The 60,807-nt window shown below is 34.2% G+C and overlaps 3 protein-coding genes across 7 annotated transcripts; 2 read left to right on the top strand and 1 right to left on the bottom strand.

The window, feature by feature from the left end:
- Nucleotides 1–5,210: 5,210 nt before the first annotated feature.
- LOC11416384 (lysine-specific histone demethylase 1 homolog 3) lies at nt 5,211–17,401 on the top strand. 5 transcript variants are annotated; one of them, XM_039833254.1, is made up of 12 exons: nt 5,211–5,348; nt 5,595–6,133; nt 6,170–7,717; nt 8,793–8,934; nt 9,124–11,349; nt 11,509–11,602; nt 11,973–12,466; nt 13,525–14,241; nt 14,382–14,456; nt 14,748–16,016; nt 16,125–16,210; nt 16,823–17,401. In XM_039833254.1, the coding sequence occupies exons 2-10, from the start codon at nt 5,724–5,726 to the stop codon at nt 14,811–14,813; spliced, it is 5,772 nt and encodes a 1,923-aa protein (XP_039689188.1). In that variant the 5' UTR covers nt 5,211–5,348; nt 5,595–5,723; the 3' UTR covers nt 14,814–16,016; nt 16,125–16,210; nt 16,823–17,401. The 5 variants fall into 5 exon arrangements, with proteins under 5 accessions (XP_039689188.1, XP_003589373.2, XP_024631185.2 ...); XM_003589325.3 differs by having other exon boundaries at nt 5,595–7,717; nt 14,748–15,437; nt 15,907–16,016; XM_024775417.2 differs by having other exon boundaries at nt 5,595–7,717; nt 14,748–15,823; nt 15,907–16,016.
- A 1,781-nt stretch (nt 17,402–19,182) lies between these two features.
- On the bottom strand, nt 19,183–29,231 carry LOC11428063 (DNA-directed RNA polymerase II subunit RPB2). The gene is made up of 25 exons (XM_003589324.4): nt 28,805–29,231; nt 27,765–27,986; nt 26,750–27,040; nt 26,429–26,626; nt 25,665–25,729; nt 25,492–25,578; nt 25,299–25,419; nt 25,155–25,199; nt 24,937–25,074; nt 24,761–24,833; nt 24,130–24,206; nt 23,924–24,031; nt 23,720–23,836; nt 22,900–23,055; nt 22,711–22,815; nt 22,474–22,599; nt 22,307–22,384; nt 22,118–22,213; nt 21,891–22,006; nt 21,730–21,799; nt 21,604–21,657; nt 21,372–21,515; nt 20,871–21,170; nt 20,026–20,448; nt 19,183–19,915 (listed from the first exon to the last, which is right to left on the bottom strand). Exons 1-25 carry the CDS (start codon nt 29,060–29,062, stop codon nt 19,796–19,798), a joined length of 3,588 nt encoding a protein of 1,195 aa, XP_003589372.2. The 5' UTR covers nt 29,063–29,231; the 3' UTR covers nt 19,183–19,795.
- A 20,608-nt stretch (nt 29,232–49,839) lies between these two features.
- Nucleotides 49,840–50,516, top strand: LOC120579408 (uncharacterized). Its single transcript, XM_039831491.1, has 2 exons — nt 49,840–50,361; nt 50,440–50,516. Exons 1-2 carry the CDS (start codon nt 49,846–49,848, stop codon nt 50,494–50,496), a joined length of 573 nt encoding a protein of 190 aa, XP_039687425.1. The 5' UTR covers nt 49,840–49,845; the 3' UTR covers nt 50,497–50,516.
- The last annotated feature ends 10,291 nt before the right edge of the window (nt 50,517–60,807 follow it).

Below are 60,807 nucleotides of genomic sequence, written 5' to 3'. Positions count from 1 at the left end.
CACATGATTATTTTTGTGTTAGTGGTTACGGTCAAATTGAATCAGCTCATCATTTCATTGTAATTATTTATTCAGTTCTCTTTGTATGCAAGTGCGGACATGGATTGGTTTTTACTTGGTGGATCCTCATAATATTATGGATCATTTTATTCAGTTCTCTCACTCTGCAGAAGGTTCTCGTGCTCGCCGGAATTTTTTACAGTTACTTTGGTTTGCATCGGTGTGGGTCTTGTGGACAGAAAGAAGTAATAGGTTGTTTGAATTAAAAGAAAGGTCAATTATGCAATTGTTAGATAAAGTTCAATTGATTTCTTTTTGGTGGCCGAAGGTGAAATATGTTAACTTTCCTTGTGGTTGTCATTTGTTGTGGCAAGACCTGATAGCTTGTTTGGCTTACAATTTTGTAAATTTTATGTAGTCTTTATGATACAACGTTGTGTCGGAGGAACTATTATCTGGTTGTTAATATATATATCCCATTTTTTACTTAAAAAAAAAAGTATCTAACTCTAAAAGTGGAATTTTAAAAATAATATGATTCGATGAGTTAGAAATTCTTGTATTACATGTTATTGAGACTCAGGTTTAATGAGAACAGGAAGGGGTTGATGCATGGTTTTTTGTGGGAAGCTTGTCCAAGTGGATTGAATTAATGCATGGGTTAAAGGTGAATTTCTTAAAAAGTAGGATGATAGGTGTAACCGTAAAGGATAGTTTTTTTTTTTTTTTTTGAGATAGCGACAGGTACTTTTTAGGGTTAAATAAATTTTTTTTTTTTGACGAAAAGGGTTAAATAATTTGTTAGTCCTTGTAAATATGCCAATTTTGGTTTTAGTTTTATAACAAAAAGTTGATAGATTTTGGTCTCAAATAAAAAATTTCAGCTTATAGTTTTAATCTCTATTAAATTAAAACTTGTTTAATTATGATCAAACTTTTAAATTTTTGAATGACTTTTTACATACATGTTAAGAAAATCATAATGAACTCTTTCATAAAATGTTTTAGTTTTTTAACATGTAATAAATTGAATATGAATTTTTTCTAAAAGCCAAAATTTCAAGATTAAATTAATGAAAATTTGAATCTAATGTTAAATTAAAATTTGTTTAATTATACTTAAACTTTTATATTTTTAAATAATTTTTTACATATATGTTAAAAACATTATAATATCTCTTTTATAAAAAAATAGAAATTTTGAACATGAAATGAATTAAAAAACGCCAAAATTTCAAGATAAAGTTTATGAAAATTTGAACCTAAAAATGAAATTTTGAGCTAACTTTTTGCGGAGGAAAATTTTATAATATTTTAAACAAGTATGTAAAAAATCATTAAAAAATTTAAACATAATTAAACAAATTTTAATTTAACAATGACTAAAACTACACTTGTTCAAAAAAAAGGACAAAAACTATGCGCTTAAAATTTTTATAGGAACTAAAATATATCATTTTTTTATACAGATTTAAAATAAAATTGAATATATTTATAAGGACAAAAACTTATTTAACTCTTTATTTTAAATGCTAAGCAGGAAAAATATTTTGTTAATTTATCTTGGACTCATAGTGTGGGCAAATGCTTGCAATGTATAGGTAGATAACCGTATACTATTTAGACCCAAAAACTTACTTGTGCTTTATCTTTATCTTTTTTTTTTTTTTGTGGTCGGGGTTCGAATCCCGGACCTTGTATATTTTATGCATTGTTCATATCAACTGAGTTAAGCTCACGATGACATTTGTGTTTTATTTACATTGACGGATCAAGTACCAATTGTACTTGTTTTTTATTCTAATAAATAAAACTCTTTATTTTTTTAAAATATAGAACTCATAGAAAAGTTTTTTTTTTTTTTGAGATAAGAATTCATAGAAAAGTTAATCGCACTAATATTTTTTGTAAGCAGCACTAATAAATATATTTTTTAAGGAAGCGAAACCATGAAATATGCCAATAAACACATTTAAACAGTACAAAATAAATCTTGTTAACTTTTTCTTAAGTAATTTTTATCCTATTAAATAAAGAGATTAATGGTTGTGAGTTGACAAACTAAAATAACTCTTTAGCTGTAGGTGAAACGTCTTTACCAAAGTCAGTTGTGCTAGCTTATAAATTAATTTCCTTTAAAAAAAAAAAGGCTTATAAATTAATCTATAAGCTGTCTACTGTAAAATCATTAACTATAAATTAACTTATCAAATACTCCATTCGACCAGAGTTATGAAAAAATATTTATTTTTAGATTCTTTTAATAATTCAGATACATTAATTAATTTAATGAATCTGAAAAATAAATATTTGCTAAGAATCAAAAGTGATTGCTATTTTAAAAAAAAAAAAAACATAAATAATTTTTTTTAAGAAAAAACAATTTATTTTTTATTATAAACAATGTCTACATTCATGTATTTAAACAAAAATCACGTTCCTCAGGGAAAAACAAAAATCAATTTATTTTTATTACTTTTTTTTGCTAAAAGTCACTTTTTTTTTTTAAATAACCTAGAGGCTAGATCACACACTAAAGTGTGGAGAAGTGGGGAATCCGGGGTTCGAACCCCGGCCCCTGCAAATAATGTCTCTGGTAGCTATCAACTGAGCTACACTTACGGGACCTCTAAAAATCACTTTAATTTAAGGGAAATATTAATCATTGCCTCCGAGGCACTAGCTAAGGCCTTTAAATTGTAACTTATCATGAAAAGTTGTGTGATCAATGCATCAGAAATCGAAATATTTGACTTTTTTATAAAATTATTTCTTCTTTTGAAATTCTTAAAGAGTGTCCCGAGGACACTCGTTAACAAGACCCTTAATTTAACTCATTAGAGATTAATTTGTGTCCCAACATATCACGTGACGATGGGTGTTAGCAAACACTCTCTTTTCAACACTCACTTTTTAATTGGCTTAAATTATGGTGAGTCTCACACTTTGGAAAATGTGTTCCACTTAAAGTGGTTGGTCATACATTAGTTTTATCCAATAAAAGAGGTGTCACTTAGCATACACAAGTCAATCTTTTTGTGTATCATACACAAATGTATTTTTTACCATTGATATATTATTAAACAATTCAATGGCCAAGATTAAAGAATGGTTACTTGTATAGTGGGTTTAGTTTTATATTGTAGGTAATTGCAAAGAGGGTATCCAATAGTATGGAATTGTATTTATGCATTTACATAAAAAAAATATATATATATATTGAATGAAAAGGTTTTATTAATTAAGTATGAAACACAATGGATGGTTTCAAAACTCTGTCGTCCATCCATCTAATATAACACAAGAACTCGAGAAGAAATGAATAACAAAGTGGTTCTGATTGCAACTGTTGTCATTTCGTTATTTCGTTCTCGTTGCATCCCTGACGCCGTATCGACCGTAACTCAAAAAATTTCTGACTTTGGCTTAGATCTGATGTGTTTTCAACCTATTTGTTCCAGATCCGAGATGATGGTTTTAGATCTAAGAGGGAAAGGATAGTAATTTGTACACGTGACAAAGGAATATGATAGGTAGAGGGTTTCAGGTTTACATGTTGTTTGTTAAGATTGATTCTGGATTTTGAGAAGGAAGCACTGTTTTGGGGTTTTTCTTTTTTCTTTTTTTGAGTTTGAGACTTGAGGCGTGAAAGAAAGCCAGTTAAGGGGTTAAACAATTTGGCCACATTCATAATATTTGAAATTATTGGGGTAGCTTTGTTGTAAATAAATGTCTGTTATGAGGTTAAATGGCTATTATATATATTACCGATAAACCTGCTGTATCAGGTAAAATAAGCTTTTTGTACCATACACAAAAAGAGTCACTTGTGTATTTTAAATGCCAATAAGAGAATGAGTGTTGAAGAGGGTGTTGAAAAGAGAGTGTTTCTTGTATTCCTCATCACGGGATATACATTATTTAGACTAGCGAAAACTCTTTTTATTGCGCTAACATTTGAAAATTATAAATGGTGTTTTTTTTTTATGAAATTTTGATTTTGATTAAAACTTAAAATATAAATGTTTATTGCTTTCAATTTATAAAAAACCAAACTAACCATGATTATTTATTTCAACGACACCAATAATATAACAGTTTGACTCGTTAAAAAAAATATAACAGAAAAATATAATGTAAATTCTTTTTTAAAATAACACCAACAACAATCTTTATTATAGAAAAAATTGTTTAAGGGTATAATTGGGATAGTGAAAAAGTAACTATATATGTGATCATCTAGTTTGTCACACCTTTTAAATGATAAAGGATTATATATTTATGGGTATTGAAAATTAAGGACATTTTTTAAAAGAAAAAGTCAGTCCAAAAATATTGTATAGGGAAACTTCTCGGTAGGTCACCCATCCAAAGACTACTCCAAGTCAAGTACGCTTAATTGTGGAGTTCTTATCAAATGGGCTACCAAAAAGAATATGCATCTTGTTGATATAGTTAATACCAAACAATTTTTATAAGTCTTCCTTTAATCATGTAGTCTCATACCTACACGGCCTCATGATCCCTCTCATTGCAATGTGATTCAGTTTGTCGAAGTTGTCAGGAGCCGTTCATTGTCGTGCCTTGTGCACCGGTGATCACCCCCCGCCCTCGTCAGTCCTGGGTGTTACATGCCCACCAGCTTTTGCTTGGTTTGTCTCTAAACCTCACCTATCTGGGAGAGGTGTGCTCTAATACCATTTATAACATCCTATATGAGTTTAAGCATTGTCGACTGACCCTACAAATCAACACGAGACTTTTCAGTGTGTTTTGTCCTTACTCGCACGCTTATCGAAAAACTTTCCGGTAGGTCACCCATCCAAACACTACTCCAAGTCAAGTGTTTTTTTTTTTTTATTTTTTTATACATAGTATAGATAAACAATTATTTTAGTTTTTTAATTATCAACCTCTCATCAATAAAAAAACTCTCATCAATATAATCACTTCTTGTCAAAAAAAAATCAATATAATCACTTTTTCAATATAATGGATGTATTTGATCTATATTATAGGCAATGTTCATAACTTATTCAATAAATCTTAAAAATAACTTTTTGTTATAATAGTGATTGAATGGAATATAATTTAAGAGTTAAATCGAAGAAGAGTAATAATATAAAGATTCAACGATAATTAGTTAATTACCATCCTTAAAAAAATTAGTTAATTACCATACTCTCTCGTGAGTCGTGACACTACTCTCTCACGCTTGAAGTTACCGTGCGTGCGAGCATTTCCCCCTTCACGTCACAAGCCGTTACTCTCGTTACCTCTCTCTCTCTCTCTCTCTCTAACAATTCGCGAATCTGCAGAAAGCTCCATCGCATAGCATAGCACACACAGTTAACTCTCTCTCTCTCTCTCTCTCTCTCTCTCTCTCTCTCTCTCTCTCTCTCTCTATAAATCTATCTATCTATGTATCTATATATTTATATTTATTAATTTATCAATATATATTTATATATTTTGTTTACTATACTGTATGTATTTTTTCTTCTTAAACTCTCTTTGTTCTTCACTAACCTGCAATTCAACACTACTTAATTATCGTTATTATTTATTAATTAATCCTTTTTTCCTTCAATTAGGATTCATCAATTTTCAATTCATTCACGAATTTCAGCTTTCTGATGATCAACAAGTTCAAATTCATGATATAAATTGAAGAATTATTCAACAATTTCGCAAATTCAGTTGAAAAATTAGGGTTCTTAGAAATGGATGATAATCAAGATTTGAGGTTGAAGAAGAAGAAGAGATCCAAACCAATTGAAATTGATTTTGATTCGGATAACGATGAGCCGATTGGTTCTTTGTTTAAGATTAAGAGGAATAAGAAGAAGGTTAATTTTGTTGCATCAGAGAGTGGAATTAGGGAAAATGATAGTTCTAGGGTTATGGATGATAATGAACCATTGGCTAGCTTTAGGAAGAGATTGAAGGGTCCAAAGAGAGATCAGGGATCTGGTTTGAATGATGATTTGGTTGGTGGTGGATCTGGGAGTGTTTCGATGGACGAGAAAAAGGTGGATTTGTTGGTTGGTGATAATGATATGCAGGTGAATGATTCTGCTGATCAGAATATGGAAGAAGAATCGTTGTCGGTGATTTTCCATAAGGTGCAATCTAAGTCTGTTAAGAAATCGCGGGGCGTGTTAGGTTTGAAGAAGAAAAGAGGGAATCGGAATGTTGATAGCGGGTTGAAACATGGATGCGAAAGTTTAACCGAAAATGTAGATTCAATGGTTGAAAGTAGATCTGGATCTGCTTCTGCGTCGAAATCGGTTGAGGGGAGGCAGGAATCTGATACATTTTGTTCGGTGTCTGCAATGGATGAACAAAAGGGTGGTGATGAATGTTTTCAAGAGGAAAAGGTGAAGGGTATCTGTGATGATTCAAACATTCCTGATGGCTCGTCGGTTGATCACTCTAAATCACTTATCGCCTGTGATGGAGACAGGCAGCAATCTGACACGTTTTGTTTGGTGTCTGCAATGGATGAACAAAAGGGTGGTGATGAATGTTTACAAGAGGAAAGGGTTAAGGGTATTTATGATTCAAACATTCCAGATGGATCGTCGGTTGATCCCTCTAATTCAATTATCGTTTGTGATGGAGATAGGCAGCAATCGTCAAGTGTACAGGTTGAAGATGTTTGCCGTGCTTCTGACAAAAAGGTTGCATTGCAAGAAAAATTTAATGATAAAAGCTTGAATCAGTGTTCGGACATGTTACCAGATGTTGAAGTAATTGATACCGGCTCTCCCTCTGACTTGGAGGATGGGGTATGTGGACTTTCTGACTCAAAAGAGCTTGAGAATAAATCAGTTGATGCAATAGCAGAAGAGAAAGTGTGTAATGGTGCTTCAGAAGGAGGTGTTTCCACTTCCACTGGAAAAGAAATTTTGTTAACTTGTCACACTGGGCTCTTGATAGAATCAAATGTAAACATATTGAAGGAAAATGATGCCATGGTTTCTGGAAAGACTCTCCTGGAATCATCAATCAATGGAGATATAAAAATGGATACTGAATTTGTTTCTGGTGGAAATTGCTATGATTGTAGTACTTCGGATGCAAATGCTGAAGTGCAAGATGTTGTAGGCTGTTCACCTGAAAAATTTGATGCAATTGCCAGTGGTAGTTTATCCGCTATTGTGCCTAATGATGCCAATGAATCTGAATTGGTTGTCCAGTCAAATCACCCGGACAAACCTCTGGAAATGTGCGATGTTCCAAAATATTCTACTGCTTCAATTCTGAAATGCAGCTCTGTGTCAGATCCAATTCAATCTGATGGATGCTCTATACAATCTTCAATTCCAGATGAAAATGGGAACGTTGCAGAATATCATGCCTCTGTGTCTGATTTTGCTGATAATGGTGGTAAGATATCAGGCAATCCTCGTACAATACGAAAGACCAAAATGCATAAGCATGGTGACATGACTTATGAAGGGGATGCTGATTGGGAGATTTTAATAAATGATAAAGCTCTAAATGAAAGCCATGGTGCTGCAGATGGTGAGCGTAGTCTTAAAACAAGAGTGAAGCAGGATTCCTCTTTGAATGATGCCGAGGACTCTGAAAATGTTGCAGTAGCGGCAGTATCTGCTGGGCTGAAAGCTTGTGCAGTTTGTCCAATTGAGAAAATAAAATTTAAGGAGATCTTGAAGCGTAAAGGTGGTCTCAAGGAATATTTAGATTGCAGGTAGTTAAGCTTTCAAACAAGTATTTTTATTTGCTTGCCATTGTTTTTTCCCAAATGTCAGAAAGGTTGCTGTATGTTGGGTTTTTGGTGTCCTGTGCTTCAAATACAGAGAACAATTTTAGATCCTGCGACTGATGATTGAATGTGTTACTTGCTTTAGCTGGTTAATCGTGAAAATTAGGATTGTGAAGACTTGCTGTATGTTTTGGGTTACAAATGTACTTGTATAATTGAGCAGATGAACAACTTGTCAGTGGTCATTTAAAAATAAAAATAAAGGGAAAAGTAAGCACGTGCATATAGATGCCTGTTTGTTGCTTCATTTTTATTCATCTTCTTTTGCCAATCTCTGTTCCTGAATTTTATATGTGTCAGTGCATATTGTTCTGTGAAATGGCCTCACTCTTGTATTTAGGTGGAACTTGAAAAGTTGAAGGTGCTTAATTGCAGACTTCCTATAACTTTGGGCTGAATTTATCTTTCTTTATTTTCTTTTTGTTTATTTGGAATTTTCTGTTGGGTTGTATATTGTATGATTGAGTTCCTTTGTACAGTATCCTCAAAAATTTATTTGCTATAGTTTTCCATGAACAAATTTGAGTAGACTTCTTCATTTTATAAATGTTTTGTGGGCAAGCCATCTCAATCGTCTATTCTTCTATTGTAATACACAATAACTACTATAACTTATTTTATTCATAAGTTGGTTATAGTTTTGTTTAACATATTACTAGTTAACTGTATTGTATTATACTATTATCACCACTCTTTTCTTGCTTGACTAGCCGCTATCTTTGGATTTCTTCTTTTGGTGCTGCAATTTAGTTTTCTATTGCTTTTATGCTTCTTCGTCTCTTTTAATAGTCTGTAATAAAATCTTAGGAACCTGAATGAGCATATTGCAGTATCTTCTTTGATGCTATGCACACTACTTATTGCGTGAACTGGATAACCTTGATATTGGGTTCTGTTTGTTTCTTAAGCAGACTTTAGCTAGATTTGATGACTTTGTTACACCTCTTTCAAACTGGGAAGATTATCGTAATAAGTTCTAACTCATCAAATTCAATTGCAGGAATCAGATCTTAAGCTTATGGAGCAGTGATGTCACACGTATTTTACCTCTTTCTGAATGTGGAGTTGGTGATGCCCGTTCAGAGAATGAAAGTTCTCGCTCTTCTCTTATTAGGGAGGTCTATGCATTTCTTGATCAATATGTAAGTTTGTTCGCCTGACCATGTTGTTTAGCCACTGATATTCATTTCCTTTGCCATTTTACTACAAGAGTATAGGGATGCATCTTTATTGGGTTTATTAATTTGGAATGAATTCCTTTCAGAAAATACATAATAGTGTTTATTTGCTAGTGCAATTGGAAATTCAAAATGATAAGATCGTTTTGGCAGGGCTATATAAATGTTGGAGTTGCCTCTCAAAAGAAGAATGTTGAGAGCAGTGCAAGACATTGTTATAAACTTGTAAAAGAAAAAGGATTCGAGGAAAGTTCCACAGCTTCATTGGCCGGCTCTGAAGATGGAGTTTCTTTTATTGTTGGTCAGACTAAAATGTCATATGCTTCTATGGATATTAACGATGGCCCAGTAAAGGATTTTGAAGACCTGGCAACTGAAGCTACAGAAGGCATGATGCATGTTAATGAAGCAATGCCGGATTCATCAAACATGGCACAATATGAAAGAAAAAAATATGATGACCAGGAAAACGTTGGGATTCTGGATGGGTTTCCCGATTGCAGATTGATTTCGCTTGCTGTTGCAAAGCAAAACAATGAATCTAAATGTGTTACACATGCCTTAGGTGATCAGATAGGTGATACTCTGCAGTCCAATTTAGAGGCTAAAAAGAGAGTGATTATCATTGGAGCTGGTCCTGCTGGGCTAACCGCTGCTCGCCACTTGAATCGTCAGGGCTTTACCGTAACTGTGCTTGAGGCTAGGAATAGAATAGGAGGTCGGGTATTTACAGATCACTCATCTCTTTCTGTCCCTGTGGATCTTGGTGCCAGCATTATCACAGGTGTAGAGGCTGATGTGGCCACTGAGAGAAGACCAGATCCTTCCTCGTTGGTTTGTGCTCAGCTTGGCCTTGAATTGTCAGTGTTAAACAGTGACTGCCCTCTATATGACATAGTAACTGGACAAAAAGTTCCCGCAGATATGGATGAAGCATTGGAAGCTGAATACAACAGTCTTCTTGATGACATGGTACTGGTTGTTGCTCGGAAAGGCGAACAAGCAATGAAAATGTCTCTTGAAGACGGTTTAGAATACGCCCTTAAGATTCGTCGCACGGGACACTCTGAAGGTAGTAAAGAAATTAAGCAAAGTAACTCTGCAGATCATCCATTTGATTCCAAAAGAGATGGTGCTATGGAACAAAATTTTGATGAGGAGATTTTGGATCCTCAAGAGAGGAGGGTTATGGATTGGCATTTTGCTCATTTGGAATATGGCTGTGCTTCTTTGCTTAAAGAAGTTTCTCTTCCCCATTGGAACCAAGACGATGTGTATGGAGGATTTGGGGGACCTCATTGTATGATCAAAGGAGGTTATAGCACTGTTGTTGAGTCTCTCGGAGAAGGGCTTGTTATTCACCTGAACCACGCCGTAACAAATGTGTCATATGGTATCAAGGAACCTGGCGAGAATAATAAAGTCAAAGTTTCTACATTGAATGGCAGTGAGTTTTTTGGAGATGCTGTTCTCATTACTGTCCCACTTGGCTGTTTGAAGGCTGAAACTATACAGTTCACCCCCTCTTTGCCGGAGTGGAAATGTTCTTCCATTCAGCGTCTTGGCTTTGGAGTTCTCAATAAAGTGATTTTGGAATTTCCTACTGTGTTTTGGGATGATGCAGTGGACTACTTTGGAGCAACAGCTGAGGAGAGAAGCAAACGAGGTCACTGCTTTATGTTCTGGAATGTCAAGAAAACGGTTGGGGCTCCTGTCCTTATAGCATTAGTGGTTGGTAAGGCAGCCATAGATGGTCAAAGTTTAAGCTCTCAAGATCATATCAACCATGCATTGAAGGTTCTTCGAAAACTTTTTGGGGAGGATTCTGTTCCTGATCCTGTTGCATATGTTGTGACCGATTGGGGCAGGGATCCCTATAGCTTTGGTGCTTACTCTTATGTTGCTGTTGGAGCATCAGGAGAAGACTATGACATCATAGGAAGACCAGTTGATAACTGCTTGTTTTTCGCTGGTGAAGCAACCTGCAAAGAGCACCCTGATACTGTTGGTGGTGCAATGATGAGTGGACTACGAGAGGCTGTTCGCATAATTGACATTTTGAACACCGGAAATGATAATACTGCAGAGGTAGAGGCATTGGAAGCTGCACAGGGACAGTTGGACACCGAAAGGAATGAAGTTAGGGATATAATAAAGAGACTTGATGCACTTGAACTTTCTAACATAATGTATAAGAACTCTTTTGAGGGTGCTCAAATCTTAACCCGGGAAGCTTTATTAAGGGAAATGTTCCTCAATGTGAAAACCAATGCTGGGCGCTTGCATGTGGCCAAACAATTGCTAAGTCTTCCTATTGGAAACTTGAAGTCCTTTGCTGGAAGTAAAGAGGGGCTAACTGTTCTCAACTCCTGGATACTGGTACTATTATACAGTGTGGTGCATTATTCCCTATTTTGTATATTTTTTTTCGTAGATAGCTCATGTAAATGCAAGCTATTGAAAAACTAAACATCTTAATCTTATGATTATAGATTTTTTTTTTACATTATGTGCTTCATAGTTCATATCTAAACACAGGACTCAATGGGCAAGGATGGTACCCAACTCTTGAGGCATTGTTTGCGTCTTCTTGTGCGTGTGTCGACTGATCTAGGTGCTGTACGCTTATCAGGTAGTTATTTTATTAATTTTTTGTGTACGAATTTACTTTAATCTATTCCTGCAAATGTGTGAATTTATGTCAAGTGTTTTTTTTATTATTTTGCTTGATCGCATCCTATATTTTGAGGAATAAGTAGCTGGGTAACTTATGAGACCTGGTTTGGGCGAGACCAGAATAATTTATCCGGTACCATTTGATAAGATGCACTTTTATATTAATATCAATGCTAGTATCTTTTCGTATGATTATCCATTCCTATCACTTGATCAGCATAATGAAATATGACTTATCAAGTGGAGGATATGTTTATGCTTGTGATTATTTTTTCGGATGGAGTCATGTAGAATTATTATGTAAACCTTTCTTTTACTGTGTGTAGGAATGGGGAAAACAGTGAAGGAAAAGGTTTGTGTGCACACTAGCCGTGATATTCGAGCTATAGCTAGTCAATTGGTCAATGTATGGCTTGAAATTTTCCGTAAAGAAAAAGCTTCTAATGGGGGATTGAAGTTGTCAAGACAAGCAGCTACTGTAGAATTATCAAAGAGAAAATCTTTAAAAGAATCAGCTTCGGGAAAGCCTCCTTTGAGCACACATCAGGGTGCCATTGAGAATAAAGGAGGCTTGCTGAATCCTGTGTCTGCTGGAAGCAATTCACCTTCCACCACACATGCGAAGAAATTACACAGCAAACAAGGACGACAACCATCAGGATGTGACTCAAGGCATGAAGTCAGTTCTTCCAGGTCCCAAGGTTCAATAGACAAAATAGCTACTAAGGAGGAAAGAAACCACTATGCAATGTCTGAAGAAGAAAAGGCTGCTTTAGCTGCTGCAGAAGCTGCCCGTACTCAAGCAATTGCTGCTGCTCAGGTTTGTTTCTCCTGGAATTTTAAGATCATGAATCAGTTTTTCTTCTGAAGATTAGTTGCTAGTGACAGCTAAATTGCTTGACCCACTTTCCTTCTATGCATTTGTACTAGATTTCATAATATGATGAGTTATTAGGTGCAAACTACTATAATGTTAATGTGTTATTGTGCTGGGAAAAAAGTATTGTTGTGATTCAAATTTGTTTGGTGTGAGTGAAATTAACCAATTTTTTTGGGCTCTCAAATAATAGCTGCAAGTTTTTTAGCTGCTAGCTCCCCTCCTTTTTACAGCTTATATTCAATATTAAGTTTTAAAGTATTATATGTTAAGTACGAGTTTATGGTCAAATTTACCGTAAAAAATGTAAAACATTTGTGCATTAAATTACATATAAAAAAAAAATTGTTCAGCTCATTTTCTACTCATTTGTTTCATGAGGCTGGCCCGTTGAGGGTCAATCCTTGATCAATTTGTTAACCTGAAATTGTGTGCCGTTGTAGTTTCATAGTTTTGTAGAGCAGTAGGCGTTGGCATTTTAAATATTATTCTAATTGCTAATTGAGTTACACATTTGCCACCGAAATTTAGCGTGCTGTAGACATTTTTCGATTCCCTTGTGAAATTTGTCAGGATGACCTTCTCGTGCTTTGTTGTTGACGTTTGTGTTTATTGCGTAAAGTGTGAGATACTTAATCTTTTTTCTCCTATGGTTAAGATCTTTGATCTTTTGTTCCTTCCCAGTTTGTTGAATCACACTGTTTTAACTTTAAACCATGGATCTTCTCCATGAAGCACAACCTTTAACAAAAGAGTCATGTCCATTTGCAACTTGTGTCTAATACTTGATGCTGCATACATTTAACTCTTTTGGGACAAATTTCTTAAATTTGTAGCTACTTTACACTTGCTGAATGCTTAATAAAAATATGTGAGGTACGGGTATTAGGCATAATTAATGTTAGGAATTTCCGATAATTTATTTTATATATGGTAAGTAGTGGTTCCTTTCCCTATTTGGCTTCCACATTCCTTAAAGATTCAGCTGTTGTTTTTTGCAGGCATATGCCTCTGCAGAAGCTAGGTGCAGTACACTGTTACAGCTTCCGAAGATACCCTCATTCCATAAGTTTGCTAGACGGGAACAGTATTCACAAAATGATGAGTATGATAGTAGAAAAAAGTTGTCTGGTGGTTTTTTTGGAAGGCAAGATTGTGTTTCCGAGATTGATTCTAGGAATTGCAGAGTCAGGGACTGGTCTGTTGATTTTTCCACTGCCTGTGTAAATCTTGATAATTCTAATATACCAGTTGACAACCTCTCACAGAGGAGTCATTCTAATGAGATCGCCAGTCATTTGAATTTCGGAGAGCGCTCAGGAGAAAGTGCTGCCGTGGACAGCAATCTATATACAAAAGCTTGGATTGACACAACTGGTGATGGGGTAGTAAAAGACCATCTTGCCATAGAGAGATGGCAATCTCAAGCAGCTGAAGCCGATTCTCATTTTTCTAATCCAACCAGTCATTTGAAGGATGAGGAGGACTCAAATGCCTATTCAAGCTTACCCAGCTGGAAACATGAGGGTATAGCAAATGAGAGCTCTGTTTCCCAGGTTACTGTAAATAAGGAGGCCCTTAAAGGTCACTCTAGAGGAGCAGATCATATTAAACAGGCTGTTGTTGACTATGTTGGATCACTACTTATGCCCCTGTATAAGGCTAGGAAGCTAGACAAGGATGGATACAAGGCAATAATGAAGAAAAGTGCAACAAAGGTAAATTTTATCTTCCACTTCTTTGCTATCGTTTGTGTTTGCTAAATTTAGAAAATGGTACTGTGATTTGGTAGGTAGGAGATAATAGGGAATAACTGATGTAGAATACCATCTTATGTGAGATGTGGTTTTTCTTTCAGGTTATGGAGCAAGCAACGGATGCAGAAAAAGCCATGACTGTTCGTGACTTTCTAGATTTTAAGCGAAGGAATAAGGTATGTTTTGTTATTTTCTGTGTCATAGGTCGTTGATTTACTAATCCCATGACTCCAAGAAGTATCATTCCAGAAAATGTTTTTCATGTTACTGATGTTAAAGCAATTTACTGCTTGGACTCCAGCTTCTTGGGGTTTGGTGGACTGGCTGCAAAGTTAATTGATTTACTTTTCCTAATCTTTTTGATGATTGTTGTGTCTACTTTGTTAGCAAGGCTCTGCATATGCTTCTGACAGTCTCTTAATTGTTTTCTTCATCACTGACATTTATAGAGTGCCTGAAACATGCAGATTCGCTCCTTTGTGGATGTATTGATTGAAAGACATATGGCAACAAAACCTGGTACAAAATCTTAATATTCTTTCAGTTGCATGGCCTGTACTTTTTTGTGGTTCTGCACAAGGGTTCTTCTTGCAATTCTTGGTTTGGATGGTCGTTACCAATGATCCAGAAGCTGCAATAGATGTAACTGATAGAAGTTGATCGATCCAAATCAAGTGGGCTCTGGAAAATTGCTGTCTTGGCAACCATGAACAGAATAAAGGTGCCAGATAAAAGTTGATCGATCCAAATCAAGTGGCTCTGGAACTTTGTTTTCCTGGCAAGTGACAATCTTAAACAGAATACTAAATTCTAATGGTGGATTACCTGTAAACTCAGTGCATGCATCTGTTAGATCTTTTGGCTGACCTGATTTGAACAACAGATTGGAGTTATCTGTTATTATTACTTCATCTTTCATTGTCGTTTATACCTTCGTGCTTGAAATCTTAGACCCCATTTTTATTAAAGGGGTTCCCAATCGGAAAACATCAATTGACCTTATCGATTCTTCTATTTGCACAGCGTAGGATTGTTCCTATGATGAAAAACATACAAATTTCATTTCTCATGTTCTTCGAGAAACATTTCTTCTTATATAAGTTTTACATCAATCAGTGACTGTTATTTTCTTCAGAGTGGGACGAATGCCAACTTTTGTAAGATACTTTGTTGCACTAATCATTATCTTCTCCATTTCTATCTCCCTCCTTGTTTGTTTGTGGTGCACATGAGTACCCTGCCTACTTGGGGTTCCACTTAAGTGACTTTGAGTTTGGTGACTTTGTCTCTATCTCTCTCCTAACCAATCACTCTCTTTTATCAAAATAATTTATTTTAATCATTTATATATCAATCAAATACATTAAACTCACCAAAACTCAAAGTCACCAAAGTATTTTCTGCCTATTTGTATTGAGTCAGCTTCCAAGTTTGCACATCAAAAATAAATAAATAGAAATTTCACATCCTTATCTACCCAGCCCACCAATTTAGCTATAATTATGGTTCATAGGATTGTGCCATGAGATACCCAACAGCACAGGTTTATGTTATATGCAACTCATTGGTCATTGTTCAATCTTGACCGTTCTCTTGTGCTGATTATTGCTTACACTTCTTTCATAGGTTGCTAGGCTGAGAAAGATTATGTTAATCACTGATGGGAGGTGGTAATACATACTTTCGCTGTGATTTGGTGTTCTCTTGCAACTCTTACTTTCACAACCAATTTTCAGGTGCCCTCTCCTCTGTTTCATAATTTTATATCCAATCATTCTGATGGGCCTCTTTGTGATGAGGTTGATGACCCTGTTATGTTTGTATTGCTTTTGTTTCTGCTGCAGACTGTCTACACACCAGCAGTATGTAAATCTTGGATTTAAAAATTATCGCTGCCAGGGAAATTATATTCCATTGGCTGTATCCTGGGGTGAGTGCATTTCAACAATTCCCCTCCATATTGGTTGCATACCTACTGTAACTGTTGGTTACTGAGATTTTTGTGATGTTTATTGGGGGAATGACCATGATTTTTAGCAAAATTGTTTCGAACTGCCTGCATACCCCTGTGGGAAATATCCATATTTCTATTTTAGTTGTGGCTTCCTACCATTTCAACACCGTCATTTGACAGGGACAAGGTTGTATGATTCCTGTTGAGTTGTTTTCTCCTATCATCTTGTTACAACCATTTTGGCTTAATGTTGCTACGTATTAATGATGCATTCCATATGCTCTCATTCAATAGAGGTTTATATATATGGTAATATCATCCCCTAAAGCGTGTGTGTGCGCGTGCGCAGTAATGATCTTATATTGATAATTGAATATCTTCATTGTTGCCTTGTGTTGAAATATTGTTCCCTCTTAGTGTTGGATCTCTGCATATGATATTTTTCTAACATTTATTGTTTCAAAAGAATCACATGCAAGTCTTTGTTTGCATTCAATTCGCGTGAATGCTTTTGCCTTATATATAGAATGACTGTTATCCGTTTACCATAGATAGGTCTCAGTTATGTTCCTACTCATTTGTTTCTAGGTCAATTACTTCAAACTAAGCCGAGATCGAAACATAAACATACTGTTCTACCGGGCAATGGGATAAAAGTGCATGATTTGGTGCCTTGATTCTATAATTCCAAACTTTATGGTACGATGTGTACAAAAATAGCTACGGATGAAACAAGCAGTCTTGTTTGAATGGATTGACCAATTGTTGCTGCCTATGGAAATGCTGTATGCAGGCTAAACTATCTCACATTCATGTATATAGAGGGGGTTTGGCCCTTGGAGGCTCCTGCCAATTTTTATTTGAAAACTTGATTCAATATAATTTTTATATTGTTGGAGATGTAGGAATACCAGAGACAACGGCATGCATCATATATAATATCGTAAAAATGGTACTATATGTTCCTCCCTTATTATATGACTCATTTAGAAAGTTCACACTTATGAAGAAATGTAATTTAGCAATAAATCTGTAAAAGAATTCACGTTCCTTTTTCATAATTATTCCAACAATTATTGATCTCATAAAAGAAAACAAATTTATGTCTCTCAATTGTAAATTTAAAAAGGCATTGAATTAAGGGCATTGTGACGCTCTTTTCCTTCATATCTTAAAGTTATTAAAATTCCTATATTTGTTCGTTGTCATTTCGTAAATGATTGTTGAAATAATTTAATTATAAAAAATACTTTAGTTGTCTCCAATGCAGGTTTTTTTATAATGGGAAAAATTAAATGTGACTGTGATAGAGGGAGAAATACAAATCATCAATTAAAAGTCGATTTTACATAGACAGAATGATTTTCTTAAGCTCTATGAAATGATTAAATGACAATATTGTGGGAGCATGTGATTTTCTGATGGAATTGATAACACTCAAAACCTCGTTATAATTATCACGTCTCATTCCTGCCTCGATAAAAAGCCTGAAGATGTTTGATGATGTTTAATATAATTATAAGTTTCACTAAAATGCCCAATTTGCTTACATGCCACAAGTTTCAATTAAGGCCAATTTTTTATTTTATTTTTAAAAAGAACGTTGCTACTAAAAAGGTAGATAAAATTGTGCATATATTATAATATTTTTTGATAAAACGAATATATTCAAATTTATTTAAACTATATTGAGTGTTTAAGTTTGAAACAAACACCAAGTATTTTCTGATTAATTATAAGTTGACACCCTTTTTTTTTTTTCTTTTACCATCCTTGTACACTCCCATGTGGCACTAGTTGGTGAGTGTGTGAGGGTCACGTCGTCACATGTCACTTTTATGTGTGGAGGTACAAGGGGTGTATGTTACATGGGGTGGTCAACCTATCATTACTCGTATTTTCTTTTGTACAAATATTTACCACTTGTGTTACTGCAATTTTATCAAAAAATAAAGGGTTAAATATGTTTTTCGTCCCTCTAAATATATCAACTTTTCGTTTTAATCCCTCTAAAAAATCTCTTCAACTTTTAGTCCTTATAAAATTTTCAATCACTACTTTTGATCCCTATTTTTAAGTAATTTTTTGTATTTTTCAATAAAATTGTGCATAAATGTGTAGAATATTGTAAAAATCACTTCCAATTTAACGAAATAAATATGAACTTTTTACTGGAGAAAATATAAAAATTCATATTTAATTTATATTTTGGTGAAAAAATGTTAATTTTTTTTGAAGAGATCCTTATAATATTATACATTTTTTTGCAAAATTTTATTTAAAAATATGGATTCTACATGCGAGTTTAGTTTAAAAGAGGGACCAAAGATGAAATTGAAGAAATTTTTTAGAGACTAAAACGAAAAATTGACATATTTATAGGTACCAAAAACATATTTAACCCAAAAATAAAATACTATACAAAAAATTCTTATAATTAGACGAAAGCCTTTGACAATATGGGTGATAGAAAAGACGGGAAAAAGTATTTATTTTTAATATATAAGTTGATCATAATTTTAAGGAAATAGAAAAAGAAAAAGAAGTGTGCAATCGAAATTTGCAAGGTAAATATTAATTTATCGTCTAAAAATTTTAAAACTGTCCATATTAGAGTCTGTGTTCAACATATAGTAATCAAATTAATACATTTTTATTGCTTTTCTTTAAAGATACATTTTTATTAATCCATACTTCGGGCATACAGATATGCTGGACCAATACTAATTAAGTATATGCTGGACCGATACTAATTAAGTACGAGTAGGTTAAGTAAAAACATGTTTTTTTTTTTTTTTTTTTATTTTTTTTTATTTTTTTTTTTTATATATATAATATAAACCGAGAGAGCTAAATTGTTCACAGTAAAACACCACATTAGATCTTGGACAAATAAAAAAACACCACATTAAAAGATTAAAAAATAAAAAATTGGGTTTAGTTACAAATAAAAGCTCAAATACACATACAATATGATCATATATTTTTTTTTAATAATACATGAGAAAGTCACAAATTTAACTTGGCAAAATAACGAGGAAAACTGGAGTAACAAGTAGTGTTGGCATTCGAGCAAAAAAAAAACTATTGTTAACTCATTATTTTGTATGGTTACTTCACCCATACAAAACGCAGACACCGTATGTACTGTTCATTGTATTTATACGGTTGTAGTAAAAAAGTATATCTGGTACTTTACCCAAACAAAACGATTCAGGTCTATAGAATGATGAGCTTAAAGTTGACAGCCCAGCAAATTTTTCGATCGATATATTCTCTAGTAATTATATTGTCAAATGCGATATAGGAAGCGAGGTATTGAAGAGGCTACCGGGTTAAGAGGTTTGTTTCAGGTTTATTTCTTGAACTAGAAAGGAAAAATCCTTGACATATAAAAGGAATGTCACTTCCCAACACTTGAAAGGCTACTGATCTCATTTATCAGTCTTCAGAAAACAGAATCAAATTCATACATCTTCGGATGCCATGTGTGTGATCCACGTTCACGAGAGGAAGAAGTCAGCATGGAATAAGACTGATTGATTTTCTCAAACTTGCTCATCAGGCTCCTTTCTTCTTTTGGTCTTTTATAGCTTTCACCTCTTTAGTAAGCATTCTTGGAGCTATGGCCATAGCCATTAGCTCTTGGAAGAGCAGCTTACAAGCATAAGGAATATAAACCTGCATAGACAACGAAAAGCCAAAACAAGAAACTAAGAATCTAGCACCATGAGAGAACACCATGGACTTCAATACAGACTTAAATGCAAAAGAAGATAAATGACATTCACCTGAACAATGTCAGTTTTGTTCTTGCAGCCCCTACACTCAAAAGAATTCTTCTTCAGATTTGCAATAGCTATCAATCCACAGCGTTCGCACACGTGGACTCTATATGCATCACTTTGATCAAACAATCTTTCCTTTAGGAAATGAGCGGCTCCATGAGCAATCATGCAATCACGTTCCATCTCTCCAAATCGAAGACCTCCATCACGTGACCGCCCCTCAGCAGGTTGCCTTGTAAGAATCTGCACAGGCCCTCGTCCACGAGAATGGATCTTGTCATCAACCATATGCTTCAACCTTTGGTAATAGGTAGGGCCAAGGAAGATCATTGCACTGAGACGCCTTCCTGTATGACCATTGTACATTGTCTCAAAACCACGCATTTGGTACCCACATTTGTGTAGAGCTTTGCTGATATTATCCACCTGGATTACAGTAGAAAAATAACTTTAAACACAAGCTAGAAAGGCATAATCCACAAAGCAATAATTCTACCATGATATTCTCTAAATAGGTAAGTAGACGAATCACTGACTGAAGCTATTTAAAAAGATACAACTTATACATCATTATCACACTCTATGATCTCTCAAGTAAAATGACGTTGAACACTGAATAGCACATTGTTAAACTTTGGGCCGACGTTTTTTAAATGCAAAACAATTTCCTTGTGTACTGGTAGAGCGCATATTGTTGGCCAGTTGTCCCTATTTAAGTGGAAGGGTAACAACAACATACAAAATACAATAGGCACGGCTAAAAGTAACTTACTTAATCAAGCAGTTTTCTCAATTTCTAACAATTATTTGATGTTAAAACAGAAATGTGATGAAAGAATGCTACTTACAGTAACATCTGTAAAAGGAGTAGCATCTCCTTCTTTTCCCATGTGGGCAGCCACCTTCCCCATGATACACTCAATAAGCTGACCAATTGTCATTCGAGAAGGTATAGCATGTGGATTGACAATAATATCAGGGGTGATGCCTTCTACAGTCCAGGGCATGTCTTCTTGTGTATAAGTCATACCAACAGTCCCCTTCTGACCGTGTCTACTACTGAATTTGTCACCAATCTGTGGTATTCGAACAGATCTCACCCTTACTTTCACGAATCTCAACCCATCAGCATTTGTGGTCAACAGAACCTACAAAATAGAAAATATGTAAATCCAGCAGCAAAAAAGAGTAAAGCCAGAAATTTAGGATTTTGGTATATTAGTATGCTCTTCATTTCAGATGTAGTCATTTTGTTTCATAACGTAACTAAAAATTACCCCATTAAATAAGATCTAATAATATAGTCTCACTCAATCTGTAACACATGAAAGTAATTTGACAAAACTTACTTGATCTACTATTCCAGTTTCACTATGGCGTAAACTTATGCTGTGATCACGTTTTGAGTAACGAGCAGCTTGTCCTTGTTGCTCTTCCTGAGATAGAGGAGTGGTTTTTCCAATAATAACATCCTCACCAGACACTCTTGTGCCCTGTTTCATAGTGATAAATTGCTGAAATTTAGTACATAATTTAACTGTCAGACATGTTATTCAGGATGCTGTCAAAATATATGCTTACAGGTGGAGCAAGACCATCATCATCCAATTTATCATAAGAACCATGCCTCATGCCCTGCAAAACAACACTTGTTATAAACTACCAAATAGCAAATCAACAACATATAGGAAGAGCCAAAATTTTCACCATTGTGTTGGCTCTATCCGGCCGACCAAAATCTTCTTTGACAAGAGTTCCCATTTTTTTCTCTTCATCTCTGTAAAATAGTATTGCACATAATCATAAAAAATTACAAGCTTGACAATAAAAAGCAGTGAATTTTCAATTAATTCGGGCAGCAAACAGACCTATATGAACGGAAAAACAGAGACCGAAAGAAGCCACGGTCTATTGATGATTGGTTCATGATGACAGAATCTTCTTGATTATAACCAGAATAACATGAAATGGCCACAATGGCATTCTATGGCACAAGAGGAAAATATATTAGAGCTCTTTTTTTTGAAGGAATATTAGAGCACTTAATTATCAATATAATGACAAAAGGATTTTAATAAAAAAGGTCAAAATTTACAATTCCAGCAGGGAGTTGACGAAAATGAAGATGCTCCATGGCTCTCGTAGTGACCAGTGGCTTTTGAGGATAATATAAAACATACGCCAAGGTATCCTAAGCAATGAAGCAAAAGCATCAGGTGGAATCCAGAATCAAGTATGGCACATTAGATACTTTGAATCACATAAACAAGTGAGTGAACAATACCATTCGAAACTGGTAGTTGGTAACGTAAATACCCATCGCTTGTTTTCCCATAGCGGACTGATACGTATTACGAGGGGACTGATTGCACCACCAAAGGTAAGAAGATAGAGATTAATCGCATATATTAATCACAATGAGCTCACATACACCCAAAATACCATATTTACCTGATTGTGGTCAGGAAATGGTATGATGGAAGCACATACACCCAAAATCAGTGATGGATGGATTTCACAGTGAGTGTAAGTATCAGAATATGCTTCTTCTGGATTCAGCCTTGCTTGTACAAGATCCTGTTAAATACATTCATAATCATATTCATAATTGCTTTACATATTCATGATTTGCATTTATGTACTAATAAAGGGTATACGCTTCTCCAAATCTAGAATTATAGTACTGACATTAATTGTCATGGAAATCATAGTAGTCTCTTCCTCTTCTGTGTCAATATATTCTATAAAGCCCTTGGACACAAGATCATGCCATCCACCATCTTCCGGGGATTCCTGAAGAAATGGAAAAACAAGTTAAGCAATTACTGAAATAACAATGACGCCTCAGATGCACTACAGTAACTACTTGCTACTTACCCTTTGTTGCAAAGAATGAATGTCTTTCTTCTTTATGAGAAGCCTTTGTTTATCCACAATGAATAAAGGACGACTGCAGCGACCATAATCTGTATATATGCGCAGTTCTTTAAGACGGATATCTCTAACAACCCCAACTTCAGTATTAACATCAACCTGCACGACATCAAAGCCTTCAGCACTAAACTACGATTAAAACATATGACGTAACAAATAAATAATTTCAAATAATGATGGTCTCCTCTTAAAAATGTAATGTGATAGATGCTTCTATAAAAATGAGTCTAGGAATTTAAACAACCACATCTGACTTTGTTGGGACTTAGAGGAAAAGAAATGAATGATAATTCTTCTACCTTTTTGGTTAAAAGATCTCGTTTTTCCATTTAACTTGTAATAATAGTTCATCCATACAAGAATTCTCTCCAAATATCTCACCCAAAAGATTATCTTAATAAGGCCTTGCTAAGAAATATAGACTACTTGTCAGATAATACATCATGAATCAAGAAATATAGAATACTTGATAGATAATGCATCATTTAATGCAGTTCACTGAAATCATTGTATTTTCCAATAAATACATTCCATTTTAATTCCTTAAGCAATGTTCTTAAGGCACACAATAGTATTTGTGTATTGATCCCATGTCGTTCTTTTATAAGAAGGGATGGAAACAACGATTGCAAAATCAGCTTCCAATGATTGTATCTACTACACTGCGAGATTTTCATTATTTTGATGCCAACAGTTTCAAAGACAGCTTTTTAGGTTGCCAAAAGACTCAAGACAAAATCAGAGAAGTTAAATGAATAGTTACCCGACGTCTCAGCTTTCTCAATGTCCTAACCAACATATCAGGGTCACGATGAATACCCATCCAGCAACCATTTACGAAAATTTTTGTAGCTTGGGGAATCACCGCAGGAGAAATTTCCTACATAGAGGAAAAAAAAAGGCAAATTACACAAACCATACACAGAAAGAAACAAATTATTACTTTTATGAAGGAAATCACAAGCACCTCAAAATTTTCTGTGCCCCATTCTTCTAAAAACTCCAGAATAGGATATGCTGCTGAACCAACTGTAATGTATACCATCAAGGCCAGATTCTTCACCAGTCCACAGGCCTAAATAATAGCCCAATAACGCCCATAAATACCAGAGAAAGATGAGTTCATTATATAACAAGTAGTAATATAGGAAGCTTGCAAGAAAAAATACTCACTTGTCCTTCTGGTGTTTCTGCCGGACACATCATTCCCCATTGTGAATTATGCAGCTGTCTTGGTTTGGCCAACTTTCCTGAAATAGTAAAAGAGAACCAACAAAAATACAACTTAGACAAACATTATTTATTCATAAAAAGCGATAGTGTTAGATCTGTGAATCTAAAATCCTAAAGAAATAACCAAGAACATATTACCATATTCCACTGATTGTATCAACTACGGGAGTGCATGGTTCATGAACCAAACCAAATATAACCAGTTTTGAACCAGATTGAATTGATATTGTAAAAATAACCGTAATAATAAAATAGGTTTTAAGAACTGAACTAAACCATCAGTTTGGTTTGGTTCATGAATCATGCACACCCCTAGTTATAACCAATTTCTAGTAATGTAATACTGGTTATTATTTTTTGAGCAATTTGGTTGTGGATTGGTTTTCCATTAAGTAACTTTGATTTTTTAAATTGGTAAACCGGTTTTTAAAAAATGGTTTTGGTCCTGAACCAGGTTTTTACCACACCCCTAGTGCCAATTTATTAATAATTAATTTATGCAACAATGCACAAAGAGGAGGGAAAGATTGAAGTCTGGGTCAGGCTTGAACAGTATAAGCCAAGCAATTACCTTCACGTCCTATAGGAGAATTCAATCTTCGCAAGTGTGATAAAGTGGAAGCATAGGTTAAACGATTTAGCACCTGAAGCAGAAACACAATGAGTTAAGTTGTTAATGCTCCATTTCATCTTTAGAAGACAGAGCACAACTAACTGTTGAAGCAAAAAAATAATTCATAATCACACCTGTGACACTCCAGCTCTAGTACCCGCAGCATTTGCTTGCCCCCAATTACCAGTAGCAAGTGAGTATTTAAGTCCACTTGTGATGGTTTTTGCTTTGATAGCAAATTGCAGGTTAACATCCTTCCCATTATCAACACACTGCACCATTCAAGAGGTAGAAGGTTATAGGCAATGAATGCAGAATAAATATCACAACAAAACTTAAAAGTGGAACAAACCTTTTGCACATAACCCCTGACATCTCTGGTCAACTTTCTGAATAGCTGCATCAAAAATTATAGGAACCAGGAATTAAGAAATAGAAAGATACCAAATAACAAGATCAAATAAGTAAAATAATAACAATTACTTGAGATACAAACCATTCTAAAGAGACCGCCAAGTAAAGGACCTGCCAGGTCCAGCCTCTTGTTTCCATAATGATCCCTATCATCTTCAGCCCTCCGCCCAAGTGCGCACAAAAGTAGCCGGTGAATGATATATCTGTGGAGCAATAATAAGCATAAATAACTACTTGAAATTCAAGTAACAGGATATGACATTTAACAAACTTACCCAAAATAGTATGCTTTTTTAGTCTCGCAATACTCTCCAACACCAACATGGGGAAGCATCTCCTTTTGAAGGATGTCCTTAGCATACCTGCAGATTTTGATACAAGTGTAACAGTTGCTTCATAATGGGTGCAAATAAATCATTCTTATTTTGAGAAAAACAACTAAACTCACTTAATTCTCTTTTCCTTGGTTACACCTACAGTTGATCCTCTTTTTCCAATATAATCAAGTGCAACCTGGAGTGAAATTGATAAATAATAAAATCGCCATATACAGAAGACATTGAAGTATCAAGAAAATTGTGGGCCAAGGAGTGCAATATTTCCCTAAAGAACGGTTTTGATTATGAATCATCTAAGCTTATACAGAGAAAAATATGCAACTGCAAAATCATGACACAATATGGAAGAGCAACGCAGTAAAATTAAGAAATTATATTGCAATGTAAAAATAAAGTGTGAAGAATTTAAATTAGTACATGTGGACAGAAGACTTAATTAAGAGCTAGTTTAGATCATCTTTTGCACAAGTACTTATAGGGAAAAAAAATTCAAATAATGTTGCAATAACCATGTGTATGGTAACAAAGAGCTTCCTTAATAAGTTTAAAAGCTCTCTCATTTAACTTCTACACTGAACACCTATAAAGCTTCTACACAAACACATATAACCTTATAAGAGCTGTTTCATGGGTTAGAAATTAAATACTCTTATATCGAAATACTCTCGTAAGCTAAAAACTAATCCAAACTGGGCCTTCATTCGATTATAAATAATATGCAGTACAAGAGAAACAGACTATTCCATCTTCGGAACAGTCTGAAATATATTTGGATTGTACGACGATCTCACTCGAAACTAATATATAATTACTCTAGACAAACAATCACCATTTTGACTGTAAGCAAAAAATATATAACAATAGCAAAACCCACCTGTTGATTTTGTATCACAAATGCTTCTTCCAGGGAAGGACGAAGCAACTCCATCATTTGAGTATCCGCAAAGTCATAGCATATATGTTCAAGGATATCCTTGTCGGCGACAAACCCCAATGCCCGAAACACAATAATGATAGGAATTTCAGTTCGAATGTAAGGAAGAGTAGCACGTATATATTGCCCTGAAGAACCCTGGTAGGAATAAAAATGCATAAACTTAGACATTGTATAAGACATCAAAACATCTGCAAAATGTGACTCGCCACACAGCAAAAACTACACAAAAACAACAAATATACAGCGATTTTCATTTACCCCTTTGGCACTAGCCCGAGAGAGCATGCGCACAAACATAGTGCTAGGTGGTCTGTTTTGTGACTCTGCCATGGAGCGAACTTCACCCACATAAGCATACTTGTTAGGTTGTCTCTTCTTGAAGACGTAGACATGATTGGTGCTCATCTTCTCCTGAGCAATAAGAACCTTCTCACTGCCATTAATAATGAAATAACCTCCTTGATCATACGGACACTCTCCAAGCTCAGTCAAATCCTTCTCTGAATTCTGATATAGTGTGCAATAACTAGACCGAAGCATAATAGGAACCTAATAACAACAAAACCATTACTTAGGTTACACAGGCCTCAGAAGTCCGATCCAATTATATTTCACCACCACATCATAAAATAACTTAAAATTCTCATTTACTCTGTCAAGAAGGCAAAATTAGTACAATATAGTTATAATTGACTATAATCAAAGTATAATCATTAAAATAAGCTGATTTAAATGTTATTCTGACTTGAAGAAGGCCCTAACACATTTATTCAGTAACAATTTTGATTATGTAAGTAAGAAGAAACACCACAAACAACAAAAAAGGCCTACTGTGAGCTTATCACTGAAGTAAACTGAAAATGACAAAAGGACATAAATAGAAGCTTAAGCTTATCATTGGAATTTAATAAACTGAAAAAGACTTCTTATAGGACATGTCATTTACTTTAATAAATATATCCAAATACTAATATACTAAACTACAACTATAACAATTGGTTGTAAAAACTCTTCCTAAAACCCTTTTAAGCATGTATCTTAGAATTTGGATTGAGCCTAACTCAACCTTACAAAACCAGCTTGTAAGGTGAGGGCTGCCCAAACTTCATAAACACTACACAGGCGATTTCTTTAAGCAACGTAAGACTAAATCCACCCAATTAAGGTATTGGATGCTGCAATGAAGGCAGCCCAAATGCCACAATTAGGCGGATAGGGGCGGACCGCAATGAAATCAGAATCTGTAGAATACTAGAATTGAGAGGAAGGGTACCTTGCCAATGAAAACTTTGGTGAAATCTTGAGTCTCAGTGACCTCTTCACCATCATGCCCTTTCTTAATGACCCTCTTAGAAACATCAACATACAAAGGAGCTGAGTAAGTAAGATTCCTAAGCCTGGCGGCCTTAGGAAACAATGTAGCAGTTTCTCCATCAGATTCCGTCATCATCGGCTTACTCAAATAAATCTGCCCAAAGCTTATTTTGTAAATCGTCTGCAAACAAAACCAAAATCATATTAACATCAACATCAGATTCAGGTCAGCCCGTTCGTTACAGATTATTAAAAAAGGGATTCACATACGCAACAATTTAGATATTAATTTTTAAAAAATAAAAAAGCATATGCATAAAAAAACACTTTCTAAAAAAGAAAAAACCACAAAATGATTTTCTAAAGAGGCTACAAAAGAGCTTCTCATTTTAAACAATTTTTAGATTTTTTTTTCTTCAATGAAATAATCACTTGTAGAAATTTGCATCCATTAGTTACAGATTTTCAAAACAACAAAAACAAAAAACAACAGCTTCTCCATTGAAGCAGTTTTTAGTGTATGTTTGGTTCTGTGGTGACAATAATTGATTTTGGGTGAACTGATTCTATAAAATTGATTCTAACTAAAAGTGAGCTCAAGGTAAAGTGATTTGTGTTTGGACACATTTATGTAAAAGTGAGTTGAACTATAAATTTGTGTGTAAAAATCAATTCTATAATCAAAAGCTACAAATCCTAACTTCAAGTAAATCACTTTTTATAAGTGATTTTCACTCTGGTAAACAAACACAAAACAACTAACAACTTCTGCTTTTTTTCTTACTTTAAAAATTAATCGCTATATGTTTTGAAGTATCCAAATCACTTATTTTACAATCTCTAACAAACAAACCCTACAAACACTTCTCATTGTGAACAGCTTTTTTCTTTCTTTTTTCACAACCACGTTATATTGAAAATTGAAAATCCGCAACAACAACCAAATTTAATCATCTAATTGAAAAAAGTGATTATCTAAGTAAGTGCTTATCAAACTACCTCAGCGAAATCAGACTGATGTCCAGGATTGTGCTGAGATTCGGGTCGAATTTCGATATCAGCGGATTCATCAACTATCTCCTGCATCGTGTTCTGAATGAATTCATCAAAGGAATCAAGCTGTTGACGTACAAGTCCTTTTTCTTCAAAATAAGCAGAAATCACAGCCCAGGCATCTTCCTGGGTAATCTCTTCTTCATCGTCTTCTTCTTCCATTTGCTGATCGAATTCATTTTCTTCTTCCAAATCCATCATCATTTTGTTCAAATTCGAAGTTCAAATTATGCGGTGTTTTAGTGTAATTTTGAGTGTGTTTTTAGTGTGAGAGAAAGAAGACGAAGATATGAAACCCTAGCAGAGAGAAAAAAGTGAAGAGATTTTCGAAAGAGGTTTGATGTATGAATGAATGAATAATGACTTGTGGCTTAATGCGGTGCTCTTTTATAGCTATGACTCACTCACTCGGTTTTTTTATACGTCCGTGGGTAATGCATCTCAACCCATAAACCATCAAATTAATCTCTGATTTTGTAAGTTGAACCGAAATGAATCTCGGATTTTTATGAATATTTTAAAAAGGTTTTTAACTCTTCTATATTAGTCCGTTCTTTCAAAAAATAAAAGCTATATTAGTCCATCAAAGAATATAATAGAGACTAAATTGGTAGTAAGTGGATAAATTTAGGAATAAATCGACAATAAATTGTTAAAATAAGGTGATTGAACTCATGGTAAATTATTAAATGTAAGCATCAATTTGAGAGTTTAATAAAGTCTTAAAAGTTTTTTACATTTTCACAGAGTCAATGATCTATTCGAAAGTGTTATATAAAATCAAAAATTAATTTGGTGGTTTATTCATATTTTTATGACACTTGTTAGTATGAGTTAACAAAAACAAATGGATAGACATGAGCTTAAGTGGTGGTTAATAGTTTAAGTGGTAAATAGCTTAAATGGCTAATAAGCTCCATTAAATAATGAATTGTTCACGGGAATCTAAGTTTGATTCTTTGATGAAGTAATTATAGTTGGACTTTACTTACTTTTCAGTCGAGCTTTTGATTATTAGGATCCATTTCTTGTGTAAAACATAGGGTTATATTAATCCGTCAAAGAATATGATAGGGACTAAATTGGTAGATGTTGATAAATTTAGGAACAAGTTGACAATAAGGTGTTAAAATAAGGCGATTGAACCGATGGTAAATTATTAAATATAAGCATCAATTTGAGAGTTTAATGGAGTCCTAAACTTGTTTTAAATTTTCATAAAGTCAATGATCTATTTGAAAGTGTTTTATAAAATCAAAAACTAATTTGGTGGTTTATTCATATTTTTATGACACTTTTTAGTATGGGCTAATAAAAACAAATGGATAACCAAGTAAATGGGGTTAAGTGGTTAATAGTTTAAGTGGTAAATAATTTAAGTGGTTAATAAGCTCCATCAGATAACGAGTTGTTCACGAAAACCCGTGTTCAATTCTTTTATGGAATAATTATAGTTAGACTTTATTTACCTTTCAATCGAGATCTTGATTATTAGGATCCATTTCCTGTGTAAAACATAGGGTTAACACACAAAAAATGGATAAAATTTAGTGGTTTGAGTGTTGGGGGAAGCAATGACGAAACTGCAAAAAATTATTAAGTGGTTTTTGTTTGGAATCTCCTAAGTAAATTATACTTTAGTGGTTGATGAGCTCAACCAAATGACAAATTGTTCATGATAATCCAACCTAAATTCGATTTTTGGTAGAATTCTTGGACAAACATTACTTACATCGCGATCGAACTCGGTATTAAGAGCTTCTTTCTCTTGGAAACCAAAGGGTTAATACATAATAAAAGAATAAATTACAATATGCTCTCTTATGTTAAAATATATATATATTCTCCTCTTTTAGAAAGTAAAAACTTATCCTCTCCTCCCCTAAAACTAACATAGCGGAATGGAACGTAATGGAATGGAATGGAAAGGAACAGAATGGAAGGGAACAATGATACCATTCCATTGTTTGAATATTTTATGATGGAATGGAGCTAATTTTCCATTCTATTGTTTGAAAAGTCGAGAGAATTGAATGAGTTATAACTTATTTATTTCAATTTTACCCTTTTATTTAAAAAAACATCAATAGGTGGAACAAACAGTAATAACAATTAAAAAAAATCTTTAGGTGGGCTAATTTATACAGATCCAAGCATAAAATCAATGCATGAACTCATAAATGAAACATGGATACCACTTTATGCATTTAGGATATAAAATATATGCATTCGGGATATACTATATGCATTTGAAACAAGTATATATTACTAGGTGCATTTCAGGATATAATAACATAAGATTTACAAGGAACAAGCCTATATTGTTTTATCAAAATTGAAACTTTACCATTGTATGGATAAACAACGTATCCAACAACAATTTTGTCGATAGCTGTATTACTATTGCCACCATTCCATAATAGAAAAAGATAATAGAAAAAAAATAACGAAGCTGTATGAATTTAAAAAAAAAAATAGAAAAAATAGGGACAAAATTGTAATTGTGTTATTAATGTGTTCCATTCCATTGAATACACGTCAAGAGAAATGCTACCCACAGTTGCTCTAACAACCGCGGATAAACACACGCTCGCTGATTGGACATTATTTCTATTATTTTAAAAGTGATGACCGATTTACAGGTTGCCTAGGTTGAAGTATTTTTTTTAACATTTTTTTATTTTTTTTTGCATCGATAAAAAGTTCCTCGTTACCACAAAACATCAAACCACTTCTACCACTTTCTTGTCCAATTCTTTCTCTTTTGTTGTCCACCTGAAAGTATCCATTAAAAAAACCACCATAACTTCAATCTCTAGCACTCGATCAACATGAAACTCAAGAGCCAAAGTTCAAACCTTTATCCAACAATAACACCACTTCAATCCCTCCATCAACTTTTTCCACATATTTCCCATCCTTATGCAGCACCATCCAAGATCGCACATATCAAAGTGTCTCTAATTCTAATTGTAAGAAAGTAATAAGATCTAGATCTAGAAACACATGTAACTATTTGATTGGTTGTTTCCCTCTTTTCATTTATAAACACCCTTTTCGTTGATGTGACTGTTCTCGGCGGCAGGTACGATGGGGTTTTTGTTCAGAACTGTGGGAGTGAGCATTAGGGAAAAAGATGAGTATGTGATTCATGAAAATTGTTTCAATTTCTTCCTTCCTCAATGCCACATTAATTGAAAGTGTTAATGGTGAATTCAAATATGGGCACAATCATAGATACGTTGTGAATGTACATGGCATCTTCAATTAGAAATTTTTTGGGTGAAGATGATGTGAAAATGGTGGTAATGTTGTAGAAGCCTTTTCAGTTCAGTGTGTAATCTGCTTTATGTGATATACTTTATCCTCTAAGTAATTAAAAAAAAGTAAAAAGTCTTAATGAAAAACAACCGGTAACCAAGAAAAGAGTGACCACGTGGCCCTATATTTGCTCGAGTATGAGAGAGCGAGTGCTAAGCGATGATTGGATCACAATTATCTCCCTTAAGAATTAAACATGTACTACATTTTAACGTGAATAAATATTTTTATAAAAAAAAAAAACTTAAGGATTTAGAATATAAGATATATTTTTAAAGAGTTTGACTAAAATGTGCAATATTGCACATGTTAAAGCAACTAAAAGTAGTAAATTTTTATTAAAAAATAATACTTATTTATTAAAATGTTATATATTAAATACAAAATGTACAAATTTCAATGCAAAGTTGTTATTTTAAACTTCTTAACATGTGAAAATTTTGCACATGATAGAAAAACTCGTTTTTAAATAGCAAAATTTTGTCAACTTTCGTAATTTATCAAAATATTAAAAAATTTCTTTGTATTATTTTATATTTTATAATATGGTTTAAAACAATATGTTAATAACATTGTGAATAAAAATAGAGAAAATTCTGCATTCAAATTTTGGTTATATTAAAATAATCTCGCATTACTCCTTTTCTACACCATTCGTGTGTTTGGTTTTCGCTTTTAGACTCATAAAAAATATTATTAAAAAAAAGGATAGAAGAGCATATTTAAAAAAAAAAGAAAAATTTGATGTGCAAGAAATGTAAAATGATTTTAACAAGTAAACTCTTGGTGCCGGGTCTCGAACGATTACCTTTAGGTTGTAGGGCAAACCTCGCAGTCAAGTGACTTCTCAGGAGACATGCTTTAACAAGTAAACTGCTGCAATGTAAAGTGCATACAATGTAAATAAATTTGAAAAGTAAAGACGCATTTACCTTGCACGTTTCTTGTTTTCATTTTCACTTCAAATTTTTTTTTTCTTGAAAGGATTTTCGCTTCAATTATAAACATAAAACAATATAGAACTAATATTTCGTCGTTCTTCTTAAAAAAAAAATATTTCCCTCGTCGTTTACTTTCCACAATTTTTGAAAACTGATCCAACGAAAATTATGAAAATTCCAGAACGATGTTCATATATTTCCCTCGTCGTTTCTGAAAATGTATTATTCCTACTTGCATCTTCTTCTACCTATCATAAATTTTCACTACATTCAGTTTGTTATCATTTTAAAATGAACACAATTTTTTAAAAAAAATGAAAACTATTTTTTTTTCGTAAACAGACACTAAATTGCATAAAATTTAAATGTCAGGAAAGTGAATTGCAAGATATTTAAAGATACAATAAAAGTAAATGACATAAAGATAAATTGCATTGAAATAAACTTAACAAGAAATTAAAATGACATACTTAATTGAATGTGTTGAATGAACCATCATTTTGAACTAGATGTGATTTTTGAAATGTGTTAAACTTTTATTATTACGATGCATTTGATTTTTTTAAATTTTTTTGACAAGACGATGCATTTGATTCTCATTTACTATATAAAAATCACATTTGTGTTTCTAATGCAATGTCTTGGTGTAGTATTGGATAAATATTATTTAGTCTTGTTTTTTTCTAAGTCAACAAACATATTTATGCAACATCGATTCAATCTCTAATGACTACCCATTCTCCCTCTTCTAAGTTATAACCTCAAATATTTTTAGAGAATGATGCAATCCAAAGCATCAAGAAAAACTTATTTTGATTGTGTTAATTCTTCAGCATTTGTTGACTCTTCAAGTGTCACACTTTCTAATCCTAATGTTAGAATGTGTTGAATCTCCTACAAAATTTGAAAGATCTCATTGTTTATGACTTTGTCATTGCGATGGTTTATCATGCTCTCAATCATATTAAGAGCATTCTGTTGGAACAAAATGTGTTTCACAATGAACCTTATTAAGTTTTGATGATAACAAGGTATTAAAAATTGTCAATTGGTTATTACTAATAATTGTTCAAGTGTACAGGACCAAAGGCTACTCAAGTTATTTCAATAGGTCTTGGAAGAACAATGGAAAGAAAAAAGAAATTCTGAGCATCTGAAGAAAACTGCTCCTGAAGCTAAACTGCTCCTGAAGAGATGACGTCATCAGAAGCAGAAAGTCATCAGAAGCAGAAAGTCATCAGAAGCAGAAAGTCATCAGAAGCAAAAGTTTTCATCAGAAGCAATATCTTCACCAGAAGCTACTTTTGATCCATTAATCAAACTGAAGATTCAAAGTTGCTGATTCTCAATTCAGTCTTATCAAAGAAGAACAAAGAATTGAAAGGGAGGTATCAACGGATATATGGATAGCACTGAGCTCTTGTCTCTCGTTAATAGAGTTGACAAAGTACAAGTGTACAACCACTACCTCCACTACTCTGTTTTCTGTCTACGCTACAAGACAAAACAACAGCCATGCCTGCAGAATTTGTACACTCAAGATGGGAATGAATTTGAAGTTTATTCTTCAAAGGACTACACCCAAATCAGGCAAAGGATCACTGGTGGATAATCAAAGGATTTCAAACGACTCTTTAGACGTGCTGATTATCTCAACGTCTCTTTCACACCTCTATATAAAGGAATGAAGACTTGAAGATTTAAGATAGAGATACATAAGTTCAAAAGCGCCAAAACTCTGTCAATTTGATTCTACAAAGCACACTGAATTTCTGCACTGATTTGATACATCTTAGAAATTCAAAGTCTAGAGTCTTTTCTGTATTGTATTGTGAACACCACTGATTGTATATCAAGTGTTCAATTCAAACTCAATTCTCTGTATTTTTGTTTGATTAGAAGTCTCTCGCCTGCGTGCTTGAGCATTAGAAGTCTCTTGCTTAGTGCTTGAGCATTGGAAGACTCTTGCGTGTGTGCTTGAGCATAGTTTTGTGAAGTCTCATACTTAGAAAGTATTGAGCAGTTGTAATCTTTGTGATTATAGTGAAATCTCCTTGGAAGTGCAAGGGGGACTGGACTACTTCCGTGTTGTGGAAGGAACCAGGATAACTGCTTGTGTGTTTGTCTTTCTTTTCTCTGCTCTGTTCTTTTCCGCTGCAATCTGACTCTGATCATTTCATCAGAAGCAATCAAACTGCTTCTGAAGTTTTATCAGAAGAAGTTTTAATTAAGAGAAAAAGAAAACACAATTCAACCCCCCCTTCTTGTGTTTTTCACCTTCAATTGGTATCAGAGCTTGCTCTGTTATCACAGCACTTAACCGTGTTACAGTTCAAGATCTATTAGAAAAACATGTCTGGAGATGAGGAATCAGCTACTACAAAATACACAAGTGTCAAGCATGACTATGATACTGCTGACAAGAAAACAGACTCTGGAAAAGCTCCAAAGTTTAATGGAGATCCAGAAGAGTTTTCATGGTGGAAAACTAATATGTACAGCTTTATCATGGGATTGGATGAAGAGCTATGGGATATACTGGAAGATGGAGTTGATGATCTGGATTTGGATGAAGAAGGAGCTGCTATAGACAGAAGAATACATACTCCTGCTCAGAAGAAGCTTTATAAGAAACACCACAAGATAAGAGGAATCATTGTGGCTTCTATACCTCGCACCGAATACATGAAAATGAGTGACAAATCTACTGCGAAGGCTATGTTTGCTTCTCTATGTGCAAACTTTGAAGGCAGCAAGAAAGTAAAAGAGGCTAAAGCTTTGATGCTAGTTCATCAGTATGAACTTTTCAGAATGAAAGATGATGAGAGTATAGAAGAAATGTACTCAAGATTTCAAACTTTAGTTTCTGGATTGCAAATACTGAAGAAAAGCTATGTTGCTTCTGATCATGTTAGTAAGATTTTGAGAAGCTTACCTTCAAGATGGAGACCCAAAGTAACTGCTATTGAGGAAGCTAAGGATCTAAATACTTTAAGTGTTGAAGATCTTGTTAGCTCACTCAAAGTGCATGAAATGAGTTTAAATGAGCATGAAACCTCTAAGAAGAGTAAATCCATTGCTTTACCATCTAAAGGAAAGATCTCAAAATCTTCCAAAGCCTACAAAGCCAGTGAATCTGAAGAAGAATCACCTGATGGAGATTCTGATGAAGATCAATCTGTAAAAATGGCTATGCTGTCCAACAAGCTTGAGTATCTGGCAAGGAAGCAGAAGAAATTTTTGAGCAAGAGAGGTAGCTACAAGAACTCCAAGAAAGAAGATCAGAAGGGATGCTTCAATTGTAAGAAGCCTGGTCATTTCATTGCTGATTGCCCTGATCTTCAGAAGGAGAAGTTTAAAGGCAAATCCAAGAAATCAAGCTTCAATTCCAGTAAATTCAGAAAGCAAATCAAAAAGAGCTTGATGGCGACCTGGGAAGATTTGGATAGTGAATCTGGTTCTGATAAAGAAGAAGCTGATGATGATGCTAAGGCAGCCGTTGGGTTAGTGGCAACAGTATCATCAGAAGCAGTATCAGAAGCTGAATCAGATTCAGAAGATGAAAATGAGGTATATTCCAAAATCCCTAGACAAGAACTTGTTGATTCTCTAAAAGAACTTTTATCACTGTTTGAACACAGAACCAATGAGTTGACAGATTTAAAAGAAAAATATGTTGATTTGATGAAACAACAAAAGTCAACTCTATTGGAACTGAAAGCTTCTGAAGAAGAACTCAAAGGGTTTAACCTCATATCAACAACATATGAAGATAGACTCAAGAGTCTTTGTCAGAAGCTACAAGAAAAATGTGATAAAGGTTCAGGCAATAAACATGAGATTGCCTTGGATGATTTTATTATGGCTGGAATAGACAGAAGCAAAGTTGCTTCTATGATCTACAGCACATACAAGAACAAAGGCAAAGGGATTGGATATTCTGAGGAGAAATCCAAAGAATACAGTCTCAAGAGCTACTGTGATTGTATCAAGGATGGATTGAAATCCACCTTTGTGCCTGAAGGTACAAATGCTATAACTGCTGTTCAGTCAAAACCTGAAGCTTCAGGTTCACAGGCTAAGATCACATCAAAGCCAGAGAATCTTAAGATCAAGGTAATGACAAAATCTGATCCTAAGAGTCAAAAGATTAAAATTCTGAAAAGATCAGAACCTGTTCATCAGAATCTGATTAAACCAGAATCTAAAATTCCAAAACAAAAGGATCAGAAGAACAAAGCAGCTACTGCTTCTGAGAAAACAATACCAAAAGGTGTCAAACCTAAAGTATTGAATGATCAGAAGCCACTCAGCATTCACCCTAAGGTACAAGGGAGGAAAAGTAAAACCTCCAAAGCTAACCCAAAAGGACCCATGAAGATATGGGTACCTAAATCTGAATTGGCCAAAAATGCAGGTGTGCTTAAGGGCAAGAGAGAAACAAAGGTCATGGTACCTAGACAGCGGATGTTCAAGGCACATGACTGGAGAGAAAGCTTTGTTCCTTACCCTTACAATGAAAGATGGAGGAGAAGTGAAGTTTGGTGGCAACCAAACTGGAAAGATCATTGGTACAGGTACTATTGGTAATTCCTCCATCTCAATTAATAATGTGTGGCTAGTAGATGGTCTGAAGCATAATCTATTGAGCATTAGTCAATTTTGTGACAATGGGTATGATGTAACGTTCAGTAAGACCAACTGCACACTAGTCAACAAGGATGACAAATCCATTACATTCAAGGGAAAGAGAGTTGAGAATGTCTATAAAATAAATTTCTCTGATCTGGCTGATCAGAAGGTAGTTTGCCTTCTGTCAATGAATGATAAAAAATGGGTATGGCATAAAAGGTTGGGACATGCTAATTGGAGATTAATTTCTAAAATTAGCAAGTTACAACTGGTCAAAGGATTGCCTAACATTGATTATCATTCAGATGCACTTTGTGGTGCATGTCAGAAAGGGAAAATTGTGAAAAGTTCTTTCAAATCTAAAGACATTGTATCAACCTCCAGACCCTTAGAATTACTCCATATTGATCTTTTTGGTCCAGTTAACACTGCATCTTTATATGGAAGTAAATACGGATTAGTCATTGTTGATGATTACAGCAGATGGACTTGGGTAAAATTCATTAAAAGTAAAGACTATGCATGTGAAGTGTTTAGCAGCTTCTGCACTCAAATACAATCTGAAAAAGAATTGAAAATTTTGAAAGTCAGAAGTGATCATGGTGGAGAATTTGAAAATGAGCCATTTGAACTTTTTTGTGAAAAACATGGGATTCTCCATGAGTTTTCTTCTCCTAGAACTCCACAACAAAATGGGGTTGTAGAAAGAAAGAACATAACCTTACAAGAAATGGCCAGAACCATGATCCATGAAAACAACTTAGCTAAACATTTTTGGGCAGAAGCAGTCAATACTTCATGTTATATTCAAAATAGGATCTATATCAGACCTATGTTGGAGAAAACAGCATATGAACTCTTTAAAGGAAGAAGACCCAATATCTCTTACTTTCATCAGTTTGGATGTACCTGTTACATCTTAAACACTAAAGACTATCTGAAGAAATTTGATGCCAAGGCTCAAAGAGGAATCTTTTTAGGTTACTCTGAAAGGTCAAAGGCATACAGAGTGTATAATTCAGAAACACAATGTGTTGAAGAATCTATGCATGTAAAATTTGATGATAGAGAGCCTGGAAGTAAAACTTCAGAGCAAAGTGAAAGTAATGCAGGTACAACTGATTCTGAAGATGCATCAGAATCTGATCAACCTTCTGATTCTGAAAAGTATACAGAAGTTGAATCTAGTCCAGAAACTGAAATCACTCCAGAAGCTGAGTCTAATTCAGAAGCAGAACCTAGCCCAAAAGTACAGAATGAAAGTGCTTCTGAGGACTTTCAAGATAACACTCAGCAGGTTATTCAACCTAAATTCAAGCACAAATCTTCACATCCTGAGGAGTTAATCATTGGAAGCAAAGATAGTCCTAGAAGAACAAGATCACATTTTAGACAAGAAGAGTCTTTAATAGGACTGCTTTCAATAATTGAGCCTAAAACTGTTGAAGAAGCTCTCTCAGATGATGGATGGATATTAGCTATGCAAGAAGAGCTAAATCAATTCCAAAGGAATGATGTGTGGGATCTGGTACCCAAACCTTCTCAGAAGAACATTATTGGAACAAAATGGGTATTCAGAAACAAGCTGAATGAACAAGGAGAAGTAACCAGAAACAAAACCAGACTTGTTGCTCAAGGCTACAGTCAACAAGAAGGCATTGATTACACTGAAACATTTGCTCCAGTTGCAAGATTGGAAGCAATCAGGTTACTTCTATCCTACGCAATTAATCATGACATAATATTATATCAAATGGATGTCAAAAGTGCCTTTCTTAATGGTGTCATTGAAGAAGAAGTGTATGTTAAACAACCTCCTGGGTTTGAGGATCTTAAGCATCCTGACCATGTTTATAAACTTAAGAAATCACTATATGGCTTGAAACAAGCTCCCAGAGCTTGGTATGATAGACTAAGTAATTTCTTAATTAAAAATGATTTTGAAAGAGGACAAGTTGACACAACACTCTTCAGAAGGACTCTTAAGAAAGATATTTTGATTGTGCAAATATATGTTGATGATATAATATTTGGTTCTACTAATGCATCTCTTTGCAAAGAATTTTCTAAGTTAATGCAGGATGAATTTGAAATGAGTATGATGGGAGAATTGAAATTCTTTCTGGGAATTCAAATCAACCAAAGTAAAGAAGGAGTATATGTTCATCAAACAAAATATACAAAGGAGCTTCTGAAGAAGTTCAAGCTAGAAGATTGTAAAGTGATGAACACTCCAATGCATCCAACCTGCACCTTAAGCAAAGAAGATACTGGAACAGTAGTAGACCAGAAGCTATACAGAGGTATGATTGGTTCTCTGTTATACCTCACTGCATCTAGACCTGATATTTTATTCAGTGTATGCTTGTGTGCAAGATTTCAATCAGATCCTAGAGAATCTCATTTAACTGCAGTTAAGAGAATCTTCAGGTATCTGAAAGGAACAACTAATCTTGGACTCCTGTATAGGAAATCCCTAGATTATAAGTTGATTGGATTCTGTGATGCTGATTATGCTGGTGATAGGATTGAAAGAAAATCAACCAGTGGAAATTGTCAATTCCTGGGAGAGAATCTGATATCCTGGGCAAGCAAAAGACAAGCAACTATTGCTATGTCTACAGCAGAAGCAGAGTACATTTCAGCTGCAAGTTGTTGCACACAACTACTTTGGATGAAACATCAGTTGGAAGACTATCAGATCAATGCTAACAGTATTCCCATTTATTGTGATAATACTGCTGCTATTTGTTTGTCAAAGAATCCAATTCTACATTCAAGAGCCAAGCATATTGAAATTAAACACCATTTTATCAGAGACTATGTTCAAAAAGGAATTTTAGATATACAATTCATTGATACTGAACATCAATGGGCTGATATATTTACAAAACCTTTGTCTGTTGAAAGATTTGATTTTATTAAGAAAAATTTGAACATGCATTTTGTGTCTGATTGAAAAATTGCTTGCCTCTGAATAAGAAGTTTGGTTCTGAAGTTTATTCAGGAGCATTTTGGTTCATCAGAAGCTCTTAACTGAGGTTCTGAGGAAAATGTGCTTCTGAAGATGACGTCAGCACTAAAACTTCAGAAGTGTTATTCTTTGCTTCTGAATAGCTTGGTTAGTGGGAACGTTGGTAGTTACTTTATGTAAACAGCTGTCCCATTACCCAAAAAGTAGTTTTCTGAAGAGTCTCTGACGTGGTCTATTTGTATTGGAGTATAACAAAAAGGGCAATGATGTTTTATTCGCTTTTTAACATACTTACACGCGCCCCCAATTTGTCATTAATGCTATGTTTGTTTGTCTCTATTGAATTGCAAACGGTTTAATAAAAACACTAAGTCAATTCACACACTACTCACTTCACAACAAACACTTTCTATTTTTCGTCTTAACCCTCTGCGAAAGTAAACGCATTCTCTCATCCTCTCAAAAACTCTTTAGAACCCTAAAACCACTTCATATCAATGGCATCTTCAAGTTCTGCCGGTGGTTCTTCATCGAATATGGATATAGATACTCCTGCTTATGAAATCAAAGGAAGAACTATGTCGATTGAGGAATGGGATCTAATCATTCAAGCGGAAAATCCAGTGGATTTCACTTCTCTAACTCATCATGGATGCGACTTGGTAAGATTCTACAAAAAACAGAAGCTGATGAGTTACTTCAGTCTTCTCAACGGTCCTACTTATGAAGTGCTTGTCAGACAATTCTGGGTAAGAGCTTCAGTGTTTGACAAAGTTGCTGCTAAACAGGAAGAAGCTCAGATGATTCTGGTTGATCCTACTTTGGAGGGAAAAACCAGAGAAGAAATGGGTCTACTCGCCTTCACTGGGACTGAGATTAGATCAAACGTCATGGGGATTCCTGTAACAATCAATGAGCAAGTGATTGCTCAAGCTATGAGAAGGGATGCTTCTGGGACATACGATGGAGAAGAGATTCCTAACCCCAGAACAAGCCCATGGAAGGAGATAGTAAACAACACTATCTACGGATCAAAGGATGCTAAGCCTTACAGCACCTTAAGCATGGAAAAGAAAATGCTGCTGAAGATCCAAAATGAAAACATTTTTCCCAAAGGTGGAGGAAATGATCAACCTTCACTTGGTCACAAAGTCTTTCTGCATCACACCATCTCTCAGGAAACAACAATGAACGTTCCCAAGTATATGTTTAAATACATGATCAAGGAACTCAAGAAGAGCCAGATGGAGAACAGGAAGTTTGTTCCCTATGGAAGGCTGCTCTCCATAATCTTTCAAGAAGGAGGACTCCTAAGTGCCCTGAAAGACGTGGGTATTTATGATAATCAGAAGCTGGGAGCAGTCACAGGAAAAATAATCAATGGGGCAACTCTAGTCAAGATGAGGCTGATTTCAACTTGCAAGAAACTAGATACAGATATGCATGAATCTGATGTCATATCTGATCTAGTCACTCATCACATCCCTATCTGCAAGAAAGATCCCCTGGATGTGCAGAGGGCCTACATCTTGGACTACTACAAGAGCTACAACAAGAAAATCAGCCTGAAAGATATCCCAGAAGAAATGTATGGTGGTGATCTGCCTGTGGCCAAAGGCAGAAAATCTAAAAAGAAGCAGATCACCAAGGAAGAATACCTTGCTGAAGATGCTACTGAGGTGGGTGCTCAGAAGCATAAGAAAGCTAAGAAGGAAAAATCTGCTATGTCCACCATTCTTGAGGAAGTGGAGGATTTGGATGATGTCCCTCTTATCAGAAAAAGGACAAGGAGTACTCAAGAAACAGCAGAACAGCCTGCTTCTGAACAAGCTGGTTCTGAACAAGCTGCTTCTGATCAAGCTGCTTCTGAAAAGCCTTCAAGTCCCAAAAATAAAAGAGAAGCTGCTCTTCAGACCATCAAAAGGAAGAGGTCTAATTCAACAAGAAATCTGAAGACAGCTGAAGGAAGAAGGGAAGAAATGTTGAAAGAACTGGAAGAGAACTGGGATGAAGACTCTAGCCCCAAGAAGGCAAAAAGGACTGCAACTTCTGAGCCCATAGTCATGCCCAGTTTTGAAATGACTGAAGAAATGAGGCAGTACGCTAGAGAGGTTTCTGCATCCAAGATAGCAGAAAAGAAAAGGTTGAAGGAAGTGTTTGAGAAAGAAAGGGATGAGCGTCTCAAGGCTGCAGGGTATGTGCCTACTCCTGACATTGCTGCTTTAGCGTCTGAGTTAGAAACAGTTCAGTATGGAGCAACTCTGCTTTCTCAAGCCTTGAAGAATAAGCAAGCTTCAGGAGCAACTTCATCAGATCCAGTTTCAACAGCTCCAGAAGCAATTCATCCAGAAGCTCAGTCCTCAGGTAATCCATCTAAAGCTCCAACTAATACTCAGTCTCTATCTCTACCCTCTTCACCCTCTTCATCATCCACAGAATCAGATGACCAACCCCTTAGCCAACATATAGACAAGCTTCTAAAAACCAAACCTACCAAACTAACAGAATTTGGAACACTTGACTATGAGAGTACTCAAATAGAATTTTCAAAAAATAGGATAAAACTTTGTGAGAAATTCAATTTGCCTACTACTCATCCACTATATCCAGATACTCCAGAACCTGTTAGTATACAACAACCTGAACCTACCCAAACAAACTCACCAAATAACCAATCTCCACAAAAAGCCTCTGAAGTAGCTTCAGATGCAACTACTTCAGAAACCCCCCAACACCAAGAATCCTCAACCCTTCACAACTTAGAAAAACATCTAGGTGGTGAAATGCAACCAACACCCACTAAGGCCTCGAAGACAGTTTCTGAAAAGACTGTCTTGGAAACCCAAACAGAAACCCAAACCATCCCTGAGCAAACTGTTCAGGAGCAAACTGCTTCTGAACAAGTTGCTCCTGACCAAACAACTTCTGACCAAACAACAGAACAACAACAACAACCAGACTCACCCACTATAATAGACTTAACCTCTGACCAACCTTCCACATCACATACAACTCAAACTGAACCTTCACCCATCCCTGACCATATCCTGGAGTCTGAGTATATAGAGGAACAGCTGATTAGACTTAGTGATGAGATTCAGGCACTGATTCTTCGCAGAACAGTTCCTGCACCTCCTATTCACTATTATGATCAGTGGATGGATCTACAGAAGAGCTTTGATGAGCTGCTGGATCAGCTTAGAACTAAATGTGTGTCATCTCACTCTGCTATGCTGAAAAAGCTTTTGGATGATATGCATGAAGCAGCTAAGGAGAAAGAGCTGAATTTTGTGCCTCTGCTGGACATCACTCCTTTCTATCCAGAAGAAGAGTACATCACTAGGGCTGCTAGAATTCAGGCTGGATATAAACGAAGAATGAGGGAAAAGGATGAGCTACTTCAGAAGAAGGATGATCAGATCAAGTATCTCTTAGAACAGTTGTATAAGCAAGCCCAACCTTAGTTGCACACCCAACTCTAGCTTGTTTTTTACTTTTGTTCTTCGTAGCTGTGTCCTTGTATCTTAATCTTCTTTATATATATTATCATTGTTTCTGGATCTTGTGCTTTTTCACCTTCAATATGTTTTACAAGCTTTAACTCTGATGATATTTACTGTTTAATGCTGCTTGCTCTGATACTCTTTCTTTTGTTTCTATTCTTTTTGTTGATGACAAAAGGGGGAGTAAATGTATAGTATTTATTAAGGCACTGAGCCCTACTATAACCACTTCTAAATTTCTTTTAAATACTTCTGATTTGATTTTATAAGTATTTTATTGAAATTTAATTAATAAGAATAGAACTTAGGGGGAGCTTACAAACCTCACCTTAAAGAACTATTAGACTCAGGGGGAGCTTACAAACCTCTGTCCCAGTAGTCAACTTATTAATTAGATCAACAACAATTGAACATTTTAAATACTATTGTTTGTCATCATCAAAAAGGGGGAGATTGTTGGAACAAAATGTGTTTCACAATGAACCTTATTAAGTTTTGATGATAACAAGGTATTAAAAATTGTCAATTGGTTATTACTAATAATTGTTCAAGTGTACAGGACCAAAGGCTACTCAAGTTATTTCAATAGGTCTTGGAAGAACAATGGAAAGAAAAAAGAAATTCTGAGCATCTGAAGAAAACTGCTCCTGAAGCTAAACTGCTCCTGAAGAGATGACGTCATCAGAAGCAGAAAGTCATCAGAAGCAGAAAGTCATCAGAAGCAGAAAGTCATCAGAAGCAAAAGTTTTCATCAGAAGCAATATCTTCACCAGAAGCTACTTTTGATCCATTAATCAAACTGAAGATTCAAAGTTGCTGATTCTCAATTCAGTCTTATCAAAGAAGAACAAAGAATTGAAAGGGAGGTATCAACGGATATATGGATAGCACTGAGCTCTTGTCTCTCGTTAATAGAGTTGACAAAGTACAAGTGTACAACCACTACCTCCACTACTCTGTTTTCTGTCTACGCTACAAGACAAAACAACAGCCATGCCTGCAGAATTTGTACACTCAAGATGGGAATGAATTTGAAGTTTATTCTTCAAAGGACTACACCCAAATCAGGCAAAGGATCACTGGTGGATAATCAAAGGATTTCAAACGACTCTTTAGACGTGCTGATTATCTCAACGTCTCTTTCACACCTCTATATAAAGGAATGAAGACTTGAAGATTTAAGATAGAGATACATAAGTTCAAAAGCGCCAAAACTCTGTCAATTTGATTCTACAAAGCACACTGAATTTCTGCACTGATTTGATACATCTTAGAAATTCAAAGTCTAGAGTCTTTTCTGTATTGTATTGTGAACACCACTGATTGTATATCAAGTGTTCAATTCAAACTCAATTCTCTGTATTTTTGTTTGATTAGAAGTCTCTCGCCTGCGTGCTTGAGCATTAGAAGTCTCTTGCTTAGTGCTTGAGCATTGGAAGACTCTTGCGTGTGTGCTTGAGCATAGTTTTGTGAAGTCTCATACTTAGAAAGTATTGAGCAGTTGTAATCTTTGTGATTATAGTGAAATCTCCTTGGAAGTGCAAGGGGGACTGGACTACTTCCGTGTTGTGGAAGGAACCAGGATAACTGCTTGTGTGTTTGTCTTTCTTTTCTCTGCTCTGTTCTTTTCCGCTGCAATCTGACTCTGATCATTTCATCAGAAGCAATCAAACTGCTTCTGAAGTTTTATCAGAAGAAGTTTTAATTAAGAGAAAAAGAAAACACAATTCAACCCCCCCCCCTTCTTGTGTTTTTCACCTTCACATTCAAGTCATATCGTCAAATCAGTGTGGCTAATTTTGATGACATTGAACAAGCCCACAATGTGACTCTTTATCGTTTGAAAACTCCTTTGAGATCATACACATGTTATTGATGAATCTATTAGTACTCTTAAAAAGACATACAATATTTTTAAATTTTTTGTACACACTGCAAACTTTAAAAGGTTTTGTATTATGGTTAATTTTGCATTAATGACATCAATGATAGAAATAAATACAACTTGCAAAATTTAATTTATCAAATGTCATGCTTAATTCTCGCTCACGTGATGGTTTCCAACCTATTTTCTAAAGATGTTTTGGGAGATTATATTTATCGGGAGGATAACCATATATCTTCACGGATTTTCGTCCTATATTAGCTTTTGCAATGTCAATTTATAAACTTGTGACTACGGTTCTTGTGACTCATCTCCGACTTATGTTGCATGAGATATTGTTTAGTCCACTACAAAGTAGTTTTGTTCCAGGGAGAGGAACTATGGATAATTATATCATTCTTCAAGATTTTATCTAAGGTATGCAAAATCTAATAGGAAGAAAAGTGATGTGATTTACAAACTTGATCTTAAGAAGGCTTAATTATGATCAAGTGGCTTGCCTTTTTCTACAAGATACCTTGATTTATTTCATTTTCCCTCCAACTCTAATGAGTTGTATTTCATCTACTTTTGTTTCTCTTCTTTGGGATGGAAGTAAGATTGAACAATTTATCCCTTTTCGTGGAATCGAAGACCTCCCATCTCTTATGTGTGGATGATGATGTGATCCTATTTGCGAAAGCATAGCCTTCTCGAAATATTTTTATCTATAACCTCTTGAATAGTTGTTTCTTTCTTTTTTAGATTTAAAGATTAGCCTTGCCACCAAATCAAGAGCATGTGCTTCTAAATGTGTGAGGCATAATATTAAAGTGCGAGCATGAGAAGAATATCACAATCATCAATGTAAAGATCAGATCAACTGGATAAACATTTGAGGTTCCACATGCATTTTGAGAGGACCACTAGAGACGAGTTTATGTAAGTGTATGACAAAGTGGGGCCTATGCTAGCATTGTGGAAAGGGAAACTTCTCACCGAACATGGATGAGTTACTTTACTTTGGTAAATGCATTCGTTATTGCTATTCTATCTTACAATATGCAAATCAATTTGTTTCCAAAATATGTTTATGAAAGACTATACATCACTCTTCCACCAAATATTGTCTCATGTATTTAGAATCTCAAACCGTTTTTGTGGAGTCCATTGCGATTGTTTGATTTTGAAGAACGGGTCTTTACGGTTGTTACACCACTAATAATGGTTATATGTGGCTTCTCGGGAAGCTGCTGCAACTATCCAATTATTTGAACATAATTTTTCAATAAATTTGATCTTTAATATTGATTCAAATTTTAATAAAGCTTAATTAGGGTGCAGCTAGTTACTCGCATGCCTTCCACTCACGTGTAATTTTATAGTACGCTTGTTTTATGTACGCTTGTCACTCTCATGTTAATTTTATAGTAACTTTTTTTTAAATTTATTTTCTATTTATCATAAACATCTCACCAAAATTCATATATTAATCTAATACTATCCACCACTAAATATTTCATTTTATGTTTTAATTTTTTCTAAAAATTTAAGTAGCATAAACTTCTAAACAAAATACATCTAAAATTTCATTATATTTAACTTTTTTTTTTTTAATGTATACTTTTATTTTAACGTATTTTTCAGTAAATTTAATTATTATTTTTTGGTTACATGAGAGAAGAAAAAAACAAGGAAAAAAAAAAAACCAAAAAAAACTATGTCCTAATAAAGGACACTCATGTAGCATCATCTAGTAAGGCTAACGATAGACATGGTAATGGTTGATGCATCATCACAAGAGATTCTGAATAATTAACACCTAGTTTAGCAAGTATATCCGCACAAGAGTTTCCTTCTCGAAAAATATATGAAATTATCCCAATCTTTAACCAAATACATCCAAATGAACTCCAAGAGGTTCACATAGTGGTGGAGTCTCGGCACTTCTTTTGACACTAAATGCACTACATGAAGAGAGTCAGAAAAGCAAACCAATTTCTTATAACTAGCCTCCCATCAAAGCTTAATCCCAATCATAAGGGCATGAATTTTTGCACGCAAAATATTGAACACGCAAAAAATAATATTTAACATTGCGGTATTCTTAGGGTTGAGATATATAGAATGGGCATACGTAAGAAAAAAATATTATTTTCTTATATATAAAATTGATTAAAATAAGAGATTTAACACTACAGTATTAGGGTTGAATATTATTTTTATATATAAGAAAATAATATTTTTTTTTACTTGTGTCCATTCTATTCATTCTAAACCCATATTCTTGATTATATGTAAAGTCTGGGGTTAAAATCCCGACAACCACAAAAAACACAAATTCTTGATTATTATTTCAACATACAGAACTATGATTTATTTGTTTTATATTTTAGATAGATGTTAATAGTTCATTTAATAAATTGTGGATTAATATATGCATAATCTTTTTCTTTTAATTTTTATGAGATATATGAACTTTTAATAAATATTATACATATGATCTATGACCCGAACAACACCAGAAAAATATGTTAGTTTGAGATAAATTAGTCCAGACTCATTAATGTCATAGACTTCTTGGAATTTAATTTTTGTTAGAGATTAAATTGACCCATTAGAAAATAAAATTGTGAATGAATTTTTTTTTTTAAGGAATGAATCTTGATAGTAAAAAAAGAAAAAATATTTTTGCACACCCTTTATCTATTCTTTTAACGATAGAGACAATGCATAGAGAGAGTGATAAAGAATAGAGAGAGTGATATGATAGATATGATAAGCAAGTGATATGATAGGAAGAGAGAAATGGAGAAAATGAGTGGTTAAATGGGTGTAAGAAAAGTGAAGGTGTAAACACATAAGGGTTGGTAAAAAATTGAGCAGTGATATTTGAACAACCATTTCATACAACTTTTGGTGACAATTTTTTTTTTCTCTCTTTTCATTGGTTAAAAATAATAGAGAAAAAAAAAAAGAGAATAAAATGATAATGTGAGTATGATAGAGAAAGTTGTAAATAAAGTTGTCACAAAGTAGTTGGACAAATATCATTTCTCCAAAAAAAATATAATAAAGGTTGGTAAAAAAAATATAAAGGGAGCCGAATAGTCCCGATACCCTAACCTCACCAAACAAACACCACTCCCGCTTCACGTTTGTACTTCTCTCTGCTGATTTCGTCCTCCTGCTTCACGTTTGTACTTCTCCTTCAGGTTTTCTTCTTAACTGATTCAAAAAACCCTAAAATGTGAAAATCTTAACCTGTTATTGTTGTTGGAAAAATAGAACATGATTACTCGTTTAAACCCTAACTGCACTTATTTATGGATTCATTATTGGTTTTTGTAAAAATGAAAATCTTGATCATTTCTGCAATCATGATCACTTCTATGAATGATGAATTTGTGCTATGTAATATTGTCCCAGTTTTTTATGTTTCTTGATCATTAAGTAAAAATCCTGATCATTTATGTAAAAATATCATTAATCATTTATGTAAAAATATTGATCATTTATTTCTGCAATCATATGATCACTTCTATGAATGATGAATCTGTGTGTGTGTTTGAAGCTCGTCTATTGATTTTTTTTTTTTACTCTTTGTTACTGATTGCATGCTTGGATATCACTGTTTTTGGAATGATGTCTATTTTTTTTAGTCTTGATCATTCAGTAATGTTTCTTATCTGTAATTTAATTCAATACTTTGATATTTCTCTCACGCCTTTCGAACCAGACTTCCCTTCAAGATGGATGTGGAACATGTGAAGGCGAAGATCTCAGTTTGGTGGAACATTAACGACTGTAAATTTCCAACAAACCCCGAGTATGTTAAAACCATTGCTAACAACATTCGCTTAGCTCTGTCGAAAGCAAACCTTCTTGGAGAACTTTCCATTTCAGCTTACGGAGACACCAATCTCATCGCCAGTGAAATTCTAAACGCGCTTTCCTCCACAGGCATCTCCGTCCATCACGTCACTAGCGTCTCTGATAGTTACTTTGATGAATGTTACAAAAAGATTATTACTGATATGTCACTGTGGGCTCTAGGTAACCCTAATGCTAATGTTTTGTTGATATTTGCTAATGGAGGTAATGCTGTACCAATTATCTCAAGGGCTCTTGTTAAACTTTCTATGAAAAACCACAACATTCTCCTTGCTATACCATCACAAGTTGATGCATCCCTCACTGACACAGCCAATATCGTTTGGCTCTGGCCCGCACTCTTTTCTGGTGAGGGCCCTATGTGCATTGAAGAGGTAAACTTCAAAATCAGAACTTTATTGAATTCACATATCACAACCATCAACTTGTTCTAATTCTGCTTGTTATAGCAGTGGTCGTCGGAAGAACAAGTGCAGAAGCAAGCACCAGGCGGGGAAAGTGACGTCTAGTGTCATGGAAAAAAAATTGGTAAACTAAAGAGTTCCCTTTTTCTTGGTTTCTTCATGCAGTTCTGATTTTTTTTTTCTTTCCTTTTTCTGTTGCATTTTTTAGCTTCATGTTAGTATGTTAAAGGTCATTCTTTTAAGGGGCAGACCAAGCCTCAGGGTGGTGCATTATATGGTTTTTCATCATAGAACAACACATGAAAGTTTCCTTGTTTAAAAATTAGTTTCATCTTTTGAAATGTCCAGTAATTGATATGACTTGTAGAACACTACAACAAACTTTTGCAGGAAACTCCCATTAACAGAAATATGAATGAAAAATGATTCAATTTCTGGTATTTTGTAAATGATACAACTCGGTTGAGTTTTATGACTAATGAGTGTTAATTGTTAAATATCCGTTATATTGGCACTATACTGCCATACCGTATCGGAATTTAGGGTAGACGATACGAAATCCAACATGGTTTAGCAACTTTGATATTTCTGAAATAGCGGTGATATTGTACATATTGGTTATATCCGTAATAAGCGGAATTATCAAATTTTTAAGTTTTATGTCAAGTCATTTTTTCTGTTTACCTAGCTTTTATTCCTGGATTTTTAACTTGTGTAGCTTTTATTTGTGTGCACTATGCTTTAGTTTATATATAATTATCTATTTAAACTGTTTTGCGGCTTTCACTATTTGCCTGCTACGCTATCTGTTATTTGTCATATCAGATTTTTTCGCTATCCATTATTTTCCGCGATCTGATATTAATAACACTGTGACTAATGTGTTTCTGTTGTATCTGTGGTTTCATCTTTTGGCATAGTGGTATGGTTTCTCTTTTTTGTTCTTTTTAGTATTGAAATCAATACCAACACTGCAACTTGAAAATATAGATTCAAAATAATAAATGTTTCCCCTGGAAAATACCTTTTTGCTGAAACAAATCAATCAAGAGAAATTACATGTCAAGAATACATGAAGTACATTCTTCAAGCCATACATAGTCATTGTGAGTTAAGGCATGCTTGGCTAAGATATGTGCCTCATTTATTTGTATTAATTTTGCATCAAATCGTCACAATTCTCTGGCTCTTCCTTCACTTGATAATCCCTTCCCCAATTCGTATTATCTGTTTTGGGGGCTATGGCAAATCTGTAACTTGAATTTATAGGCTTATGTCATCCAAATTGCATCTTTTTTTGGTGAAGATACTTGTCGTTTGATATAAGGATAAGTTGATGGATATTGTTGATGATATTTTTTCAGTGTCATTGATCTGAAAGTGGGTTGTTTGTATATATGTAGAACTTTGCTTTTGGAAAGGTTTCTGCTGGTTACAAATTTACAAATATATTAAGTTGGATTCTTACACCTCTAGTCCAACCTTAGTTTGATGAAATGAGTAAAAGGGAAATGTTTGGGATTTGAACAAATTGAGTAAAAGGACAATTTGTTTTAGTTTTGGTAGCATATATTCTAATATATGGTTTCTCCTTTTCAGGATATTGATAAAGAAATTGGCCAAGACTTCAAACATCAAGTCACTTTGTAGAGTTTCAAGCTATAGCATTCAGACCCGTTGTAGTTGAATATGTTTAGGATTTTGGCACTTGTAATTCTATATGTTTAGTTTTCATGAGACATGTATTTCAATATGACCAATTTTTAATTTGTGAAGTTTTTCAAATTTCTAACATTGGCATAATCAAACAAAGCTATGCATTGATGCTTCTTGAACATAATGAACTTGTTGTTTCTGTGTAATTACATTTGCTTTCAAAGTGAGAAAGATCGGTACTATTAAATATACCTAAAATGGAGTCCATTCAAAGTGAGTAAGTTCTTTATCTCTAGTTACTTTGTTTGTGGCTGTAGTTGTTGCTTCCTTCACAACCAATCCTCCAATTGTTCGTAGTGTCTTGATCTTGCTCTAGTCACATAGTCTTTACCACCATTTGAGATAGTATTGAGCAATATCTTAAGGTTCAACCATTCTCCTATAAGTAGTTCTGTCGTAGAGCCAACGAGTACGAAGCGGTGCGCCTTCTTTCCGAGGCTTCATCAACGATCCTTCAACCATTTGTTTTGTCATGTCAGACAAATGCTTTATCATAGATGGATTAAAGGAAACATCTAGTTTATACTGCTATTGAGGAGTTTTTATTTGCTAATGAAATATGCTGCCATAGTAATACAAAAACTCCATGTGTGATCTTTCCAAACTATAAAAATAAAATTTCACACGACTGAAAAATATTTGATCTATTTCGGCTGCTAAGAAAAAAAATAATGGGAAAAATTATTCTTCAATAACAGTTCTAAAGTTTCTGTGGCTCTGAAGTCTGATCTAATTGTTTATATATGCACTATCTGTTAATACATGGCTGGTTTTAGAATGATGTCTCAGTTTTTTATGTTTCTAGATCATGAAGTAAAAATCTTAATCATTTATCTAAAAATCTTTATCATTTATTTCTGCAATCATGATCACTTCTATGAATGATGAATCTGTGTTTTGAAGCTCATCTGTTGATTTTTTTTTTTGAGTCTTTGTTACTGAATGCATGCTTGAACATCACTGTTTTTGGAATGATGTTTCTGCTCTTTTATGAGTCTTGATCATGTAGTAATGTTTCTTGTGTGTAATTTGACATCTTCTCTCACGCCTTTCGAACCAGACTTCTTCGAAATGAATGTGGAATATGTGAAAGGCGAAGATCTCAGTTTGGTGGAACATTGATGACTGTAAAGTTCCAACAAACCTCGAGAGCGTTACCAACATTTCTAACAACATTCCCTTAGTCCTGTTGAAAGCCAAACTTCATGGCGAAATTTCCATTACGGCTTATGGAGACACCAATCTCATCTCCAGTGAAATTCTAAACGGTATTTCCTCCACAGGTATGCTAAATGAACAGGTAACCTTCAAAATCAAAACTTTATGGAATTCACATATTCACAACCATAAACGAGTTTTTATTCTGATTGTTCTAACAGTGGTCGTCGCTCTCTGATTGTGTGGGAATATCATGGCAAGAACAAGTGCAGAAGAAAGTTCCGGGTGGGTAAAGTGGCATCTAATGTCATGGAAAAAAATTGGTAAACTAAAGAGGTCTTCAAGCAGTTCTGGTAAACTAAAGTTCCGGGTGGGTGCAGAAGGTTGTTTTTCTCTTGGTTTCTTCATGCAGTTCTGATTTTTTTTTTCTTTTTCTGTTGCACTTTTTATCTTCATGTTACAAGGTAATTCTTTTAAGGGGCTGAACAAACCTCAAGGGGTGCATAATATGTTTTTTCATCATAGAAAACTTTTGTAGGAAACTCCAGTAATTGAAATATCGATGAAGAATGATACAATTTCTGGTATTTTCTAAATGATACAACTTGGTTGAGTTTTATGGCCAATGTGTTTCTGTTTTATCTGGGTTCCATCTTTTGGCATAGTGTTATGGTTTCTCTCTATTTTTTGTAGTATTGAAATCAATACCAATATTGCAACTTGAAAATATATATTCAAAATGACAAATGTTTCCCCTGGAAAATACTTTTTTGCTGAAACAAATCAATCAATAGGAAATTACATATCAAGAATAAATGTAGTATTCTTCATGCCATACATAGTCACTTTGAGTTAAGGCATGCTATATCTCGCGAGAGGAAACTCACGAGAATATCACGAATACACGGTTATGGTTATCCAATAAAAAATGCAGTGCCTAACGGGATACACGGCATGATGGGCGGAAAATACGGAAGCCAAATCCATTAAAACATGGCAATTGTATTGTGAATTCATTCGCCGTGCATTCCTTCGCTACACATATATAGCATTATTGTTTATTTATATTCATTTTGCATCAAATCGTCACAAGTCTCTGGCTCATCCTTCACCTCATAATCTCTTCCCCAATTCATATTTGCTGCTTTGGAGGCTATGACAAATCTGTAACTTTAATCTATAGGTATATGTAATTCAAATTGCATCTTTTTTTGGTCAAGATACTTGGCATTTGGTATAAGGATAAATTGATGGATACTGTTGATGATGTGTGTTTTAGTGTCATATATAGATCTGAAGTTTGGTTGTTTGTATATATGTAGAATTTTTCTTTTGGAAAGGTTTCTATTGGTTACAAATATATTAAGTTTGATTATTCTTACACCTGCAGCCTTTGTTTGATGAAATGAGTAAAAGGGAAATGTTTGGGATTTGAACGGTTGAGTACAAAAGATGCCTTTATTTCTTTGTGGTTTCTTCTTTTTAGGATTTTGTTAAAGAAATTGACCAAGACTTAAAAAATCAAGTCACTTTGTAGAATTTCAGGCTATATCATTCATAACCAATTGTCGTTAAATATGTTTAGTATTTTGTCACTTGTAGTTCAATATATGTAGGTGTTTTGAGACATGTATTTCAAGCTATAAAATCAATTGCTAATTTGTATACTTGATCTTTGTTCCCTGCTCCATGAGTAGACAGTAGTTTCTTATACTTGAATTTGCATACTTGATCTTTGTTACCAATTAACTGTTGCAAGTAATACTTAAAAACGAAAATTTTGTGCAAATATTATGCAAATAACTGTTCCTTTGAGTCCTTAGGAGAGTTTGGAGTAAGGAAGTTTGTCTTCCCTAATGGAATCATGAAGGCCCCAATTTCGAATTCCAATTTTAAAATATATAGCTATTTATGGGTTCGCGAGTATGTGCAGAGCATAGTTCCCTTTGTGATAGACTCATAGGTGTGTTAGTTTGTCTTTCTAAATAAAAACTGATGCAACAATTGTGATCATCAATCAATCTCATAGAAAGAAACTGTATTTTTTTCAAGTACTATTTTACTTCATTTCAGTTTGATGGGATTGAGATTTGGATCAGTCAGACATTGTAATTTACTCAATCTGATTACATTGAAATGAATTAACAGAACACAGTAATTAGAATAATGCTTTCTTAATATGACAAATTAAATTAACACCTATGATAAATAACACCATTGCATGTATTAATAATATATATCCTAGTGTGGTGTCCTAGCTAGCTAGATTGACAAGGGAGCTATGTTTGGTATACTCATAAATCCAAAAATATTCATGACTTGCCTTGATGGTCATATTCAGCATCCTTACAAAGACCGCACATACAAAACATTGACGCAATTGGGACAATGTTGTACTTTTTGTTCCATCCAAGTTGATCCATTTAAATCCAAATTTTCCAGATGTCTGGAGCACTAATTTGATGCTGCATAACTATTCTTTTTCCCCCCTTTATAAAGGATGTTATGAGACCTCTTTATTCACAACTTTTCCTTTCCTTCAACAGTCTTCAATCTTTCTTTTTGCAATCTTCGTTCAACCAAGAAAATATAGCCGAGATCAAGGGTTCTCTTGCTTATGTTTTGGAGTATCATCATCTTTGTCCGACACAGTTGGAAATTTGGGTTATGGATCAAGGAAAGTGGGCAAAAAAGTACAACATTGGCCCCATTGAAACATGTATGTGCGGTCTTTCGAAGAATGGTGATCAAGTATTTGGCGGAGGATAGGAAAACTGCTCAGGTCTTATGATCATCAAGGCAACTTGATTCGTCAATTTCAAATTAGTATGAATTATGGTAGTAGTTTATTTCTTTGCGAGTATGTGCAAAGCATAGTTCCCTTGTCATAGCATAGGTTTGTGTTTCTCTCTTCTTTTCTCTTTTTCTTATTTAACAGTTGTTAATTATCAAATAGAAATATGCAATGATTCTCTGTTTTCTGTTTAGATGGAATGTTACTTTCTTCCATTGAGTAGTGTTCTTTCTTAGATAATTTGTATATGTCATTTTCCACAAGAAAGAGCTTGCCAATAAATTTCCTCTATGACTGGTATCATAGCACTAAATATGTTGAATGAGATCAAACCAAAAGGTTAAATAAGGTAAATTCGTGTAGTGGTTTACTATATGCAGAGAAAGGGTTTGGTGCAGGAACTGTTGTAAGTAATCCAAGTAATCTAATATAGGCAATGATGATAGTATCATAATGAAAAGAATATGCATTTTCATATACTGATACTATGATTACATTTTCTTTTATTGCTCAAATGGTTTCTTGCTAAATGCAAGTTAGAAATGTTTATATGATGGTAATCATTTTTAACCTAACCAGATGATTGGAAATTTAAGAGAGGATGCTGGTCTAAGGCAAACATTTTGTAGCTTTTCCAATAAATTATTGTAGCTTGACATAAATCTGTTAGTTGGATAGTTATTGGGTACTTGAAAAGAATTTAAGTTTGGATTTAGGAGGGTTTTAGAGGGGAGGACTCTAGAGGGTTAAGTTTATATATTTTAATATGTATTTAATATTATTATTATTTTTTTAAATTGAAAGAACAATATGATAAATGAATTTAATATCATGTCGTTCTTTTAATTTTTTAAAAATATGAAATTATATATCAAAATATAGCCTAAGCCATCTCCTTCAAAATTCTTCAAAAACAAACTCCCAAACATACTCTTAGTATTTGCTGTGTAATGATGAAAGAAAAATGTTGGATAAACATCAACTTCAAAGCTGTGAAATTTCATATCAATTATTGCTCTGTGACAATGAAACATTATATTTCCTTCGCGGAAGTTTATAATCTAAGTACTAAATTATGGACCCCTACTCAACATCCTCATCCTTTAACTATCATCACGCGTCAACGTCCTTCTAAATACAACACTCTTGTTAATGGTGTTTATCATTGGATTACAGAGAATACATATTACTATCCCAATGATTATGCTGCAAATATTCTATGTTTTGACTTTCACAGCAACAAGTTTCACACGCTCAGAGGGCCAATCTTCTCTCGCAGTTTTCAATGGGATAATGTTGCCGAGATCAAGGGTTCCCTTGCTTATGTTGTGCAGAATCACGTCAATGCTCCTGTCGTCTTGCACATTTGGGTAATGGATCAAAGTGGATGGAGAAAAATGTATAACATTGGCCCAGTTTTTTCAATGTTTCGCATGTTTGGCCTTTGGAAGAATAGCAATCAACTCCTTGGAGGAAAGTTTGGAAAACCGCTCACATCATATGACCATCAAGGCAACTCACTTTGCCAATTTCAAATTGATGTTGATGATACTGAACATTTTTGGATTCATGAGTATGTGCCAAGCATAGCTCCTTTGTCTACCAAGATAGCTAGGACACCAAACTAGGATATATTTTTATTAATATATACATGCATTGGTGTTATTTAGCACAGGTGTTAATTTAATTTCTCTTAATTAATTATTAAGAAGAACTTAAGAGTTGTTATCATTGTTGATCAACTATATTTACCAACATTCTCTCAAATTTATCCTTCATTACTGTCTTTCGATTATTTAATATTATTACCATGTAGAAACGCAACAATAAATTATGAATTTGTAAAAAGTTGTTGTAGGAGCTTGTTTAATTTTAGGAAGAATGAGGAAGGAGGATGGATGAGCAGCCAGAATATATATTTGCTCTGGCTTGATAGTATTTAAGTAGTTTGTTCTCTCCCTTGATAGTGGTATTCTTTTGATTGAAAATTTTCTTTTACAATATAGGGAAGAATATTATATCTTTTAAGGATGAGAAACCTTGTTCTATAAAAACACATGTTGGTTAAAACATGCTCAAATTTTTAGTGAAGGTTATGATATGTCTTTAATTTCACCTAGTGGACTTCTTCGGAAAAAAATTCACCTAGTGGAACTAGTGAGGATATCACAATATATTTTCTGCCATGCTTGCTAATATTTTGGAACAAATACATAGTCTCTAAACAAAATTAGTTAGAACATCATAGTTTTTTTCAACGGCGAAGCTAACAATATTTTTATAAGGTGTCACATATAAAGAATTATTTTTTAAACTAATCTAACCTAGTAGGCAAATACATAGTCTCTAAACAAAATTAGTTAGAACATCATAGTTTTTTTCAACGGCGAAGCTAACAATATTTTCATAAGGTGGTCACATATAAAGAATTATTTTTTAAACTAATCTAACCTAGTAGGCAAAAAAAAAAAAAAACACAATAACTATTACTTATATAAAATATTCTTCATAAAATATACACTTGATTCAACATGAACGGATTATACCAAAAAAATATGGCAACAACAGATTATACCAAAAAAGACACCGTAGAAAAACGGATTGTACCAAAAAAGCTACAACAAAAGAAATAAAAACTAATAGTAGCTATTTATGAAAATTGAACTCGGCAGCCCTTCAAAGACTCAAATTTATCCATAATTGCATCTGAGCTAAACTGACCTGCAATATATATTTTTTTTAATGTAAATAACCAAGCTATTTGAAAGAAAATCATCGCTCATTTTGTTTCTTTGTTTTGTCTTGAGATTTTTCATTGATCAGAAAGCTCTCTATTGATTATCATACAAGATACTTGGTTGTATCAACTGAATACAAAACATGTACAGGCTAAGTTGAGTAACTTGCACTACAAGCCTCTAACTAACTAACTAGTTAGTTACTAAGTAACTAACCAACAAACATAGTTGAATTTATCCACAACAATTATTTATTATTTATCTCTTTTGGGTGTTAGTCTTCCGGTTCCTATACGACATGATTAAATAATTTGAAGTTCGACCGAAAGCTAAATAAAGATGGAAAAAATTATTTCACTTAAAATAAAACTTGGGGTAGCCAAATATATATTATTGGAGGTAGCTAAATATAAAAATATACCTACTCGCTAAAAAAAAATAAAAAATTTGGGGTAGCCATGGCTACCTCCCCCTTGTACTAGCAACCGCCCCTGGTTTTTTTGTTGAAGGGTGAGAACATCATAGTTAAAGGGTATTATGGATTGTATATTTGTTGTATTAAAACTCCTTAAGGTTTGTGATCTCTTACTATCTCTCTGGTCCCATTCCGCGAATGAAAGTAAAGCATATAAAATTTGTTAAACTCTCTTAAAACAATTGTTAGTAATTATTCTTTTATCTCCAACAAATTCATATTTTTTTCATACACTTTGTCGCTCTCCCATAATAAACAATCGCCAATAGTCTAAATATTGTACACATCTCTATCACTCAAATTAATGCACAAATAAATTCTATATGTGACCAATTATTGAGAACATGGTTCTCACGTTGTCATTCCTTAGCTTCATCTTTGTGAACTAGACGCTTCCAGTTGAGTTGATCGATGAATGTTGATACTCAACACTGTCCATCCTCCTTGTGTCTCTATGGTTTAATCGGCGGTGTATTTGGTTCATCCGATCCTTCAACATAGACAATGTGGCATCATTTAAAACCATGAACAAATTAAATTTTTCCCTGTTGTACTAAACATCAACTAGTTTGATGTTCAGGTCAATGACTGAAGTGTCCATCATTATTTAGTGTAGTTTACAACAAATGAACAAGCACACCAATTTATAGAAGTTTTTGTGCGTCGTAGACCATATAAATTGCCGGTGCAATGTTGATCATATAAAAATCTTGTACTTGAATGGTTCCGATTATAAATTATGAAATATCTCTCACCCTACAAAGTACGAGTTTTAACACATTCTTAAACTAGTTCGGATATTATATAATCCGAACATTTATGAGATAGTTTCAGATTATATAATCCAAACCAGTTCAAAGTATGGATGGTGGTTTGCTCATCAAGACTTGCTCATTCAACACATTTTTCTTTGGGTTTTTTGGCAATTCAGACCAGTTTGACCACCTTTTTTGACCCTAATTAATAGACTATTACACTCTATACATCATCCTTCACAAATTCTCCCCTATAAATACTCATCAATCCTTCATAAATTCTCATTCCATCTCAGATTCTCTCCTTCTCTTTTCTTATATAATGTTCCCTGTTGGCCTTTCATAGAATAGTTTCTTTTATTTTTATCTAGGAACAGAATGAATGGTCAAATAAAAATGTCTCACTTTGCAAATTGGCACCCTTTGTATTGGTGTAAGTTTGCTTTATCTAGGTGTAAGGTTGTTCATCAAAGTCTCCTTCTTATGACATGTTTAGTTTTACCCCTCCTCTCCCTTCTTCTCGGGATGAGAGAGAAAACAAATCTTACCCGAGCCTCTTTCCCCCTCCATCTTCTTTTACCATGAAAATATTGTAATAAGGTTTATGTTAATGTAAATGTACTACGAAAATATTGATCAATTAATAAAATGAGAATTTGTATAATGTTTGTCTCATTACATTGATTTCATTTTTTGTAATTTTTTTTTGATCTAGTAGCCTAGTGGCTAGAGCTCACACAATTAAATGTGGAGAAGTGGGGTGTCCGGGATTGATTTCAT

The sequence above is a fragment of the Medicago truncatula genome, chromosome 1 (assembly GCF_003473485.1).
Source record: "Medicago truncatula cultivar Jemalong A17 chromosome 1, MtrunA17r5.0-ANR, whole genome shotgun sequence".
NCBI classification, from domain to species: Eukaryota; Viridiplantae; Streptophyta; class Magnoliopsida; order Fabales; family Fabaceae; genus Medicago; species Medicago truncatula.
The sequence above is the reverse complement of the archived record's forward strand: the minus strand, read 5'-3'. Positions and strand labels throughout refer to the sequence as shown.

What these genes read in the sequence shown, in the direction of transcription:
- LOC120579408 (XM_039831491.1), top strand. Translation starts at nt 49,846, where the DNA reads ATGGATGTGGAACATGTGAAGGCGAAGATCTCAGTTTGGTGGAACATT. An exon ending in GCCCTATGTGCATTGAAGAG is followed by an intron (nt 50,362 to 50,439) that starts GTAAACTTCAAA and finishes TTGTTATAGCAG; the next exon opens with TGGTCGTCGGAAGAACAAGT.
- LOC11428063 (XM_003589324.4), bottom strand. Translation starts at nt 29,062, where the DNA reads ATGATGATGGATTTGGAAGAAGAAAATGAATTCGATCAGCAAATGGAA. An exon ending in GTCAACTCCCTGCTGGAATT is followed by an intron (nt 22,007 to 22,117) that starts GTAAATTTTGAC and finishes CTTGTGCCATAG; the next exon opens with AATGCCATTGTGGCCATTTC. An exon ending in CGGATAGAGCCAACACAATG is followed by an intron (nt 21,658 to 21,729) that starts GTGAAAATTTTG and finishes GTTGTTTTGCAG; the next exon opens with GGCATGAGGCATGGTTCTTA.
- LOC11416384 (XM_003589325.3), top strand. Translation starts at nt 5,724, where the DNA reads ATGGATGATAATCAAGATTTGAGGTTGAAGAAGAAGAAGAGATCCAAA. An exon ending in ATGCATTTCTTGATCAATAT is followed by an intron (nt 8,935 to 9,123) that starts GTAAGTTTGTTC and finishes TCGTTTTGGCAG; the next exon opens with GGCTATATAAATGTTGGAGT. An exon ending in TTCTCAACTCCTGGATACTG is followed by an intron (nt 11,350 to 11,508) that starts GTACTATTATAC and finishes ATCTAAACACAG; the next exon opens with GACTCAATGGGCAAGGATGG.